Source organism: Manis pentadactyla, chromosome 10, assembly GCF_030020395.1.
Source record: "Manis pentadactyla isolate mManPen7 chromosome 10, mManPen7.hap1, whole genome shotgun sequence".
NCBI lineage: Eukaryota > Metazoa > Chordata > Mammalia > Pholidota > Manidae > Manis > Manis pentadactyla.
The window spans coordinates 125,134,933-125,195,880 of record NC_080028.1 but is presented as its reverse complement, the minus strand read 5'-3'; the positions used below and the strand labels follow the sequence as shown (position 1 = coordinate 125,195,880).

The 60,948-nt window shown below is 53.2% G+C and overlaps 3 protein-coding genes across 4 annotated transcripts in view; 2 read left to right on the top strand and 1 right to left on the bottom strand.

Moving 5' to 3' along the window:
* Positions 1-370: 370 nt before the first annotated feature.
* Positions 371-16,765, bottom strand: LOC118927558 (nuclear envelope pore membrane protein POM 121-like). Its single transcript, XM_057487631.1, has 9 exons — positions 16,642-16,765; positions 15,257-15,428; positions 4,698-4,789; positions 4,014-4,087; positions 3,416-3,531; positions 3,183-3,288; positions 2,761-2,940; positions 1,303-1,442; positions 371-1,137 (listed from the first exon to the last, which is right to left on the bottom strand). The coding sequence occupies exons 2-9, from the start codon at positions 15,338-15,340 to the stop codon at positions 1,090-1,092; spliced, it is 840 nt and encodes a 279-aa protein (XP_057343614.1). The 5' UTR covers positions 15,341-15,428; positions 16,642-16,765; the 3' UTR covers positions 371-1,089.
* Positions 16,766-18,247: 1,482 nt separating this feature from the next.
* LOC130679403 (polycystin-1-like) lies at positions 18,248-34,613 on the top strand. Its single transcript, XM_057488025.1, is given in 30 exon segments — positions 18,248-18,251; positions 19,333-19,520; positions 19,918-20,044; positions 20,333-20,580; positions 21,049-21,795; positions 22,576-22,707; positions 22,883-23,058; positions 23,254-23,387; positions 23,913-24,250; positions 24,349-26,163; positions 26,369-26,518; positions 27,296-27,439; positions 27,555-27,753; positions 27,756-27,827; positions 27,914-28,127; positions 28,208-28,367; positions 28,715-28,813; positions 28,815-28,868; positions 29,524-29,668; positions 29,751-29,972; positions 29,975-30,370; positions 30,629-30,785; positions 31,051-31,273; positions 31,276-31,305; positions 31,410-31,605; positions 32,700-32,870; positions 32,942-33,311; positions 33,410-33,536; positions 34,352-34,468; positions 34,560-34,613. Coding segments are annotated over 30 exon segments (7,209 nt in total).
* A 6,426-nt stretch (positions 34,614-41,039) lies between these two features.
* Positions 41,040-60,948, top strand: part of SEC14L5 (SEC14 like lipid binding 5) — a 37,248-nt gene continuing 17,339 nt past the window's right edge. The window contains exons 1-6 of one of the 2 annotated variants that reach the window (XM_057487629.1): positions 41,040-41,375; positions 42,084-42,212; positions 56,167-56,316; positions 56,521-56,652; positions 58,472-58,600; positions 59,208-59,400. In XM_057487629.1, coding sequence (XP_057343612.1) covers positions 42,150-42,212; positions 56,167-56,316; positions 56,521-56,652; positions 58,472-58,600; positions 59,208-59,400 — 667 coding nt within the window. In that variant the 5' untranslated portion in view covers positions 41,040-41,375; positions 42,084-42,149. Of the gene's footprint in view, positions 41,376-41,860; positions 42,213-56,166; positions 56,317-56,520; positions 56,653-58,471; positions 58,601-59,207; positions 59,401-60,948 lie in introns of those variants that run through there. The other variant, XM_036931762.2, reaches the window with a different exon arrangement.

The window sequence follows — 60,948 nt, the reverse complement described above, 5'->3', positions numbered from 1 at the left end:
CTCCTGTGGGCACTCCTGCAAGAACATGGTGCAGAAGTACCAGCCTCCTGTCCGCGTCTACAAGTACCCATTCGAGCTGGTCATGGCGGTGAGTGACCCCGGTTCCCTGGCCCCAAGTGACGGTTAGAGGGGGTCAGCTATGCCGCGAATGAGAGGGAGCCCCTCATTCCCCCAGATGAGAAGGGATTATTGAGCTGCTCCACTGACCCGCTAGGTCCAGTTTCTAGCCAATGACCCCCTCTGCCCAGCCACCCCACCTCTCACAAATCCTGGCCCACCGACCAACACACAGGGTCTTTGTCCTGTTGAAGCTTCCTGTTCTCTTATCTCACGCTTCTCTGACAGAAAACAAGGATAACAGGGGCCAAGCCTCTGTTGTCATTTGGTGCAATGATAATAATAATAATAATGACGATATTTATTCTGACGATGCTGACAGCGACCATTCACTGCGGGTTTGCCGCCCTAAGTTGTTACATACGTTGTTTCACTTAATTCCCAGTAGCGCACATTATTCCCATTGTACCTCCACTACACTGAAGCTGGACCAGCAGAGGGGGTGGCCCCGAGGTCTGTGGCCAGGAAGCAGCAGAGCCCGGGCTCTCATCCACGCAGCGGGGACTCCAGAGCTGTGATTTTAAACCACAACACCCCAGGTCCTCCCACTCGCATGCCCTCTTTCCCCTTTTAGGAGGTGGGCACCAGGAGGAGAGGGGCTTGGTGGGCAGGAAGGGTCTGGGAGCAGTTGCTCTCAGGGTGGATTTGGCCTGCATGTAGGAAGTACTCAAGTCGGGCAGTCAGGCAGTGGGGGGCCTAGAACTGGCTCCCAGCTCTCAGCCTCCTGGATGGGTGGTCTTTGCACAGTGGGGCAGGTGCTGGAGACAGGTGGACATGTCTCTCCGTCGTGGTGACATCCCTCTGCCTCTTGGAGCTTCCCTTCCTTGGGAAAAACAGGGGCATTGCACGGGGTTGTGGTGGGGAGTGAATGAGATGGCTCCTGTGGGCGCTCCTGCAGGAACATGCTGCCTCTGGGTGAGGGGTCCGGGGTGGGGGCAAGGGGCATAGGCTACTTCCTGCCGACGTGGTTATCTATGCTGTACGCCTGCGTTTTCTGTCGGGCTCCCAGGCATCTTGATCCTGCACCAATGGAAAAAGACCTCATCAGGGCAGCTGCTACCAGAGACTGCTTCTCTGTGTGCCCTAAGCTATGGAGGGCCAGGCCAGCAGAACACTGGGTGCTTCAACAGGACTTCCCAGGCTGAGTTCCTTGGGAGGCAGGAGGCCCGGGGAAGGTATTTTTACCTGGCTTTCCTGTGGTTTGGGAAAAGTCCTGCCAGAAATGGCTCCTCTCTGAGCTCTGCTGCCTATCTGCAAACCTCGGCGGCGCATGACTGCCAGTGAGGTCACATCTTTCTTGCACCCAGAGGGGAAGGGACCGCACCCTGTTAGGCAGGAAAATAGATATTAGTGGGATGGAAAGAGAATAAGACCAGGAAAAAGCACACTAAAAAAGACCCAGATTTAATCAGTTAAAGCTAAAAAACCCATGAGGAACTTGGCCTGGAATGCTTGAATATTCCCCAGAGAAAGCAGGGCACCTCAGCAGAGCCCATGGCTTTACTGTGTTAATCAGATAGGCTCAGCTTATGTTTTTAACTTTACCTATATGCTGTTTTTTTTTCTCCTTTGGCCCTAATCAATTTGTTTGCAATCTGCACAATTAATAATGACAAGCAAGGCCAGCATAAACAACATAGTAACAGGCAGGAAGGATTCCATCTTAAAAATAAGATTGGGTCTTAATACCCAGGAAGTTAAGAAGACTCTTAACTTACTCTTTAGCAAACAGACAACTCAGCCCACCTTCGGGGCCGGGCACGCAGCCTTGATCTGCTCCCAGACCAAGAAACGCCAGGCTCCCAGGGAGAAATCAGAGCAGGAAGTTCCTTGTGTTAAGTTAGTTCTAAGTATTCAAAGACCACCTAACAGGTCTGTACCCCCAGCCCTTAGTCACATTCCTGAAGAATCCCTAAATGGGGGAACCCCAAAACTTTCAGGGTGCTCCTCTCTCTCTGAGGTCGCCTGCACTTTTTCTCTAAGTAACTTTAAATAAAACTTTTCCTCTGCTCACTACTGTGTGTCTGGCCTTCAATTCTTTGTCACGGCAGGGACAAGCATGGAGGGAATGCACAATGCCTCCTCCCCAACAGTGCCACTGCAGCAGATTCTAGGAAGGACAGGAAACGTGAATTCTGGTATCTGAAATGTGATGGTATTGGTGCTCTAGAAGCCTTGCTGTGCCAGGGATTCCGGAGTCAGCAAATATGACTCATCTCCACCACAGGTTCTTCAAGTATTCATTCCTCAACATCAAGGAAGGGCTCTTTATTTCTACCCTTCACAGATCATAAGGCAGACAGCAGGGGATAAACCTTGGCCTAGCAGGGGTTCCATGTGTGGACACTCGGGAAAATCCAATCCTCTGAACCCAAGCACGGCTCAGAGCAGCTAAGGAATGGGGCTGCAAGCCAACAGCCCTCTGACTCCCAAAACGAGGCTGCCTTCTCCAGCTTCAAGGGTGGCAGGCCCCTCCCTACAATCTGCGCCTGACGAGAGGGTTCTGAAGCCGCCAGGCCTGCACCAGCTCAGGTGTGCCAAGCCAGAGCAGGTTCAACCGTTTCAGTGACTGACTGGCATGCTGCGTTCACCTGAGCAGCGGCTGATGGCACTGTGTGCTCCCCAGAAAGCCCTCCCGCTCACCTGGGAAAGATGGTAGGCACAGGAAGTCTGCCAACTGCTCCAAGTGCCTCAGCAGCATGTGAGATGCTGTGGCTGGGAGGGAGGCTGCGGGAGCAGCAGTCTCAGCAGCAGGCACGGTGACACTCGGAGGAGAAGGTGGAGGGGCAGGTGGGTCCCCACTCTCCGAGTTCGAGGCAGTTTCTAAGGAAGAAAGAAAAAGGCTTGTCCTCCCTGGCAGGGGAATTCTTTCTGGGGGCCTCGCAGAGCACGGGGAGGCCCGGGGACTCGGGGGAACTCGTGCACAAATGCTTCCTCTCAGCCTCAGAGCTCACTGTGCTCGGAGCCCACCGAGAACCCAAGAGGTGGATTTCTCAGAGGAGAAAGACCAAAAGGAAACCAAAGGGAACCGTCTCTGGAGTGTGAAATTAACCCGTATTCCTCACCAGCCTCATCCTGGAAAATCCTCTTCAGCCACTTCTCCAACCGAGCTTTCTCCTCCCGGTGATACTCTTCGCGTGTGATCGGGCCAGCGAGCACGGGAGCTGGAGGCTACCAGGAGAAGAAGGGGAGGCCGAGCCAGTCAGAAGGCCGTGAAAGAAACCTGTGCCGACCCTGCCGTTCCTGAGACGCAGGGGAGCCAGGCTGGGGTGGGCAGGGGCGGCTGGACAGGCCGTACCGAGATCAGCGGGATCCCTCGCCTGGAGGGCACCAGGGGAAACCTGCCTCTGCGCAGCCGGGAGCTGCTGGGCGTAGGTGGAGAATCCCAGTTCTGCTTCCCAGATGTGGTTGTACCTGCAAATAAAGGATCAGACTTCCTTCCTTCCTCCTCTCTTCCAGAAATGGAGAGGTTTGTCTATCCGGCCTAGTTTGTAATACTGAACTGTCACTAGGTGTCTCTGGGATTCTATTTTCCATGGTTTGGGCTCTTGGTTGGTGTTGGCAAGATTCTTTCTAACAGTCAAGACGACATGAGGTGGTAATTGCTCCAAATGCGTGCACACGGTTGCTTACTGGACAGAAATTGCCTGGACTGCTCAGATTCCCCCACCTAGGCTTACCTTACCCCGAACCCCCCAGGTGGCCTGGGTTATGCTCTACGAGTCTGGGCCACCTTTCTCCCTTACCAGACCAGGAAGTCCGAAGGACAGGAACGTCTCTCTCTAACTACCAGGCCCCACACAAATCAAGGCTCAGTACGTGTGTCCAGTGGGTCGTGGCCCATGCGCCCTCCATACACACTACCGCCAACACATGCCACGCGTTCATCAACTTACCCTGTTCTCCCTGGGACTGCTTGTCTCCTACGGAGGGAGCTGCGGAGCCAGAATGAGGAGAAAGCTCCTCTCCTCTGTCGGAGGAAGACGCCCAAGTAAGTACTGGATAACTTCTCACACCCTCCTAACCACCGACTGACCAAAGTCGAGAACAACCATGACTAAAATGCCAGTGGGTCAAGACAACAAATAAAATAAATCAAAGAAAATTCCTAAAGAAATGAAGGGAGGCAGTTCAGAGAAGCCACAGAGACACCTTCGTCTTAAAACAAGCACAAAACAATCTCCAGAACCTTACGTACAACCTGCCAAATTTCTCAGAGTTCCAGTCACACCTCTATCTCTAAGAAAGCGGCATTCTAGTCGGGCACCTGGAGGGTCAGCTGGGGTCTAGAATGTGAAGCCTGCCGCCCACTCCCATCAGTCACCCTGGTCACTCTGTCCCGTGTGGCCCTTCCCCTTACACCCCAGCCCCTCCACTGCAGCATGAGGGGGAGCAGAGGCCGGTGTGGTCACTGTGTGACGACTGCAAGAGATGAGAGCGATTCAGGGCGGCACCGTCGCTGCCCTTCAGATGTGACCCGCTTTGATTCTCCAAGTCGGAGTCTCAGATGGCCTAAGAGCCGAGTGAATTCCCCTCCTCTCCTGCCCTCTCATTAATCCACACAGCAAATCACCGGTTACCTCGTTTTCCTTTGCGGCCTCTCTGCTGTCTGCAGGCAGCACGAGGAGGGGCTGGAGGAGGGTGACAAGCTGGGACCTCTCCTCTTCCAGAGCTAAAAGCCAAGCACAAGTGACGTGACTGACCGTATATAATAACTTAGGGGCCGACCGTCAACATAATTCTGTGGCTCTAATCCATCACTGTAGATAAAGTCTCCTTTTCACATGACTTAAGAACATTTCTTTTTGAAGAGGGGCTTCTGGAAAGTGAGTCAATTGCCAGTATTAACTATGGGGAATGAAGTCGGAAAAAGTAATGGAATGCCAATAAATGGCAGAGCAATGAGCGTCCTTTCTGCGTGTCCTGAAGAATGGAGCGTCATACTCAGTGACGGCGGAGAGTGGGCTCTGACGCACACAAGGCCACTCTGTACTCGTCCACGGAAAGGATAAAGGGACACTCAGGGACTGTTCCCGTGAAGACAAGCCAGTAAGCTAGTTTAGTCTTGCTTCCATTGAATTTTCAGTTTTATTTTATTAAAATTTAAAAATATGCTATTGTGACACTTGTGACTTTTGCAACATGTAGGCCATTTACTGTCACATGATAATTATCCCTACAGCCATCCATCCATGACCAGCCAGGGTTGAGGAGAATCCAGTTCAACAATTAGGGGAAAAGTGCTTTCTCTGTACCTCACAGACTGCATACACACACCACACAGACGTGATAAAAGATTTACATTTAGAAGTGTAACAGACAAAAGGACTATAACAAAACAGACAAGCTCTTAGATAAGGCTGGGTAGGGAGGGACTGTACGAGAGAGAGAAGATAGAAAGCTGACACTGTTACATAAAACTAAGAACCTTTCTCTCTAAAAATATTGTCACATGGGAAAGAGACTTTACTGTACACCCTTTGTGCCATTTGAATTTTCAACCATACTAATCTTTCCATAAACTATAAATAAAATAGGAAACCAAAACACCCCAAAACAAAAACAAAACCATAAACAACATTAAAAGCAGGTCTTTTCCATTAAACTGATGAATTAATATCCGTACCATGTAAAACTGGAGTCTCGCAATTCCATGTGAATATCATGAACGTGTCCAGGGGAAAGCGGGCAAGGAACACGCAGCAAGGCAACTCCCAGAAGCAGCCTGTGTCTCTGGCAGGTAGCTCAGCACTGGAATCCCATTTTTATTTGCCTAGTTCCTACTTCATAAGGACGCTATACCTTCAAACTACAAAGAATCTCAAGATAAGTATGGCGGTTCCATCATCAAGAAATTTACAATCTGGAAAAGAGACAGGGCAGGACACAAAATGATGACAGCAACCAAAGATAAAGAAGGTCTGTGCCCAGGAGCCTATGAAGAGATTATGCAGAGTTCAGTTAGGAGAATCAGTGGATGAAGGGGGCATTTGAGATGGTCCTTCATGATCTTGACTTAAAAAAAAAAAACGCTTGAAGAAAGGCAAACTTTATAGGCTTGCAGTGGGACGGGCACGTCATTCCGGACAGAGAGCAGAACAAGGAAAGGTAAGGAAGCAGGAAAGTATCAGTATTAGGTGCTCTTAGGAGGCATTTTGGTTTGCCTTAATTATGGGGTATATATAAAGGGATAAGAGGTTAGAAATGCAAGCCTGAGGTTTGGCAATTTAAGGCCATTGGAAATATTTCTGCTTTGGAAAACAGTAGGTCCTGTTAAGACAAATGGAAACACCAATGCCACATACAGAGAGGTCAGAGGACTGTTCACTTTCTGTTACATAATTAGTACCAGTTTAATGCTGGTACCAATTTACATAATCAGTCCCAGTTTAATGCTGGTAATGATTTATGATGGCAAAGCTAGAACTTCTAATTTGCACAGCTTAGATTTGGGTATTTACTAGTGTTCCTCTGGAAAAATTAAATCAAGTCAAGTAGATATGCTACCACTCGCTCCAAACATGAGGGCTGCCACCTGGGCTGATCGCACTGCATTCAGTATTCACTGCCCGTTCTTCCAACGACGCATCGGGGAAAGAAGGTTCACGTATAGTCTCTGCTTCCTGAGACCTGCTTCTGAGAACTTACATTTTCAAACATCTCACACCCATAGGGGGCTGCTAACTACTCACAACAGAATATCCAACAACTGTCAGTGCCAGTGAGTGTACATCCTGCCTTAGGTCACAGGCTCCACCGGTAATGGGAACTTTACAACAAAATGTGGCAAAGGCCTAGTACAGTGTTCTAGACCCACCACCTGCTGAGGGCACGCAGCAAATGCTGAAGACGATGAGGAGCGGGTCTGTTTGGAGGCATGGTGGCACGGAAGAGCTCTAAAGCCGTGAGACGCGGTGGGGACAAGACAGAGAAGAGAAGCCCAGAGACGAGCCTGCCTTCAGGTCTGCATTCCCCCAGGTGACTGCCATTTCCACCAGGGAAAGCTGCAGTGGGGAGGCTGCGAGCAGCTGTCCCCAGCCTCACAGGGCTGAAGAGACAAAAACCAGAATCAGAGCTTTCCAAAGTGGAGGGGTCCTAACAAAACCTCTGGTTGGGATCGCACAGGGTACACGAGAAGATAGGAGGCAGTCAGAAATAAACCAGCCCCCCAAGAACGGGCAACTCAGAATCCATGTCAAGCCCAAGTAGGCAGAGGAATCTGCTCCCTCCCTGGCTGCCTGCCAGAGGCAAAAGGAAAACCTCTCTGGAGAAAGACACCACCATTCAGAGCTTCAAGTCAGTGCTACTTTGTTTTGTGTTTTTCACTGCCTGACAGAGAAACAAAACAACACATAAAATCAGGCATGTAAGATAATATTTGACCAATAACCAGGTGGACAGAGCACAGAAGATTCAAATACTGGAGTTGTCAAGACTTTAGAGGGACGGTTTATTGTGATTTAAATGACAGTATGGAGATTCTAGGCAGAAATGGTAGCTATAAAAATGACTAACTGAAATTGAGAATGCAACGATGAGTTAAAACAGCTGATTCCACAGAGCTGAGGGAAATTGGTGAACTAGAAAACTGAAGAACTGAAGGCTGGGAGACAAAATGATGGGAAACACACAGAGACGCACAAAGGACGCCGTGAAGACGTCTAACATGTCCTAGAATAGTTACTAGAGAGAGGTGAGAAAACAGGGCAGAACAGTATAAAAGATAATGGCTGAGAGCTTCTCAAAACCATCAAAGTCATCAAGCCACAGTAAATTCCAAGCAAGAGAAACCACAACGGAGCACTTCACAATAAAATTTCTCTTCAAGTGAAGGTGGAATACTTACCAAAACTGCACATGTGCTGGCACATAAAGCAAATGCAGATCATTTCAAGGATTGATGAATACACCATGTGACCCAGCAGAATTAAGCTAAAAGCCAGTAATTAAAAGGTAACTAGAGAATTCCCAACCATTTAAAAGTTAAGCAGTGTACTTCTAAGTAACCCATGTGTCAAAGAAGAAATCACAATGGCAATTAGAAAATAGTTTTAACTGCATGAAAATGAAAAACCCTTCTATTTCAAAACTAGTGGGATGAAGCTAAAGTTGAATTCACATTAACCTTCAAAACATACATGAGAAAAGAGAACAGGCTGAAACCGAGTGATCTAAGAATCCATACTTAAAGCCACAAAGGCATCCTAGCAATTCAAACATGAAGAAAGGGAGAAGGAAATAGTACCTATAAGAACAGAAACTAAAGAAACAGAAAAACATAAGAGAATGACTCCTAAAATTGGTACTTTGACAATATGACTTTGGAAACGGAACTTCCTTAATCCAATAAAGGTATCTACAAAGAATGTCTATATTCAAATGTCACATGTAATACAAAACTGGAAAGTGCTCCCTCTGAGACTGGGAAAAACAAGATATAGGTGTTTGCTATCACTTTTGTTCAACATTGTACTGGAGATCTTAGCCAAGTGCAATAAGGCATAAACAAAGAATAAAAGGATTGGAAGAAAGGAGAAAAAGTGTTATGATTGTAGACATGACATACATATAAAAATCCTAAAGAATGTACAGATAAATGTTCAGAGTTTAGCAAGTTTTCTGAAAAAAATCAGTTGCATTTCTAACATCAGCAACAAATTTTCAATGTACTATTTACAACAGCATAAAAAACATACACCTAGGAAAAATTTAATAAAAGATACAAAAAACCACTACACAGAGAAGTTGATGATGTAAATAAGTGAAGGATGTACCATGTTCATGGATTTTAAGATTCAATACTGTAAAAATATCAATTCTCTCCAAAATAACTGTTAGATTAAAGGCAATCCCAATCAATAGCTCAGCAAGTGATTTTTGTTTTTGTTTTGGTTGAAACTGACACGTTGATTCTAAGTTTATGTAGAAATGCGCAGGGTCATGATCCAAGAGCATTCAGAAGAGAAATGAGAGAGATGATACCATTGGATGACTTATTCTACTAGATATCAAAACATAAAGACTGTATAGCATAGGGAAGAAAAAAAGATGGGCACAGGCAGAAAAACAGAGCAGCGGAACAGGACAGAATCTAGAAATGGATCCACGTACATGTGGGCATTTAAATTGCAACTGTGGGATTACTATAGAAATCAAGCATAGAAATCAAACGTATAATCATATATGACTTGGTTATTTTTCCTGTAGTTCCTGATAAGTGATCAAGAACAGAACAAACAAGACCAAGACAGTTTCTGTGCCCTAATCGCCTCTGCTATTGTTTCAAAACCACGTAAGACATCGCGCCCCAGGAGACCGGAGCCTGCTGAGGATGCAGTTTCAAGTTAGTTAATGATTGTCTAGTAAGTCCCCCCCACAGGATTCTACTGTTGTGAACACGTATGTGCTCAATAAATACGAAGGGGGCCCTCTCAGCACCACTCTTGCGCTGTTAGGCCTCGAGTCCCCTGGCTGGTCCTTTCAGGTCTCCAGTAACTCATCGTGTCTCCCCCCTTATCTGTGGGTCGGAAGCAGGGAGGGACTGACATGCAATAAAGCCAATACTATGAGCAATAGGGAAAGGGTGACCCATTCTTTCAGTGAATGTTACAGAATCAAATGGATATTACATGGAAAAATAGTAAGACTGATCTTGACCTCATACCATGTAAAAAAAAATTTTTCAGGTGAGGATCTAAATGTGAAAGGAAAAATAATAAAGTTCCTAGAAAGGAGTATTAGAGAGGATCATCACGGCCCTCGGCAGACACAGATTTCCTAAACAGCACACAAGACACTAACCGCAAGTGAAATGACTGAAAGAGAATGAAACGGGGGACACTTACTTATAGCAACATATATCATTCAGAAAGCTTGCATCTAGAACATATAAGGAACTTGTATACATCAGTAAGAAAAAGATAGAGAACCTAATAGAAAAGTCAAGAAACTTGCATAGGCACGTCATAGAAAAGGATGTACAAATGGCCAACGAACTCATACTTTTAACTCATTAGTAATCAGGAAAATGCAAATTAAAACTACAATGAAATACTACTTCACACCCACTGAAATGTTTCATTAAAGAGACTGGCAACAGCAGGTGTCAGTGAGGATGTGTAACCCCAGGAACAAAATCTCCCCTGCTCTGGTCGGAGTATTAACTGAAACATCACTTTCTACAATTGGTCAAATTACTAAAACCGAACATACACGTACTTGATATATGTGCACCAAAAGACTAATACAAGAATGTCTATCGCAGCATTACGCATAGTGGCTCCAAACTGGAAACCCAAACATCCAGTGGTAGAATGGTTAAGTTGTGATATACCCTACAGTTTAAGAGAATACACAACGAGAATGAGAGACCCTCTGTTACCTGCAACAGCACGGATGAATCTCACAAGTAAAATGCTGAGTGAAGGAACCCACGCATAAAACAAAGCATAGTCTGTTCCCATTGACATCAGGTTCAGAAACAGGGAAAACTATATGTGGTGCTAATGATCAGGAAAGAAGAGAGGGAAGGAGTAGTGACTGAGAGTGGGTATGAGAGGAACTTGGGGATGTTGAAAATGATTTATTAACTTGGCCTGGGTGGTAGTTCCATGGAATGGTTGCACTTATGACACCTGTTTTTCTGCACAGTCTCTAATTTTAAAAAGGCCATTAAAGAGAGTTTATATGACACATAGTGCATACAATATATAATGACAAAAAGCATATATGTGATGATCCCACTTGCGTAAAACAGCTCCGCAAGTCTGTATTATCTGTGTGTGTACAGACGATAGGAATATTAACAATTGGGACTATTAGATGGAGACTGGGATAGCCAGGACTGGGGAATTTTGCTTTTTACTTAACAGTGATCCATACTTAAAATGTTTTTGAAACCAGGAAAGGTAATACTTGCAGCACGTTACAAATTCCAACAAGTATATATTCAAAAATTAGTTTTCCTCCTATCTCGGTAAGCACCAGTTTCTAATATACCCTGTCAGAATTATTCTATGTACATTAAAAGATTAAAGAAACCAGCAGCACAAACAGAGGACACTATACATACAGTTCCTGCACCTTTATCTTTTTATGTATTTTTGAGATCATTCACATCAGTGCCTATTAAGCTACCTTATTCTTTTTAATAGTTTCATAATATTTCAACTTACAGAGATACTGTTAGCTATTCAACTAGCTATTCAACTGTACCAGGAAAGGTACAGTTACATTATTTCCAAGCTTCTGCTACTTAAGTAATTCTATAATCTACATCCTTTTATATGACTTTGATTATTCGTGTTGCATTAAGTCCTAAAAGTAAGCCTGCTGGATCAAAGGGCAGGTGCATCTCTAATGTTGGTAATTACCGTCCCACTGCCCTCTAGAAAGCTATACCAACTGACACGTTCACAAGCAATACACGAGAAGCCTGTTTTTGCAAATACTTTTACAGTTTCTATTTTACATTTAAATCTTTAGTTCACTTGGAGTTATGTTTCTCGAGTAATTGAAAAGCTGCTCACACTCCCTCAGAAGAGACACAAATACTGTTCCTAACAAGTCAAACTGGTAAAACCCAAAGCTATGACAACCTAATCTGTTGGTGAGACGGTGGAGAAACGGGCCAGCCGGTGCACCGCTGGTGAGAATGCTAAATGATCCATACGCTCGCTAAGGGGGGAAATCTAACAACATCTAGCAAAACTGCACATGCATGTAACCTTTGACCTGGGACTCATATCTTCTAAGAACTTATCCCAGAAGTATAATGACCAAAGTGTGAAGTGACACATGAACTAAAGTATTATTTGTGGCACCATGTGTAATAGCAGAAACAACCCAATGTTTATCAATAGACAATTGGAGTAACTATGCAGTTGTAAAAAAAAAAAAAAGAATCTCTATATACTACCATTATCTCTAGTATATAGTAAGTGGAAAAAGGCTCTAAAAGACGTCCGCGTTCCCCGCCGGTGGGGAGGGCACGAGGCGGCCGCCCCAGCCCGTGAGCTCCGCGCCTGCGGCGGTGGCCGCGGGGACAGAGCGCCCTCGGCTCCCGCGGGGGGAGCCTGACACCTGGGGCCGCCAGGGGGCGCCGGCCGCGTCGGCCTGGAGAGCCCGGGGAGGCGGCGCTGTCAGGCCGGTGACCTGCCGCCGGGGGGGCCCCGCCCCCGCCCCCGCCCCCGCCCCGCCCCCGGAACCCCGCCCCGAGCACCCTCGCTCCGCCCAGGCTGGGCCGGCTGCCTGGGCTCCGGCGCCCTGCGTTTCCACGGGTTGCTCCACCCTCAGCGGCGACGCGGACCCCGGGCTGGGCTTGCGGGCGGACTCGCACGCCGGCCGCGCCCGCGCCGCCGGTCCCCGGGTCGCGGCTCCCCAGCCGGGAGATCGCAACTGTGCAGAATGAATCATCAGAGGCGTCTTCCAGATACGAAACACACTGGGATGATGCACTGACCCCGAATGAGCGACAGGCCTGTGCGGAGAGGCAGCGGTGAAAGGCTGCGGTCGTCTGTGGGGACAGGCCCCTGAACCCCCAAGCCTGCCTTCACAGGAAGAGTGCGGGCACAGAAGGGACAGAGGTGCCTTTCATTATTTTGTCAACTACTGGTGTTTTCACAGTACTTTAATGGCTGATTTCAAATTACAACAGTACCAATATTTATTTTGAAAGGTAGGTTTTCATGTAGCAGATATTAGCAACTTTCAACACAATCTCTAGGAATAATTCGCGGTTCTGAACCCTGCTTTAGGAAAACATTTCCTGTACAAACAGGTATTTAAAAAAGTACAAGTTATCTTAACATTCCAACAATTATCATATACAACAAAGTAGAAAAGTACTGAAGCTCAGTCATTATCAGCACCCGATTCCATCCATGCCTTTTATGGTGCGTCCCTCTTCCTCTCATGTCACTGCAACCCTTTAAGTACACTAGCTGCATTGCTAACAATACACTCAGCAGGTAACAGTGTAAATTAAGTTAGCCATCAATACTTGCTTTAATACACAATAAAATACCTAAGGAAAGAAAAAAAATAGTAAAGTCTAAATTACCACAAGTGACAAACATTTAGAAACCCGACCTGACCTGTTTTCATTCAACTGCCTGCTGAATTTTTCTTCGCGCCCCATGAAAAGCACAATTCAACTTGAAATGGTAATGTTACAGGCAACATGTTAGAATAAGCAGTAATTCCAATTAAGATAAACTAACGAACATTTCCAGAATAAGAAAAAAAAACAAAACCTATATTTGAAACCCAAGTTTAAAGGCATCTTTACAATAAATACCTCATGATTTTCAATGAATACGCTTTTTAATAAAATATGTACATTATGCTATTGATTAACGTGAAGATAATTTACAAGTCCTTCATTTTCTCTATAACTGAAATTCAATCCTATGAGGACAACATAATTTTGTTGTGTTACAAAAGTACTTTATAATAATTTAAACATAACTATTGCTCAAGACTGAGGTTACACTCTGTGAAAACATGCATAAATTCAAAGCATTATAAGTAGATTAAAAGCCATAAGGGGTACATCTAAAACATATAAAACAACCTGTTAAAAAGTTTAAGATTATTTTTACCCTGCCTGCTTGTTAGGCCATCATACATAGCATTGTATAATGTCAAGTCTGAAGCTCTGAGTGTGACTTAAGTTCCCCGAAATTAAATGACTGTACTTATTTAAAATAATAGTAATAGGTGGCACTTCTTGAATGCTTACTATGGACAATATAAAGTCTTGAACACTTTATATGTACTACCTTGCAACTACCTTATGAAGTAGGTCAAAATCATTATTTCCATAAGTGTACAGTCTTACCTTCAGATTTTTTGTTACATATATTAATTACATACCTTTAATACTCAAAAAAAAAAAAAGACTATGAGACATGTGACCCAAATGCAATGAGTTGATTTTTGGTCCCTGTTCAAAGTAACTATAATAAGACAGGGTAATAAGGGCAAATTGGAGTGATAATAACTAACATTAAGTCACTATTATTCAGAGGAATAGAGGTACTGTGGTTATTAATGTTCAAAAGTTTAAAAAATACACTAAAGTACCTACAGGTGAAACAACATGTTTGTACTTTAAAACACAAGAGCAAAACCAATCTGGGGTGGGGGTGCTGGTGGTACAGGACTGACAAAACCGTTAACTGCTGGAGCTACATGGAGGTTCATATGATATTTTCCCTTCCTTTTGTGTATGTATGACATTTGACATAAAATTGTAAGGAGGAGCAATGACTATGTATCTCATATATGGGTCTGTTGTGATCACTGATTGAGGAAATGTATGTACAGTGCTCAGCAGAGGGCCTAGTGCAGAAAAAAGACTTCATACTATTGTCCTCTGCATTGCCATAACTGCCTGGCTGGGGCCTTCATCTCCTATATTTGTCATTTATCATTAACATGTCATTTATATTACTCAAAGAGCCTTTGGTATGGATGCAAACTTATGTCAAATTCTTTCTCCTCTCAAAAACCTCCTCCACACATGCGTTATTTTTTTCAAGCTCCTATATATCGGGTGCCCACTTACTGACAAGCACTGTAATGGGTGCTTTTCAAACATCACCTTCAATCTTTACAACAGTCCTTTAGAGATGAGAAAAAGAGAGTTCAAGTCATTTACCTGCCCAAGAGTCTATAGCTAGCTACTAAGTGCCAAAGGCAAGATTTGAACCCAAGTCATTCTGGTAGCAAAACTTGGCCCCTGTTCTCCAGTCTACACTACATCCTTTCTAAAAAGAATTATAACCACTTATTTTAAAAACTTTCATTAAATTCCCAGTGCCTATAGGATGAATTTATGACCCAATGCAATCCAGACTCAATCTATCCTTTTAATCAGATTAGTACCATGTTTTGAATTATTCACCCTTTGTCCATTTATCTATAATAATGGCTGTGTCTTGTATCCAGGTTTCCACATTAAGCGTTCCGGGCTTTCTAGTTTGTTCCACTGGTCCATAGCGATCATTCAGGGGTTGGTAACTGCTGTTACCTTAGAGGTGATCTCAGCATCTGACAGAAGGCGGCTAGTAAACACTGCATAACCAACGAATAAATGCAAAGAACCCACTTCTTCCACAGCACCAGGTGAATGTACCTGAGAGATGCCTCCAGTGGAGCTGTAGGAACTGGTAATGGCATTGCGGCTGGACATACGGATGCCACATGTGCACGTGCCCATCAAGCAGCTGACAGCAGAGGTGGAGGGTCTCTTACCCAAGTGGCCATCTGAGCTCTGGGAATTGAGGCCACTCTTCGGAGGCCCAGGCCTTAAAGGGAAATAAAAGGGAAAAACACAGATGTGCTACTGAAAGGCAGCAACATTGTTTTAAGGCTTCATCCCATGGTCACAAAATCGTTCTAATGTAATGAAAAAGGATAATGTTGTTAATTTTACTGTTAATTCAGGTACACATGTCTCACAAAGTCATAAAGGGAAAGCTCAGTATTTTAAAAATTAAACGTATGATCCTACTTATGTATACTCTAGGAAACGCACACAAATCTACAGTGACAGAATGGGGACCAACGGATGCCTGGCATCAGGGGCAGGGCGAGAGGGAGGTTTTAAGGCTCCACCGAGGGGCACGGGGAAACTTCTGGCAGGAATGGTGATGTTCAGTATCTTGATTGTGGTGATGGTTTCATGGGTGTGAAATTTAGACAACATAGTTATTGCGGCAAGTTCCTCAAAATGTTCCTCTGGAAATCTTCTGCATCCGTGGATGTTTTGTTGCCCGTGTCTAGCTTGGATTAATACTTAGTCTATAGGCACAGACCTGATCATCCACATTTGCCTTCTTACAGCACTAAATTATGTTTTCTACCTTTATCTTGCATCTACCTACCACTTCAGCATTTCATTAAAAAATAAAAATAAAAAAAAGTAAGGGAGAAATGTGGGATTCACATATAAATCAAGTATGAAAATCAAATGAGTAATCATATCTGACTTGATTGTTAATAGTTCATGATGCGTGATCAAAACTGAAAGTTTCTGTGATACGACTGCCCTTGCACTGTTCACCATGTAAGAACTTATTCACGATGTAAGAACTTGTTCACCATGTAAGAACTTGTTCGTTGTGCTTCAGAAGATTGGAGACTGTTGAGAATTAGGCTTGGGGTTGATTAATGATTGTGCATTGAGTCCCCTATACAGAATTTTATTGTTGTTAACAACCATTTGATCAATAAATATGAGAGATGCCCTCTCAAAAAAAAAAAAAAAGAAAAAGAAAAAAAAATGTTCCTCTCTGATTTCAAAGAGAAAGATGTTCCTACACTGATGGGCAGTGACTGCAATGGGGTCTGTGGGGGGAACACGATAACAGCGGGGAATGTTGTAACCACATTGATTTTTCATGTGAAACCTTCATAAGAGTGTATATGAATAATACATTAATAAAATAAATAAATTAAAAACAAAAAACAGAAAAACAAAGTGAAGTCCTTGGTCTTGGAAGGGTCAGAGTGTCTTACCCGCAGGAAGGCCTCCAAAGGGACCGGAGGGAAGGAGTGCGGTCCGAGGGGTGAATGGGATCGCGGCGGGCCGAGGGGGCCGGCGGGGCGGGCGGGGCGGGCGGAGCTTCCGAGGAGGGCCGGGCGGGCCAGTAGGCGGAGATTGGGGAGAAGTCTTCCCCCCCAGGTCGGTGAGAAGAAATCCCACGAGCTGGATGAGAAGGGCTCCCACCACCTGTAAGAGAAGAAGCCCCACCAGCTGCGGGAGAAGCCCTCCCACGACACGGCTCAGAAAACCTCCCATGGCGGGCGATCCGCGAGGTCTGTCCGGTGAGCGAGCGAGCGAGCGACCGGAGTCCGCGGCTTCCCCACCGGACTGACTCCCTCTGCCAGCGCGCCTGGGCCTGGGGCGAGGCGGGCGTTGTGCGCTGGCGGCGCGCGCTCCGGGTTCGCCGGGACACGGCGCGCGAAAGGGGTCTCGGGGCTCGCGGCCCGGTGCCCACCCCCCCCGCGGGGGTCAGCGCCTGGGACAAAAATCACACCCGCCCTTAGGCTGCCTTGAGCGCCTTGACCATGTCTTTTTTTTTTTAAGTTTTCCAATATATTTATTGTAGAAACTTCACATATAAGTGGACCCATACAGTTCAAACGCATGTTGTTCAAGGGCCAATTGTTTGAATATTTTTTAGTATTTTAATGTATTTATTGACTTTTGGTGTACCTCCTTGATTTTTCTAAGAGGTTGTTCTGAGGATTACCGTATACATGCCTAATTGTGTACCACCTGCTTGTGACCAGTATTTTATCACTTCAAGTAAATGCAGAAGCCTTACCGCCATTCAGATCCTTTCAGCCTCCCCCTCTTATGTCACGGCCGTTATGTGAATTACACCGACGGACACTGACAGCCTCACCCGATACTGTTGCCATTTCTGAAGACCAGCATTTGACTCAGGAGACCTGGGATCCGCCCTGAGAACGTGGGCGGCATCAGCCAATCAGCCAGCCCAGCCCTCAGAGAGCAGGCGGGGGGTGGGGGGGGTGGGGGGGTGGGGGGGGTGGGGGGGGTGGGGGGGTGGGGGGGGTGGGGGGGGCAGACCACCTGCTGAGAGGACCATCTTCTGCCCTGGGCTCTCCACAGTCACAGGCCAGTCCCGACCTAAACTTCCTCGTACACGGTCCCCACAGGTCTATGGGTTGTTCCCCTGGAGCACCCCGACTCCCCAGTAACAAAGGGTTACTCCTGCCTCCTGTTTCCGGACTCCCGCCCCCTGGGGCCAGGCCACCTTGCCTCCCAACGGGTGGTGCTCCCTGTAACAAGAGCCCCTGCTGGATGATGGGCTCCCGATCGCCTCTGCTTCCTGCCGCTGCGCCGCCCATCCTAAGCTGCTGCGCTATTCTCTTTTCGCTGCAGCCTCACAAGGACCCGCTCGCTGCCTTGCTGGTGGACTTGACACCAACACATTCCGCTCTCTGGGAACAAGGGGCACCTTTAAATAGCAAGGGAACTCCCTCTGCCGAGTGGCCTCCCGGCGGGGATGGTGCTGGGGCCGCCCGCCGCTGCCCTGCCCCTGCGGAGGCACAGACTCTTCATAGGATGAAGGGACTTGGCCTGGGACAGGCGAGCATGGGTATGGGGGCAGAGGGCTCAAGCTGGCACTGTAATGGCAGTGGGCACTGACCGAGGGCGAACAGACCTTGCAGAGGGAGGCAGCTCCCTGGGGACCCGGCCATGCCAGCGCCCTCCCACTGAGGCCGGGGTTCTCGTTTGCGGAGTCGAGAATGAGCTTAGCAGTCCAGGTAGGAGAGCCAGGAAGACTTACTGAGAGAGACGGTGAGAGGACAGACAGACCTCCTGGCTCGGGAGAGCCCGGGGGTGGGGGGACAGGAGAGCCGGGGTGGTGCGTTGTCTAGGGGGCTTATAGGCGGTTGAGAGACAAAGAGCTGGGGATGCAGACCCACCAAATGGTCTCTAAATGTTTATTTTTAAGGAGACACTAGGTTTCTTATCAGGTTTCCAGACTTTTGCAGTTTGCGTAACAAATTTACTGCTTTGATTCTTTCTTAGAATAGCAGTTGCTTGGTTTGGGAGCATATCAATCAAGGCTGCTTGTCTTGCTTATTGTCTGTGAGCTGAGTTATTGTCTGTTTGTTAAATAGTAAATTAAGACTCTTACTTCTTAACTCCTTATGTTTAAGCTGGAATCCTTCCTGCCCTTCACTATGTTGTTTACGGCTGGGCCTGCCTGTTATATTAATTGCCCAGGTTATATATTCCTTGATTAGGGGCTGGAGGAGGAAAAGCAGCATCTGGGTAAAGTTAAAGATAAACTGGGCCTTTTAGCCGCTAAAGTAAATTTTACAACAGCCTCATTTAATTGCTACAAACAAGACATGGGCTATGCTGAGGTATTTTCCTATCTGGGAGATGTTCAATCATTCTAGGCTAAATTACTCCTGGCTTTTTAGTTTTAACTAGTCTTCACTGAAGAATGCTTATATTCCTAGTTTGATATTTTACTTTAGAGAATTAATGTGACTCTGTCTTTGCTTAATTGTTTAATACGGAGTTTTGGTAGGGGCCTTCTTCCAGAGGCCCTCACCCTGCTCTGACTACAACCACGGTCCCCGTCTCACCACCAAGGGAGCAGACAGCCTCTTCTTACCTTGGGTGGGCTACACCTGCCTGAAGACGGGGCTTTGAGCCTTAAGGGAGCTGGGGGTGCTTCCGGGGGCTCAAGTCCCAGGCCAGCCCGTCCCACACTGCACACTCGCCCCCGCCAGGCCCCGTGTGGGATGCGGAGAACTTCCTTATGGGAGCGCCCGCTGGGGACCTGCAGGGGCCCCTGAGCCCCCTGGTGCAGCTGGAGGCCCTCTCAGCCCCGCAGGAGGCTGTGGAGGTAGGCGGCCCGCGGCCCCTCGGGATGCGGTCCGGAGCCCGTGCGTGCCCCGGGGGCTGTGTGTCTGGAGCACAAGCTCTCTCCACCTCACTGCCGACCGTGTGTGCCGCAGAGACAGTGTGGAGGGGAGAGGCCGTGCCCTGCTCCAGGAGGGCGCCCAGGGGGTCTGAACCTTCTCTCTTGCTGTTGGTGGGCTTTTAAAAACCAAGTCGGGGCCCTCACAGACAGTTTCAGACTGACTTTCCTTCTGAGGGACGGCATTTCCCAGCGTGAGACAAGGTGCACGGAGGCCTCCGGATGCCCCGTCTGGTGGCTTCTTGCCCGCTGACCTGCCTGGGGTGGGGCTGGGCTGCCGCCAGGCTGCAGAACCGAGCAGCACGCCTCCTAGCCCCCCCAGGTGAGGGTGTTTGCAGGCCTGGGCCTGAGCCGAGAGGCCTTCCTCACCACTGCTGAGTTTGGGACTCAGGCGCTTGGCCGGCCTGCCCAGCTTAGGCGGCAGGTGCACCGGCCCAAGGGAGGAGCAGGTGGGGCTCCATCCTGGGGGGCTTGGGGGGCTTGGGGGGCCTCTCTGTGCTGTCATGTCCTCTCGTCCCTTGGCACTGGACTAATCTCCAGCCTCGAGGTGGACAGGGTGGATTCCACAGAGATGCCGACTCGCACCTGGGGTCTCAAGGACAGACTGGGAGGGGCCTGCCTGGGTGGGGAGTGAGGGCAGGGGCCGGGGTGCTGTCTCGCAAGGCTGTGTCACAGCAGGGTGTCCCTGACTGAGGCTTGTTACCACACTGGGGCCCGACACCCTCCTCTCCTTGCAGGAGCCCCAGAAAACAGCAGTGCACCTGACAGCAGGCCCCTGGAGAACAGGACTGAGCTGGTCCCTGCGTGCACCCTAGGGGGACACCTGTGCCCCAGATCCAACATCTGCCTGCCACTAGATGCCCCCTGCCGCCCTCAGGCCTGTGCTAACGGGTCCTCACCGGGGCCAGGGCGCCCTGGGGCCTCCTACCCACTGTAGCAGGAGCTCCTCTTCTCTGTGCCGGCTGGGCCGTTGGCCCAGTACTTGGTGCGTCGGCCTCAAGGCCTGGTGCCGTGCCTCCTCCAAGCTCCCTAGGTCTGGGCCTCTCCAGATACAAAGTGCAGATTCTTCCACAGCCCCAGGTTCCTGCCCTACCCCGCGCCCTCCAGCCTCATCCCTCAGTGTGAAGCTGGTCTCCCCAGGGCCTTTGCACTGTGCAGGGCCTTCTGGGGGGACTCTCCCTCTGTCTTGGTGGGGCTGGCCTCTCCTGGCCTTCAGAGGAGCGTCCCTCAGAGGCCCCCCAGTCCAGGAGGCCCTCTCTGCCCTTGCATGTGCCTTTTGTCTGAGGCTGTCCCGGAGGGCTGTCCCCGCCACGAGTACCTGGGGTCCTGGGAAGCCTGGTGGAATGAGTGACTGTGAGCTGAGACCCCTGTGGGGTGGCTCTGGTGGCCAGATCCAGGGGATCCTGTTGGCCCACTGTAGGGCCTGACACAGCTTCAGTTCCCCCTCACGTAGGTCACCTTCCATGGCCAAGGCAGCCCCCTGCTCCCTGGTGACCTCATCAGCTTGCAGCATGATGCTGGGGCAGGCGCCCTCCTGCACTGCCCGCCAGCGCACAGCCACTCTGGCTCCGAGGTCCCGTACTTCTCCACGAGTGCCTCGGCCTGGCTGACCCGCCTGCCCGCCCAGCTGGAGGCGGCCCCAGCCGACCCTGCCTGCACACTGAGGCTGCTGGCTGCCACGGAACAGCTCACCCCACTGCTGGGTATGAGGCCCAATCCGGGGTTGCGGCGGCCAGGGCACTATGAGGTCCTGGCCATGGTGGGCAACAGCGTGTCCAGGCAGAACCTGTCCTGCAGCCTCACTGTGCTGTCCCCAGTGGCTGGGTTGCGAGTCGTCCACCCCATCCCCCAAGATGGCCACTTCTGTGTGTCCACCAACGGCTCGGCCTTGGTGCTCCAGGTGGACTCTGGTGACAGTGCCACAGCCACAGCGCACTGGCTTGGAGGCAGTGTCCATGCACCCTTTGAGGCCACCTGCCCCACCACAGTGGCCGCCCTGGTGCCTGGCTGTGCCGAGGCCAACGCCACCCTGTTCTCAGTGTTGGCGCTGCCTGGGCTCAGCAAGGGTGCCGTGGAGGTGGTGGTGGAGAACAGCGCCGGCCGTGCCAACCTCAGCCTGCCAGTGAGGGCTGAGGAGCCCATCAGCGGCCTCCAGGCCCCGCCCTGCCCCAAGGCCCGCGTGCTGCAGGGCGTCCTGGTGGTGGGTGGGGCCGCCGGGCGCCCTGCCCCTCCCCAGTGAGGAGGGGGCCTGCCGGGACGTGGGGCTGCAGGGCGGTCTGGCCAGGCCATTAGGAGCCCCTCACACTGCCCTGACTCCCGTCACCGGGAAGTCGCCACTGAAACAGTGGCTTGGAAGCTCTCCTTTTTGCTCAAGAAACACGTGGAACTCTTGGCGCGCCTCAGACCTCATGGAGCCTGGCTGCGGTTTGGGCGGCCCCTGCTGTGTTTCCGCCTGGCTAAAGCCAGTGCTTTTGGGGGTGGGGCCTGGCGCCGCCCAGCCACTGTTGCTGCCCCTGGGAAGGGGCTGTCCCAGTCCTGGGGCAACCACTCTGCACGGGGAGGCCTGTGGCTCTGCTGCCTTTGCGTAGGGCTGTGGGAAGGGCTGTCTGCCCGCCCTGCCACCTGTGCTGTCGTGTCCCCTGACTTGCCCTGGACACACCTGTTCTGTCAAGTGACGCAGAGAAACATCCAGAACCATGAATCCCATTGAGCTATGCCTTCCGAATGGTGCTGTCCAACTGCGGGGTGAGCAGGAGCACCTGGGGAGGGTGCGTGGACTCAGATGTGGGTCCGTGCTTCACGCCCTGGCGCTGGGTCACCTTACAGGTGAGGAAGGCGAGGAGTCCAGAGGCTGAGGGGTGGGCGAGCTCGTGCTCGGCCCCAGGTGGCCTCCCTGGGGCACACGCTCTGTCCCCACTACCCCTCCTGGGGAGGCGTGTCCAGGGCAGGGCCACACAGCCTGCCTGTGTCCTCCCCACAGAGGTACAGCCCCGTGGTGGAGGCCGGTTCAGACGTGATCTTCTGCTGGACCATCGACGACAAGCAGTCCCTGACCTTCCACAACGTGGTGTTCAACGTCATCTACCAGAGCACCGCTGTCTCCAAGCTCTCGGTGGGTGGGGCGTGCGGGGTGGAGTTGGGGGGCAGGCGCTGGGGCTCCCCTCTGCTTCCTGTTCCGCTCTGCTCCCAAGGACCCCACGCAGCTGAGGGTGAGTGTGGGGGCCTCCATCCACGCTGCCTTGTGGCCTGCCCCCTGACAGCCCACCGTCCACTGCCTGTCCCCACAGCTGACGGCCTCCAACCACGTGAGCAACGTCACTGTGAACTACAACGTCACCGTGGAGCGCATGCACAGGACGCAGGGCCTCCGCATGTCTGTGGTGTCGCCCATGCTGCCCCTCGGTGCCACATTAGCGCTGGCTTCCAACGTGCTCGTGGACGCAGCCATGGACGTGGCCTTTCTGTGAGCGCACTGGGCCAGGCCTGGGCGGGCTGGTGCCAGGTTCTCTCCTCAGCCACTGTCTCTGTTGGGAGGTGCTGGGTGGCTAGGACCCTGGGAGGGGTGAGGGCTTCAGCAGGGTTGGGGACACCCCTGTGGAAGCAGCTGACCCCCCAGTGCAACCTACAGCTGCTCACAGCCCACCTGCTGCCCTGGCAGGTGGACCTTCGGGGATGGCGAGCAGGTGACGGGCCAGTTCAAGCCTCCGTACAGCAAGTCCTTCCAGGTCCCAGACCCCACAGTGGCCCAGGTGCTGGTGGAGCACAACGTCACGCACAGCTACACAGTCCCAGGTGTGGGGGGGACTGCGGCCTGGCCTGGGGACAGCCCCTTCCGTGCAGCCTGGGCCCTGCCCTCCCGAGAGTGGAGGAGGGGTGTCGGGGTTGGGTGGGCTGGGCTGCTGAGCCCGCGACTCAGGTCTGCTGGTCAGAAACTGGCCCTCCCTGTCCCCTTCTCTGAGTGTTTTTGAGGGGGAAGGATGATTGCCTTTCATTCAGTCATTGTTAAAGCCCCAGAAGCCTCACGTGCAGAAGGCCAGATAAACAGAGGCTCCCACCGCCGGGCCCTGCGTTGGTGTCCGCCCTTGTCAGCCTGAGCATGCCTGCACAACCCCCGCCCCTGTGCCGGCCTCACCCCACATGCCTCCCCATGAGGACCCCCAGGCAGGGACCAAGGGTGCCCTCTGTTCACGTCTAACCAGGGCCCTGCCCCTGCCCCTCCCGAGAGGCCCACATGTGGTGGTGTGGGGTTCAGTAGAGATTCTGCCGAGCGGGTTGTGGTGGCCCCGGGCCCCGGTCTCACAACAGCCTGTCCCCCAGGTGTGTACAACCTGACCTTGCTCATGTCCAATGCCTTCGAGAACCTGACTCGGCAAGTACCTGTGAGTGTGCACGCCTCCCTACCTGCTGTGGCTGTGGCTGTCTTGGTGGAGGGGCAGCCTGTCACCTCCCCACACCCGCTGCCTTTGCCCATGGGAATCCTCTACTCGTGGGACTTCGGGGATGGCTCCCCAGCCCTGATGCAGCACCAGCCTGAGGTCAACCGCACATTTGCCTCGCAGGGCATGTACCATATCTACCTGGAGGCCAACAACATGGTGAGCAGTGCTGCGGCCTGCACCAGCGTCCACGTCCTTGACGGGCTCCGTGGCCTGGGCGTGAGGTTCAGCAGGACGGTGGCCTGGCCTTGGCTGGCAGCGGGAAAACCTTCCTGCTCACTGTGCTTGAGGCCGGCACGTGCCTTGTCCATCTACAGGTCACCAACATGCTGGGCAGTGCCTCGGCCACTCCCACAGTGGACTTTGTGGAACCTGTGGGGTGGCTCTCTGCGGCCACCTCCCCAAACCCAGCTGTTGTCAACACGAGTGTCACTCTCTGTGTTGAGCTGGCTGGCGGCAGCAGTGTCATTTATCCCTGGTCCCTGGAGGATGGGCTGAGCTGGGAGACCCCAGAGCCCTCTACCCTCCATGCCTTTGTTACCCCCGGCCTGTACCTGGTCACAGTCACAGCCAAGAATGAACTGGGCTCAGCCAATGCCGCCATTGAGGTGGCCGTGCAGGTGCCTGTGAGTGGTCTCAGCATCCGGGCTGGTGAGCTAGGCCGTGGCTTCGTGGCAGCCAGCTCCACTGTGCCCTTCTGGGGGCAGCTGGCCTCAGGCAGCAACATGAGCTGGTGCTGGGCCGCTCTGGGTGGCAGCAAGCATGGCCAGCATGTCACCATGGTCTTCCCTGATGCTGGCACCTTCTCTGTTCAGCTCAACGCCTCCAATGCAGTCAGCTGGCTGGTAGCCACACACAGCCTCACAGTGGAGAGGCTTGTGGGCCTGGCACTCTGGGCCAGCAGCAAGGTGGCAGCGCCTGGTCAGCCGGTCCACTTTCAGATCCTGCTGGCCACTGGCTCAGCTGTCAGCTTCCACCTGCAGGTCAGTGGGGCCGTCCCTGAGGTGCTCTCTGGGCCTCAGTTCTCCCACAGCTTCCCCCACATTGGGGACCACGCAGTGAGCATCCAGGCTGAGAACCACGGGAGCAGGGCCCAGGCCCAGGGGCGCATCTTGGTGCTGGAGGCCGTGGGTGGGCTCCAGGTGCCCAACTGCTGCGAGCCCGGCATTGCCACGGGTGCTGAGAGGAACTTCACGGCCTGGGTGCAGCGGGGCTCCCGTGTCGCCTATGCGTGGTACTTCTCCTTGCAGAAGGTCCAGGGGGACTCGCTGGTCATCCTGTCGGGCCGCGATGTCACGTACACCCCTGTGGCCGCGGGGCTGCTGGAGATCCATGTGCGTGCCTTCAACGAGCTGGGGGGTGTGAACCGCACACTGGTGGGTGAGGTCCAGGGTGTCATCCAGCACGTGGCACTGCACAGCGGCCGCTGTTTCACCAACCGCTCAGCCCTGTTCGAGGCTGCCACGAGCCTCAGTGCCCGGCGTGTGGCCTACCACTGGGACTTTGGGGATGGGGCCCCGGCTGAGGACACACAGGAGCCCTGGGCTGACCATTCCTACCTGCGGCCTGGGGACTACCGTGTAGAGGTGAATGCCTCCAACCTGGTGAGCTTTTTTGTGGCACAGACCACCACCACCATCCACGTGCTGGCCTGCAGGGAGCCTGGAGTGGAGGTGGCCCTGCCCTTGCGGGTGCTCATGCGGCGCTCCCAGCGCAACTACCTGGAAGCCCATGTTGACCTACGGGACTGCGTCACCTACCAGACTGAGTACCGCTGGGAGGTGTACCGCACCACTAGCTGCCAGTGGCTTGGACGCAGGGCCCGTGTGGCCTTGCCCAACGTGGACATGAGCCAGGCCCAGCTGGTGGTACCACGGCTGGCACTGCCCGTGGGCCACTACTGCTTTGTGTTTGTGGTGTCATTTGGGGACACACCACTGGCGCAAAGCATCCAGGCCAATGTGACAGTGGTCCCCGAGCGCCTGGTGCCCATTATTGAGGGTGGTTCGTACCGTGTGTGGTCAGATACTCAGGACCTGGTGCTGGATGGGAGCAAGTCCTATGACCCCAACTTGGAGGATGGTGACCAGACCCCGCTCAGCTTCCACTGGGCCTGCGTGGCCTCGATGCAGGTCAGCTGCACAGCGGGGCAGGACCTCCCCCACCCCTAGTGACTCCTTTGTGCTAATGAGCTCAGCAGGGCCCTGGGCCCCGCCTGATGACTGAGTACCTGATGGGCCTGATCCCAGCAGGGGGGGGGTCTCCCCAGCAGTCTCCTGGGCTGGCCCTGCTTTGAAGTAGATCGGGGGTCTCACTGCCCCCCGTTGTGGGCTGCAGAGTGAGACAGGAGGGTGTGCGCTGACCTTCGGGCCCCGTGGGAGCAGCACGGTCACCCTCCCCCGGGAGCGCCTGCAAGCCAGCGTGGAGTACACCTTCAGCCTGACTGTGTGGAAGGCGGGCAGGAGGGAGGAGGCCACCAACCAGACAGTGAGTGCTTGGCCTGGGCCCTGCAGCATGGGGCAGGGCGGCCACAGGGGCAGGGGTGTTGCTCCAGATGCCTTGAGGTGGTTGGTTTTCTAAGTTACTGCTCCTAACAAATGTCCCATGAAGCATGGCTTCTTCACAAGCAGGTGACAGCCATACGCCATGCTCCATGACAGTCCCCTCAGCGTGTGGGGGCAACACACCCCCTCCTAGAGCCACACTCAAGGCACCCTCCTGGGACCAACCAGGTGGGTCAGGACACCCTGGGGCACCCCCATGGCAGCAACTGCTGCCACTGGGCGGCGCCTGCTGATGCAGTCACGTGCACCCGGCTCTGTCGGGGCTGGGGGAATGTCCTGCCCCTGGTGGGGGTGAGAGGCATGCCCAGAGGAGCTGCCTGGTCCGGCTCAGCTGTCACTCGTCGACCATCATAGGTGAGAACTTACCCACCGCCGCCTGTGTGCCAGGCCCAAGCTGGGCGCCGGATGCTGCAGAAAATAAGCCTACCGTGGTCCATTCCTTTAGACGAACCCTGCTGCCCAGGCTGGGAGACACAACCCTATGACTGCATGGAGGGCTGAGCTCACAGGGCCCTGGCAACCTGGCCTTTGGGTTGAGTACCAGTGGGCTGGAGCTGGAGAGCTTTCCCAGCAGGGGGAATGGCAGGTGCAGAAGGCAGGGCCCTGACTGCCCTGCTGTCTGGGCAGACTAGGGCCTGGGCCTCAAGAGCAGAGGCCCTGCCTTGGGGCACGGCTCCCGGTAATCCCACCCTGTGCCCAGGTGCTGATCCGGAGGGGCCGGGTGCCCATCGTGTCCTTGGAGTGTGTGTCCTGCAAGGCGCAGGCAGTGTTCGCAGTGAGCCGCAGCTCCTACGTGTACCTGGAGGGCCGCTGCACCAATTGCCGTGGGGGCCTCAAACAAGGGGTGAGCTTGCTGGGAGCTGGAGGGGGACCAGAGGCACGGAGTGGGCGGGGCCAGGGGCGGGGCCCTCGAGGCTGGTGACCCCTTGACCGCCTGGAGGGCGCCGTGCATCCTGTAGCGCTGGGCCGCGCACCCCTTCGGCAGCGAGACGCTGGTGCTGGACGAGGCCAGCACGTCAACGGGCAGCTCCGGCATGCGGCTGGCTGTGCGGCGCGGGGTGCTACAGGACGGCGAGGGCTATACGTTCACGCTCACGGTGCTGGGCCGCTCGGGCGAGGCGGAAGGCTGCGCCTCCATCCATCTCGCCCCGATCCGGCCCCGGACTCCTGCTGCCTCTTCCCGCTGGCAGCGGTGCATGCACTCACCACCAAGGTGCACTTCGAGTGCATGGGTGAGTGCGGCCAGGCCGGGTGCGGGCGCGTGGGCTGGCCTCAGGTGGGGTTTGCAGGGCCCCGGTGATGCTATGGGGGCCCGCAGGCTGGCAGGATGCAGAGGATGCGGGTGCCCCGCTGGTGTATGCCCTGCTGCTGCGGCGCTGCCACCACGGCCACTGTGAGGAGTTCTGTGTGTACAAGGGCAGCCTGTCTGCCTACGGGGCCGTGCTTCCCCCTGGCTTCGCACCCCACTTCCAGGTGGGCCTGGCCGTGACGGTGCAGGACCAGCTGGGCGCCTCCGTGGTTGCCCTTGACAGGTGAGCCTGTGCCCAAGAGCAGGGTCTGGCTGGGAGCTGGGGGCCTCACTGCCCCCTGTTCACTTGCTGCCTGTGTGCAGGTCTCTGGCCATCGCCCTGCCAGAGCCCCCAGGAGCCTCCCCAGACCTCATGGCCTGGCTGCACAGCCTCGCAGAGAACATGCTGCCCAGGCTCCTGAGACAGGCTGACCCCCAGCACATGATCGAGTACTCATTAGCGCTCATCACTGTGCTCAACGAGGTCAGTGCAGGGGCAGGAGTCCCACATCTGCCCTCAGTGGTGGGGGCCGGTTACCGTGCTCCTGACCAGATTCCCCAAAGGGCTGTACCCAGCTCCTGCCAGACAAAATCCCTGTCTTCCTTCAAACAGCTGCTGCTCTCAGTAGCCACATGCAGGCCTTCCCCACCACTAGGCCTCCCCACCTCTCCTCTCCTGTGCCTCCAGCCCCTGCAGGAGGTCCTGGGAAAGCCGCCTCTTGTCCCTGACGAAACCAGCGAGGTTAGCTGCTGCCCCAGTTACACAGCAGCTGAGGGGCCACACGGCTGCCCGCCACCTACTGATGGCTGCTGCGTGCCCACCACCTGCAGTATGAGCAAGCCCTGGCTGCAGCAGCAGAGTTGGACCCCAGGCAACAGCTTCGAGCCCAGATACACAAGAATGTCACTGAGACTCTGGTCTCCCTGCGGGGTCAACACTGTGGACGACATCCAGCAGATTGCGGCCGTACTGGCCCAGTGCACGGTAGGGCGAGGTCCAGGCCTGTGGAGCCCCCAAGCTTTTCTTGACCAAGTCTACCTGGCTGTGTGCTTATCATTGGCAGTCCCGGCATGGGCCACAGGCATCCCCAGGATGCCCCTGCAGAGTGGCCCAGGGTGTGAGGAGCAGAAGTGGGGATGGCAGATGTGGAAAGGCCTTTGGTTTTACCTACCCTGGGTCCTCCAGCCCGGAGAAGTCACCCACCATTGTCGCTCCAGATGTGGGTACTGGGGTGTGCTAGGCACGCTCCTGATGGTGGCACTTTGCCCAGGCTGGTGGGTGGTTGCAGAGAAGGAAGCACAGAGCCTTCTGGGTAGGGGTGGCCCAGTCTGCCATGTGGCTCCTAGGCCTCTGGACATGGCTGGGGCCAGCAAGACCGTGTCACTATTTGGACAGGCCAATGTGGGTGGGTGGGGCCAGGGAAGCGCTGTCAGCAGGGCTGCGTATGGGTGGGACCCAGGATGGGTGGCCCCTCCAGCAGCAGCAAGGAGGGTGGTTAGGAGAGCCTGAGGAGGGGAGGTGGGTGGTGGGAACCACCCCGGAATCCTGGCATGCGTGGCCAGGCTGTGGGAATTGTGCCCAGCCAGGGCCGGTCAGCAAGGCTGGAATGGGGCTGGAGATGTTGTTGAGCTCCCTGCAGGCGTCCAGTCCAGAGCTTGTGTGCCGCTCGTGTTTGAAGAAGACACTGTACAAGCTGGAAGCCATGATGCTCGTCCTGCAGGTAGAGAAGGCCACAGGCACAGGGATGCCCACCACCATTGCTGACAGCATCCTCAACTTCACTGGTGTGGCGGGCGGGCCGGCGGGCGGGGAGCGGCTTCTTCCCCAGGTGCCCCACAGCGACCTCTGACCTCTCCCCACCCACAGGCGGCCTCATCCACCTGGCCAGCTCAGATGTGCAGGGCCCACAGCCCTCTGAGCTGGGGGCCGAGCCGCAGGCGCTGATGGTGGCATCCAGGGCCTACCACCTCTCCTCGGCCCTCATGCGCATCCTCATACACTCCCGTGTGCTTGATGAGGAGCCCCTGACGCTGGTGGGCGAGGAGATCGTGGCGCAGGGCAAGCGCTCAGACCCGCGGAGCCTGCTGTGCAGGGTGCCGCCTCGGGCCCCGGCTGCCACTTCTCCATCCCCATGGCCTTCAGCGGGGCCCTGTCCAACCTCACCGACGTGGTGCAGCTCATCTTCCTGGTCGACTCCAACCCCTTCCCCTTTGGCTACATTGGCAACTACACGGTCTCTACCAAGGTGGTGTCCATGGCCTTCCAGACACAGGCCGGTGCCCAGATCCCCATTGAGCAGCTGGCCTCAGAGCGTGCCATCACTGTGAAGGTGCCCAACAGCTCCGACCAGGCGGCCCAGGGCCCGCGAGTCCCTGCCAGCTCCGCTGTCATCCAACCCTGGGCCTCGGTCAGCATGGTGGTCGCCCCCGAGAGCAGCAGCCCCAAGGCAGGGCTGCACCTGCAGCTCACCTACATGGTGCTGCACGGTGGGTGCCCATCCTCGGCCAGCTGGGCAGGTAGCCAGGGGGAGGCCGGCGAGCAGGGATTTCCTGCAGACGCCCCGACATATGGCCTGTGGTGGTCTGTCTCCTGGTTCCCGGGGTCCTGGAGGCCTGGAGGGCGGTGACGGGTGAAGTGGGGGTGGAGGTTCTTCCAGCCTCTGCTGGTGGAGGGGGGTCCAGGGGTGTCCCCCAGGGTGTGCTAGCTGCCTGGGGCAGGCGAGTCACCCCATGCCTGCACCCCAGGGCGCGACCTGCCAGAGGAGCCTGAGCCCTACCTGGCTGCCTACCTGCATTCAGCACCATTGCCCAACGAGCATAACTGCTCAGCCAGCAGGAAGATCGGCTTGGAGGCTCTGGCAGGAGGCGACCACAGGCCCTACACCTTCTTCATGGCCCCAGGGTGAGCATGTGCCCACCCTGGAGGGCAGAGCAGGCACCTACAGGCCTGGGAGCTGCACTCGGTGGCTTGGGTGGGACTGGTGTCTGAGAACAGGGAGGCCGTGGTCACCTCTGTGTGTGCCAAGGTTATGGGGGCTCCTGTGGGGGGCAGGCTGGGCCTGGCAAAGCTTGGCAAGCGTGGCTGCAGCTGAGAGGTCCTTGGGCCAGAACACTGCCCTGACTGGGAACTCAGGGTAGTGCAGGTCACGACACCCACTTTCTCCCAGGACCAGAGAGCCAGGTGGGACGTACTACCTGAACCTGACCAGCCACTTCCACTGGTCGGCGCTTGAAATGTCTGTGGGTCTGTACGCATCGCTGTGCCAGTACTTCAGTGAGGCAGAGATGACATGGCGGACGGAGGGGCTCCTGCCCCTGGAGAGGACCTCGCCCAGCCAGGCTGTCTGCCTCACCCGCCACCTTACTGCCTTCGGCGCCAGCCTCTTCGTGCCCCCCCCAGCTGTGTCCACTTCATCTTCCCAGTGAGTGGCCCCATGCCTCTGGGTGTCCCAGGGGCCCCAGCTTGGTCCTGAGAAGGGGAGGCGTGGCCCACAGTCCCCCGGGGCTGATGGTGCCACGTCCCCAGGAGCCAGCGTCGGCCCTGAACTACACCGTCCTGCTGACGTGCGCCGTGTGCCTGGTGACCTGCATAGTCATGGTGGTGATCCTGCGTAGGCTGGACCCGCTGGCTGTCAGTCGGGTCCAGGTCATCCCTTTCTGTGGGAAGGGAGGCCGCTTCAAGTACGAGATTCTGGCAAAGACCGGCTGGGGCCGAGGCCCAGGTGAGGGCAGGGCCCCCATCCCAGCCCAGACTGTTCTTGCATGTGGAGGCCGCCTTCCTCAGGGTGACCACCACAACGGGGGGCCTGGGGCAGGGCCCTGTCCACCAGGTGCTGTGTGGGGCATTCGCCTGAGAGCTCTCATGGCTGCCTGCCCGCTGTCACTGTCCCCAAGAAGGCGGACGTCCTGCACGAAGCAGGTGTGCCGCCGATGCGGGAGGCCTCCGGGCTGGTGTGTGTTCAGGCCGCGCGGAAGCAGGCTTGAGCCTTGCTGGGGGTCGTTCCTGAACAGGAGTCATCATCGCAGAAACAGTATGCCTTTCACGGCCTCGGGAGCTCCGGGTCACACAGGCGCGAGAAGCGCGCTGGCACTGCGCGCGGCGGGACGGGGGCTGTCGGGCACGGGCACCGAGGAGCTTCGTCTCTCTGACTCCCTGAGGCCGCCGCGGTGTGCTCGCCTTCTGGTCGGGCGGCCGGCGCTGCGAGGGCCTCTCCTCGGTGCCGCACACCTGCCGGCCTTGCAGTGTCTGTACTGCCCGCCCGGGGAAGAACCCCTGAGTTCTCTTAATGGGAGGCTTTCCTGCGGCGCCTCATCCCCTTAGTCCTGAGGCTGCAGCTGTGTCCTGGGCCTCTCAGGGCAGTGCCCGCACCCCTGTGGCTGGAGGCCAGTCTCAACTCTGGCGTCATCATGTGCTTCCTTTGTTGGCTGGGTCCCCTGCTGGCGACCCATTTCTGTAAGACGTCACGTGTTTGTCACGGGAGACAGGAGGCACCACGATGTGTTTGGCAATCTGTGGGGACCGGAGGGTGTGGGGACTAACAGTGGTTAGTCCCTGTGGACTTTGGAGAAACTGTGACATCACCGGCCTGTGGACATCGCAGCTGACTGTACCCTGCACGCAGTTGCTCGGCCTGCCCGATGACTGGCCCTTGGGTCCTACGGTTGTCGTCGGCGTTCCTTTAACAGGTTGACATCTGAGGTCTGCGTCTGTTGGCTGTGTGGAGGGAGGACTACCTGGGTCTGAGAGTGAAGGTCAACAGAGGGACAAGCTTGCCTAGGCAGCCAGAGTCCTGCCACCTCCCCTTCCACCCACCAGGTACCACGGCGCACGTGGGTATCATGCTTTATGGGGTGGAGAGCCGGAGCGGCCACCGGCACCTAGATGGGGACAGAGCCTTCCACCGCAACAGCCTGGACATCTTCCAGATCGCCACCCCGCACAGCCTGGGCAGCGTGTGGAAGATCCGTGTGTGGCATGACAACAAAGGTCCGGGTGGTGCCTGCTGCCCCTTCCTCCCCGCCCTGCGCCCTGCAGCCCTGCCCCTGCCCTGTCTGCAGGGCTCAGCCCCGCCTGGTTCCTGCAGCATGTCATCGTCAGGGACCTGCAGACAGCCCGCAGCACCTTCTTCCTGGTCAACGACTGGCTGTCGGTGGAGACTGAGGCCAATGGGGGTCTGGTGGAGAAGGAGGTGCTGGCAGCATGTAAGGCCCATTTTGCCCGCTGGCTGGGGACGTGGCCTGAGCCTCGGGCCTCCTGAAGCCACCCTGTGCCCGCCCACAGGTGACGCATCTGGCTCTCCATAAGGGACCAGCCGCCTTGAAGCCGCTTCACTCGCGTCCAGCGGGCCACCTGCTGTGTCCGCCTCACCTGCCTCTTCCTGGGCGCCAATGCTGTGTGGTACGGGGTCCTGGGAGATGCTGCCTACAGGTGGGTGCCTAGGGGGTCGGACTGACCCACCTCTGCCCGCCCCTTCCTGCTCCTTCCCAGCCTGACCCCGCCTGCGTCTCTTCTCTCCTGCCACGCAGCGTGGGGCCCGCGTTAAGTCTGATCCCGCTGAGGGCTGACACGGTCGCCGTTGGCCTGGTGTCCAGCGTGGTTGTCTACCCTGTGTACTTAGTCATCCTGTTCCTCTTCTGGATGTCCCGGAGCAGGGTGGGCTGGGGGCAGGGGCTCCAGGGGGCAGGGTGGGGGGGTAGGTGGGGCGCAGGCCTCACTGCCTCTGCCCAGGGCTGTGGTCAGTGTGGCAGCTGGAGGGCAGTCAGCCCTGACGCGTGCTTGACTGGGCCGCCAGAGGAGAAAGAGATAGATTACAGATATTGTGGGTGCCCTGAGGGGCGCACTGCTGGGGCCCCACGAACTCTTATGCATCAGCACATCGCACGCCTTAGGGAACCCGGACAAGTTCCCAGGAAGATGAGCTACCAAGGCCCCGAGAAGCCACAGAAAGTCTGAGCAGCCCAACAGCAAGTAAAGGGGTGGGATTCCTGGTTTAAAACCTCCTCCAGAGAGCAGCCTGGCTGGCCTTCCTGGTGCTTCTACCAGGCAGTTCCAGGGGAACCGACCTCATTGCTCAGACCCGCAAAAGAACTCCCGTGAGGCCAGCACTACGCTGACCCCAAAGCCAGTCGGGGGCAGTGCAGGGAGAGGGAACGGCAGCCCCCCGCCCTCAGGAGCGTGCAGGCAGACCCGCCAGTGCTGCGGCAAGTCCCGTCCAGCATCTCGTGAGAGAGGGTTTCGTGCTGTGACCAGGGGTCCAGCCCTGTGACCACCAGCTGCCTGTGGCTGTTTATGTTTGTTCCTCGGTTGCATCAGCCATCACAAGTGCCCCACAGCAGCATGTGGCCAGTGTGCCGTACCGGACAGCACGGCTGTGGAATGCGTGCAATCTGGGACGTTCTCAGAACAGGCCAAGTCTAGACTGCTCAGGAGGGGCACGCCTCCCACTGACCACCAGCCTGTCCCTGCAGGTGGCTGGGGGCCCGAGTTCCACCCCCTCCGGCCAGCAGGTTCTGGACGTGGACAGCTGCCTGGACTCATCTGTGCTGGACAGCTCCTTCCTCACCTTCCCAGGGCTGCGTGCTGAGGTGGGGGCTCCCCAGGGTCCCTGGCTGAGCTGGGTGGGTCCTGCTGCCTCTGGGCAGCCCAGAGTCTGAAGCTTTCTGCACTTCTCAACAGGCTTTTGCAGGACAAATTAAAAATGACTTATTTCTGGATGATTCTAAAAGGTAGGGGTCCCTGGAGAAAGTGGGAGCCGTGGCACGGGTCAGCCATGCCTCACATGTCCCAGTGTGGGTGTCTGGTGTCCTTGTTCAGTGTCTGTGGCCCTGAGTGTCTCCACACACTGTCCCCGGGGCGTTTGCTCATAAGTCCTACATCACCTGTTTCTGGACTTGAATTGGGTATGGGCAGCCGTGTCCCCCAGACTCCCCTTGCTGACCTGCCTGGTGTGCTGGCCATCCAGCGAAGGGACGCTCAACTGGCCAGACTTGCTGAGTGACCCATCCATCGTGGGGAGCACCCTGCAGCGTCTGGCGTGAGGCCGGATGGGCCATGTGCTGGGCACAGAAGAGGACGGTCTCTCCCTGGTCAGCCCCTCCTTGCCTACCAAATACTTCTCAGCTTCTGGTGAGCAGGGCTGGGGAGGGTGGTCTCCCAGCTTTCCCCAGGAGGGTCCCCAGTCCAAGGTTTGGGGTGGGAGGAACCCGTGCACCCCTGACATGTCCTGCTCTCCAGATGAAGACCTGATCCGGCAGGTCCTTGCAGAAGGGGCCAGCAGCCTGGCGCCCACCCAGGACGCTCAGGCTGAAGCGGACCCGCTCCCTGGCCTGTGAGTGCCTGGCCCCAGAGTGGAGGGCGGGGGTCGGGGACCTGGGCCAAGAAGCCCTGCTCCCCTCTGGGGCTGGCCTCATGCCATCCAGCTGCTCCCCCAGCAGAGGCTGGGGTGCTCCTTGGCCTCTGAGTTCCCCATCTGTTGAGTGAACCTCGTGGGGCCACCTCGAGCCCAGCAAACATTCCCTTGAGAGCAGCAGCAGTGAGGGATGCATGGGGAACAGAAAGGCGGCCAGTGAGGGAGGCCGCAGGGACTGGTGGTGATGAGGAATCACTGGTGGGTTTTTAAATATCCCATCTTTTCTTTTCAGATTATTTTGATATTACATTTTTAGGAACATCTCAATTTTTTGGTTGGTTTTCAATTTAGTAACAAAGATTCACATTGATGTATCTTATGCTGCTTTTTTGTCTATAATCTGTTTTAATATCTGTATTTACATTCCTTTTAACTCTTATTGTCAAGCAACCAAAAATTACTAAGATGAGTTGTCACAGAACACAAAGAAAAAGGGGCAGCTTCTTGAATCATTTTACGAATACAGATAATCATGATGTGATGCGGTCTTTATGAAGGAACTGTCCACCGATTAAACAAATCTATAATACGGGGAAATCCTAGGGCAGTATTCTAAGTGGGCCACCCCAGTACCTCCAGCAGGAAGCCTGTCCTGAGATCCGGGTTCCGACAACTCTCCTTAAGCTGCTGCTCCCTGTGGATCTCTGGAGCCCAGGGCAAGTCTGACTCAGTGGGATACAGCACCGAGGTCCCCCCGGTCCCCAGCCTCCCTGCCGAGTCCTGCCCTGCATGGGTTACCCAGATGGTGGGGCGGCGTGCGGATGCTGACGCAGCCCCAGGCAGACATCCTTACGTGATACCCCAACTCTGTGTCTGTGGCTGCGCACTAACTCCAGTAGTTAGTGTCCGGACCGAGTTGAGCTGTAGGACCCCCAGCTGGTGTCCTGAGCGTTGGAGAATTGGTTGTCGGTGATGAAAAACCCCCAGGCACCTGGTGTCTGAAGCGCTGTGAGTGCAAACCGTTCAGCCGTAAGAAGGAATGGGGTCTGGCACCTGCTGAACGTGAACGAACCGTGGAAACACGATGCTCAGTGAAAGAAGCCGGACGCAGAAGGCTGCATAGCGTCTGATTCCATTTATATGCAGCGTCCAGAATAGGTAAACCCGGAGACACAGAAAGCCAATCAGCGAGCGGTTGGGAATGAGAGTGTTCCCTGATGGTTACAGGGTTTCGTTCTGCGGTGATGAAGATGTTCTAAAACTTGATGGTGGTGCACAGCTGCGTGGCTACAAGAGACACCACTGACTTCTGTAGCGTAAATGAGTGGGTTGCACGGCACCAAAATTATGTTTAATAAGACAGAGTTATCAACGTGGATGGAGCTAGAGGGTATTATGCTCAGTGAAATAAGCCAGGCAGAGAAAGACAAGTACCAAATGATTTCCCTCACTTGTGGAGGATAACAACGAAGCAAAACTGAAGGAACAGAATAGCAGCAGACTCAGACTCCAACAAGGGACTTGCAGTTACCAAAAGGAAGGGGGTGGGGGGAGGAAGGGGATTAAGGGGCATTATAATTAGCATTCCCAATATAGGTAGGTCACGGGGAAGGCGGTGCAGCACAGAGAAGACAAGGAGCGACTCTAGCATCTTACTACGCTGATGGACAGTGACTGCAATGGGGTGTGAGGGGGACTTGATAGGATGGGTGAATATAGTAGCCACAGTGTTGCTTATGTGAAACCTTCATAAGATTGTATATCAATACCTTCACACAAAAGCAAAACAGAGTCGACACTTCCTACACTGCCCCATCTCAAACGCCTCCCTCTTGACAGAGTCCCGTGGGGGATGGTCCCACTCTCCAAGCGGGCACTATTTAACACTACTGATTTATTCATTATGAGTCTGCTATTATTATAGTCAAATATACAGAACATAAAACTTACCATCTTAACCACTTTTTACTGTACAGCTCAGTGGCCTTAAATACATTCACACTGTTGGGTAACCCCCCCCCCCATCCTCCTGCACAACCTTCTCATCTTGCAAACCTGAAACTCTGGCCCCATGAATCCCTCACTCCCCACCCCCTCTTCCCCTGCATCTGGCAGCTGCTCCCCTACTGTCTCTGAATGTGACAACGCTGGGGACCTCATACAAGGGGACTCACACAGTGCTTGTCCTTTGAGGCCGGGCTTCTTTTACTGAGCATGATGCCTTCAAAGTTCACGCACGTCGTAGCACGTGTCAGCGTTTCCTTCCTTTTTAAGCCTGAAGACTGTCCACATTACCCCATCTTCCCGGAGGGGACACTGCAGCCACAGACACTGAAGGAAGCAGGGCCAGGGTCACGGCGACTGACCTGACGCACCACTCTGCCCCGCGGCCCCCTCCAAGCGCCAGCGGAGGTGCCCACGTGCCTCGGCTGTGCTCCCCCCTCACTGACAGCTCTGGGGCGCAGGTGGCCTGTCCCTTGGACCCTGACTCCACACGGAGCACCAGGTGGACTCCTGAAGCACGTGTGGATGGGACGGGACTTGAGGGGGTTGGGGGTCGAGGTGGGCAGGGCCCGGCCGGGCAGCCCCCGAGGTCAGGCTTCCCCAGACTCCTGTTCCATCAAATGCGCCCAATGATGAGGACCACCACATGGAGGTGGGCACCCCTGTACACAGCTGCCCTGCCTATGACCCTTATGGCCCTTGAGGTTCCCCAATCCAGGCGGCCTCTGAGAAGGAGGAAGAAGGGACTTAGACGCAGCTCGTGGGCACATGAGACGTGGTGCAGGCTGGGAGGAGGGGAATGAGGGTGACCGCTTGATAAGGATGGCTTTCCTGCTGCAGTGATGAGCATGTCCAGGAACTAGACAGTGAGTGGTGATGGTCGCATAACCGTATGAATGTACTAAAAGCCACTGAAGTGTACACTTAAAAATGGTTAAAACGGTAACTTTTGTGTTGTGTTTCACCACGATGAAAAGCAGTGCCCCACTCCAGCTTCAGCACACCCAGGGCCTTTCTGTGTTTTGGGGCCCAGATCAAGGCCTTGTGTTCCCACAAGGGTCTGGACCCTGGACCCTCTCACTCCTACCTGCCCTTCACCCCACCTGCTCTTGGTGTCTGAGCCACCCCACTGAGGACACTTCCCTGCAGGACGCCTTCCGGAGGCATGTGCGTTGGGCCCAGTGTTTTACTCAAATAGATGCATTACTAATGATTGAATTTCCCATGGCAGTGGCCCATCCGTGGTGGAGATATTCAGAGCTGAGGGGTGGTTTTCAAAAACCTCCTGCTCAAAAGGCAGCTTTGGCTTGGTCATTCCTGCAGGGCAAGGAGGAGGCAGCAGATAGAGGCTGAGTCTTTCTGGTACCTTCTCAGTCTAAGGCCAGGATGCCTGGGTACCTGCAGTTCAGGCTAAGAAGGCACATCTTCTGGGTACTTCACTGCAGCCCTGGGGCAAGAAGCACTGGAGAACCAGAGCCCTGGGTTGGGATTCCTCACCAGCTGTGTGACCTTGGGGAAGTTACTCAACCTGTCTGTGCCTTAGTCACCTTATCTCTAAAATGAGGATTAAAATAGCTTTGATCTTAAAAGTTGTTTTCATTTAGGTGAGAGTCATGTAATGTAAAATTAATTATCATTTAATGTGTACAATCCACTGTTGTTTAGCGCATTCACACTGTTGTGCGAATGCCAGCTCTATGAAGTTCCAAAACATTTTCATCACCACAGGGGTTGTTTTTGAGGATTAAATGTGTGATTGTTTGTAAAGCCTCCGAACAGTGCCGGGTGCAGCAAGTGCCGAATAACTGCTCAATAAATGGCAAGAATACTTGGTAAGTGCAGCGCTCATAACAGGTAACACGTGGTAGGCGGGGCTATCAGTTCGATTCCCTTGGGCTGGAGGAAGAGGGAGCTAGGTTCTCCCTTCCCTCTGGGCCCCGTTTTCTACTCCGGGCACCCTGCACCCACCCGGCTTTCACACCCTGGGTGGGGCTGACCCCACCCAGGGTCACGTCCTCACCGGCTGGGGGCAGGGGAGACGCCGCTGGGGTCCAGGAAAGCCGGCGCCTCCCCGCAGCCTCCGGGCCTCTCCCCTCTCCTCCAGGCTCTTCTGTGCCCCTCTCGCTGCGTCTCCCACGCCCGTTCCTGCTCCCCGCGCTGTCACCTTCTGCGGCGGAGGAGACACACGTGGGGGCACGGTTACCCAGGAAGGCTGCTCCCTGAAGCCTTCTGGGACCCCCAGGCGCTTGGGAGAACCCCTCACATGCGCCGGCCCGCAGTCAGACCTGTCCACCTACAGGAACCATTTGGGCGGCGTGTTAAACGGGCGGGCCCCTCGGAGCGGTACTCGGGAACCTTCCCGTTACCCTGCAGTCCGCTGAGGGCGGCCCCGGGAGCTGGACGCTCCGCCCCATCCTTCCAGGCGTGAACATCCTGTCCCGCGGTCACTCTGTGCCGGTTTAAGGCCTTCCATGCTGCAACAAGAGCTGAGTGTTCGCGCCCACCTCGCGCCCTGCACTGATGCTCAGGAGAGGCTTGCGAGTTTCCTTGACCACCCCGGGGTACAGCGAAACATCCCTGGAGCCCGTCTCTCGCATTCCTCTTCTTGGGGCGACGCAGGACTCAGGGGCTGTCGTTTGCTGCCACCTTGTGGCAGGGATGGGAACTTTGCGCTCCATTTCCATTCCTCATAACCTTAACCAAGAAAACACACTGAGCACCTACTGTGTGCCAGGTCCCCAGTCAACTCCTGCGGACCCGGGGGGAGATGAATTAGACATACGTGGTCCCTGCCTTCGCGGAGCTCACAGTCTCCCGGAAGAGACCCTCAATGACCTACAAATAAATACAACGAACAAATAAAAATGATTAAGGGATGTGCACCCGCTAGGAAGGACACAAACGGGGTCGTTATCACAAGATACAACGATACATTTTCTCACAGGGCGCTCTGTCTCCCTGGACACCCTCTCCCTGCCCAGGACTGCAGGCCACGCAAGGTCAGGCATTTCTGTCTGGCTGATTCCCCCTCGAGAATGGGTGATGTCCCCCAATTCTGACACACAGTGGGTGCTCCGTGAAAGTCGAATGAATGCATACACAATGGTGAGGCTGCTCAGAGCCAGCTTTCTGGCTCCCCCAGGCCGAACGAACACATGCGGAATGGGAAGGGAGGGCCTGGGGGAGAGGCTTGTTCCCTGGGGATCCTGGGAGGGTTAGAAGGCTTTGGATGTGAGCTAAAATGAGGATGATGTCAAATGTCACCCTCCCAGGGACGCCCCCAATCCATCCTGCTTTAAATTGTACCCTCACTCCCCTCGTTTCTTGAAACCCTTCACTGCCTGTATTTTCCTTTTGGTATTTTTTACCATCTCATTTACTATGTATCTGCCTTGTTTACTTAACGTCTGTCTCCCCTCCAGAACGAAAACAACACGCCAGCAAGGATTTTGCCTGTTTTGTTCACGAAGGACTGCCCGGTGCCTGGAAGGCCCGACACCTGCCTGGTAGGAGCTCCGTACGTGGGCTGGGAGAGAGCCGTGAGTGGGCGGGGCTTCGGGCGGGCCAGGAGGGCCCTGGGCGGTGGCCAGCGGGCAGGGCGGGGCTCAGATCCGAGTGAGGGAAGGGGCCGAAACTAAACTGTACTAGGAGGGGCGGGGATGGGCGTGGCAAGGGTCCGCCTGGAAGCCAAACGAGACTGGGGGGTGCTTTGCGGGGAGGCCTTCCGAGGCTGGTAGTTTTCGGGGCGGGACCAGCACGGGGGCGTGGCTAACAGGGGCGTGGCTAATATGGAAGGAGGGCGGGGCTAGGGCTGGGCGGGTCCAGAATGAGATGGGACCTGTCAGGGACAGGGTAAACCTGGGCGGGGCCAGTGGCAGGGAGGCGTGGGCAGGGCCAGGCCATGGGCGGGGCCAGGCCGGGATCTCCTCTGTCCCGGGTCCTGGAGCGCTGCGTCCTGGCGGGGCTGGCTCCCGCCTCGCTGGCCCCTCCTTGGCAGGCCGGGCCCCAGAGTGAGCAGGGCCGTACTCCTCAGGATCGGAAGCTGCGGTCGGCACTGTATTTTGAGGCAGGCGGCCGCCTAGGCCCCGGCGGACTCAGCTCCGCACTGCCCCGGGGGTGTTTCCCCGGAGACTCCCAGGGTAAGGGTGAGCCGGGCTGAGGGGGCCTGTGCGTGCCTCTGTGTGTGTGTGTGTGTGTGTGCGTGCGTGCATGTGCACACATCAGTGTGTGTGCGAATATGTGGATGTCTGTGCACAACAGGCAATTTGTGTGTGCTTGGAGTTGGGTACGTGCATGCCCCAGGGAGCTATGTGTGTGTACAAAGTCGCCTGTGTGGGCAAGGGCAGTCCCGCGTGGGAGGAGAGTCGTGCATGGGTGTGCATGCGTGTGAGATAGTGCGCGTGTTAAATGTGGCGAAGACAGTGTGTGTATGTCAGGATGTCTTGGAGGAAAATGGGAGGGCAGGTGCAATGATACTTGGGGGAACCATAGGGTCAGGATGCCTGTGGTGAGCTGTAGGGTGCGTAGGTGATGACGTGTAGGAGTGTGAGAATTGCGAATGTGTGTTTCATGAAGTGGCAGTGGGCAGTGCTTTGAGGGCTTCAGTGTGAAGGGGTGGGGACCAAGGAAAGTTCGGGGGTGCTGATTGCTCTTGGAGGGGTGAGTGTGGTCTGGAGCAGTTGGTAATGAACAGGGCAGGTGTTTAGGTTCTGGCCTGGAGTCATTTGGGGATCAGACGAGTCCCATCACTTTGAGAGGTGGGGAGATGCGTGGGTGGGGCCAAGAGGGGCTGGTCCTGCCCGTTGCATGGGGAGCAGCGGGCAGGGTTCTCGCTTCTGCCTCACCAGTCACCTGTCACCCAGGCTCTGTGCTCACTGTGCCTGAGTGGCTCCTGTGGGCACTCCTGCAAGAACATGGTGCAGAAGTACCAGTCTCCTGTCCACGTCTACAAGTACCCATTCGAGCTGGTCATGGCGGTGAGTGACCCCGGTTCCCTGGCCCCAAGTGACGGTTAGAGGGGGTCAGCTATGCCGCGAGTGAGAGGGAGCCCCTCATTTCCCCAGATGAGAAGGGATTGTTGAGCTGCTCCACTGACCTGCTAGGTCCAGTTTCTAGCCAATGACCCCCTCTGCCCAGCCACCCCACCTTTCACAAATCCTGGCTCACTGACCAACACACAGGGTCTTTCTTTGTCCTTGTTGAAGCTTCCTGATCTCTTATCTCACGCTTCTCTGACAGAAAACAAGGATAACAGGGGCCAAGCCTCTGTTGTCATTTGTTGCAATGATAATAATAATAATAATGACGATATTTATTCTGACGATGCTGACAGCGACCATTCACTGCTTGTTTGCCGCCCTAAGTTTTTACATACGTTGCTTCACTTAATTCCCAGTAGTGCACATTATTCCCATTGTACCTCCACTACACTGAAGCTGCACCAGCAGAGGGGGTGGCCCCGAGGTCTGTGGCCAGGAAGCAGCAGAGCCCGGGCTCTCATCCACGCAGCGGGGACTCCAGAGCTGTGATTTTAAACCACAACACCCCAGGTCCTCCCACTCGCACGCCCTCCTCCCCCTTTTAGGAAGTGGGCCCCAGGAGGAGAGGGGCTCGGTGGGCAGGAAGGGTCTGGGAGCAGTTGCTCTCGGGGTGGATTTGGTGTGCGTGTAGGACGTACTCAAGTCGGGCAGCCAACCAGTGGGGGGCCTAGAACTGGCTCCCAGGTGTCAGCCTCCCGGATGGGTGGTCTTTGCATAGTGGGGCAGGTGCTGGAGACAGGTGGACGTGCCTCTCCGTCGTGGTGACATCCCTCTGCCTCTTGGAGCTTCCCTTCCTTGGGAAAAACAGGGGCATTGCACGGGGTTGTGGTAGGGAGTGAATGAGATGGCTCCTGTGGGCGCTCCTGCAGGAACATGCTGCCTCTGGCTCAGCTCCTGGCATACAGTAGGTGCTCACCAAATGGGCTGTGTCTGTTCCTACGCCCCATGTTGGTGTACGTGATCGTACTGCAAGTGTAAGAAACACCAGACTCCACCCCCAGCTTTCCCACCCCAACCCTGGCTGCTTAACTTCAGCCTTCAGTCCAAGCACCGCATATCCACTGGTGCCATTGTGTGTGTCCTGCCTGCTCCTGTTCTATGAATCTACCTACGTATGTGTTCACAGTCATAAAGGATTAAAAAAAAACTTTTTTTATTGAAAAATAGTTGATATATGTAAAGGATTTAAAAGCATCACTGGAATGAATCATCGTACATGTCGTGGTGTTATGTGCAAATGGTTCCTGGTCAGGAAAGAGGCAGCAGCAGGCCTGGGGTTGTATTGACCAGCTGGGTGATCTTGGGCAAGTTACTTAACCTCTCTGAACCTCCACTCTGCATCTCTAAAATGAGGATTACATGCTTTCCAAATCTGGGTGTCGTGCTGTGGATGAGTCAAAGCATGGAAAGCTCCCAGTGCAGGGTCTGGGACAGAGCAAATGCTATTACTGTTACTGTTACTGTTGCTGCAGCTGCGAGAATGTCCTTCATTTGTAATGGGGGTGGGGCACCAGGGGATGATGAAGAGACTGGTGGAGGGTCAGAAGTGCTTGGTCCCTGCGGCTGCTTCGCTGTGCTCTGGCTGTGTGTCGCCAGAAAGTCTCTGAATGTCTCCGAGTCTTGCTTTCTTCATTTGTGATAGGGAGATGGTTCTATGCGCCTCGTAAGGTTGCCATGAGGATTAAAGGTGATTACATTGGGGTGGGGGTGGGGGGCAGCTGCCCAGGCCAGGGCTTTGTCCATGCGAATAGACAGTACATGACAGAGACAAAGAAATAACCACCCTCCGCCTAAGCCTCCAGGCAGCTCAGGAATCTAAGACCCTAAAACTCATTTGTTCGTTCTCTCACTCAGTAGAAGGGAGACACTGTCCCTAGCCTTCTGGGACAATCCAGGGACCCTTGGTTCTCTACCATGAAGCCGAGACAAGTAACTATAAAATGGAAAAAAAATGCTTTTTTATTATTGTGTGAGCTTAATACATGTAAATTTCATTTAGCATGTTTAGGATTCTGAAAATATTTACAATCATTACACTTTAAAATAAAACCTGTGCATGAAAGTAGCTCCTAAGACAATATTTATAGGACTGTATTAATAGCAACACACTTGTCTTGCCTTTATTGGATTATGTTAAGTGTATTTTGTAAGCATCGGGCTCCATGAACGAAGGCGGGGTCCGGCTCACTCCCCAGCTGCTGACAGTGTCTAGGCGCTGATGTACCGGGAACAGGAGACGGAGGTTTGCAGATGTTTATATCTGTACGGGCACTCATCTGAATCATTCATTCATATTTTTCAAAGGGACACATGACCATGTCTCCTTCTCTTGCCTACAGGGCAGCGAGAGGGCTCCAAACCCAGGCAACATTGCCGACAAAGCCACTTTGCCGGCTGTTTACAAAACACCATTGTCCTCAAAATAGCTGCATAACTCAAAGTAACTCGCCTGCTGCTATGTGAGCACAAAAGCGTTTTTCTACACTTAATGTCTGTCTTTGTTTCTCAGCTAAACACTTGCCCTCAGTTTGGGTCAGATGCCAGGGAAATTTCAGATGAACTCAGCTGTTTCACTGCTTCCAGGTGGCCAGGCAAGCTGGCCTTTTGGGTTTCCTGATGAACAAAACTGACTTGAAAATGAGAGTGTCCCTCGCTTCTGCACAAGTCTACCAGTGACAATACAAATGACTAAAATCGGGCTTGTGGAACTGCTTATAAAACAGCAATGAGGAAACCTTTATAGACCCAGCTGAGGAAAAGTTCTCACATGCCTTTTCTCTTTCATTTAAAAAAACTGAACTAATCCAATGAATGGGCATCTCCCTTCTTGGGCCAAATCCCTCGCCATGAGTTCTGTTCCTGAAGGGTGGGATTCTAGGAACCTTCGCCTTCTTCTTTCTTGGTAGCATTCTGTATTATAGGTTCAAAACAGTGGGCTTGCATTGTCTCAGTAAATAGGAAAACCAGACGACGGTGGCAGCTGTTGGGTCCAAGGTTGCAGAGGGTCCTTGGTCCCCTTAAAGGTGGGGTTCTAGAAGGTAGGAGGGGACTTTGTAGAGATTCCTGCATGTGGAGCACAAAGGTCATTGCTTGGACTGTGGACTGTGGTCACTGGAGCCCTGAAGGCACCCTGTGGTCAGCCTACAGCCCATTATGAATGGAATCTAGGTTATCTGGGCTCTCCTCCCAAATCTGGGTGGTGATGCGGAGCCAGATTCACCTGCTGGGTCCCTGCTCGTTTCTCACAAGGAAAATGGAGATAATTAAGGCCCCTGCTCCTCAGAGAGCTGAAGTAAGGATTCAGTGAAGGAACATGGGTGCCTGGACAGAGTCTGGCGCTTGTTAAAGCTGATGAAATATTACCTAAGTTTATTATCATTATTTATTCTTTTAACAACTTTATTGAACAACAACTCATTTATATACCACATAATTCACCCCTTTAAAGGGTACAAGTTAGTGGTTTTTAGTATATTCATAGAGTTGTACAACCATCACCACCCTCAATTTTAGAACATTTTATCACCCCAAAAAGAAACCCCATACCCCTTCGGCATCATCCCCATTCTACCCCCATCCCATCCAGCCCCTGAGAAACAGTCATCTGCTTTCTGTTTCTATAGATTTGCCCATTCTGGACATTTCATATAAATGGAATCATAGAACATGTAACCTTTTGTGACTGGCTTCTCTCACTTAGCATCACGTTTGCAAGGTTTATCCAGTTTGTAGCATGTGTTGGTACATGATTCCTTTTTATGGCTGAATAATATGCCATGTTTTTTATGGCTGAATAATATTCCACCACATTTGCTTATCCATTCATCAGTTGATAGACATTTAGATTGTTTCCAGTTTGGGGCTATTATGAATAGCATTCTTAGGAACATTCACATTCAAATTTTTGTGTGGACATATTCCTCCTAAAGAAATCCTGCTTTGAATGGTGGTAGTTATTCAGAGGCTTTAGGCAGATTCTATTTTAAGTTTTAACAAATGTGTACACAACATTTACAAGGTCCCAGGCACTGTTCTGAGCCTATTCAAATATTAACTCATGTACTTCTCATAACCATCCCATGAGATAGATTCTGTGAGTAGCACCATTCTACAGATGGAGAGACTGAGGCAAAGAAAGGATGACTGGATTACCCAAGGCCACCAAGCAAACACGAGGTGGGTGGGGACTTCACCTCATGCAGTTCGGCTCCAGAATTTACATTCCTAACCGTGGGCTCTGCCATTTCTCGGAGTTGAGGACCTGGAGTTAGTAAGTTGGCTCCGGGGCTGAGGGAGTGGCCCCACGGGAGCAGTTACCATTCGGGCTCTGTTCTGAGTGCCTGTACCCCATTGGGATCCTGCTAAGGTGAGCGCAGTGAAACCCACAGAGCCTGGCCTCCTGGAGGGCAGCCGATGCCGACAGAGCCTGGGAGCATCTACTAACCACCGTGCACCCTGTGCTTTAGACCAGCTAGAGACAGGTGCTTTTAGAAAATTTTTGAGGACACAGGTGTGCAGAGGTTAAGGACACTGTGTCTCAGCGTATTCATTTCCTAGGGCTGTGTGATAAAGTACCACAACTGAATGGGTCAGAAACAACTGACTGCATTGCCTGGTAGTTCTAGAGGCCAGAAGATCAAGCAAGATGCTGGCGTGTTCCTGCTCCCTTGGAAGGGGCTCAGGATCTATTCCAGGCTTCTCTCCCGGTTTCGGGTACTTCCGAGGCTTGTGGTTGCATAACTCCAATATTCATACGGTGCATCCCTATGTGTGCCTATGTGTCCAAATTTCCCCTTTTTATGAGGACACCCTAATGACTTCATTCTAACTTGATTACCTCTGGAAAGACCCTATTTCCAAATAAGGTCACATTCTGAGGTATCTGAGTTAGGACTCCAATGTACCTTTTCGGGGGGACACAATTCAGCCCATAAAGCTCAGTAAATGGCATCATCAGTAAAAACCAGGAATGTGAATTTAGGGAATCTGACCCTACAGCCTGAGCTCACAGCCCAGACATTCCGGATGCTGGCTCTGATGTTCAGTGAACATGTACCAGTGGCCTCCGTGTCTTCGGGAATGACCTGGCTGCCTCTAGTCCAGCCACTGCCCAGGGGCCCTGTGGGGCTCAAAAGCCCTGTGGCTTCAGGTCATCTCCGATTCTGCAAGCCAGGGAAACAGAAAGACGGAGTAGAATTTCCTAAGCAACAGGCCTTTCACATGGTTGAAGGGTGGTGGTGAGAGCTACCATCAGCAGGAAAGTGTTAAAATATTTAAAGACCTGGCCTTTTGTATTGATAAACAGCTTGTAATTTAGCAAATGGGTCATTCATAAGGAGCAGCCTCTGAAGGTAAATCCTTGTAGCTCAGGCCAAAGGCAGTTACAGTTGGAATCGTTATGGATGTAGTTTTAATAAAGCAGCAGGGGCCTTATTTAAAGGAGTTTAAATTAGTTCCCTGGAGCCTGTCATCTGATCCTGTTGCTAACAGATTAAGGGAAGCAACATTTTCCACCTTGGATTGCTTACAGGGCCCTGCGGTGCTCTGATTTGGGCTGGGAGAACAGAGGTGATCCACGGCCCAGCAAAGTGATCTGATTTCAGAGCGCCCTGAAATACATTTCACGGCCTCGTTCATTAATTTATGCATGCCTTAATTCATGCATGCATGCATGTGTGCATTCCACAGATATTTATTGAGTTTTCATTGTGTGCCAAGCACCAAGCTTAGTGCAGGCTACAACATAGTGGATTCCATAGAACTTTTTGAAATGCATCATTATTCTTTGTGTTAATTTGCTTGCTTACTTATTTATATGGGTGTTTTCGTTAAAGTAGGCTTCAGGAAGGCGGGGACCATGTCTGTTTTTGTTCTGGCTCTGTCCTGACTTAGTTCCCCTTGACATGATCCCTCCCTGCTGTCACAGAGCTTGCAGTGGTGTGTGTGTGTGTGAGGGCAGGGGGCGTAGGGGAGCCAGGCACATGCCATGTGGAATGATTTCTAGGGCAGAAAGAGCAGGGCATTCTTGGAACACAGAGAAAGGTCCGTCAGCCAAGGTCTGGTAAGTCAGCCAAGTTCAACTATGCCGAGGGAGGAGGTCCACTGTGTGCAAAGGCTCCGTGGCGGGTGGTGAGGGGGAGAACGCTCTCTGATGAAGGGAACTGGGCTCACTTGGGCCCCGGTGTGGCCCGGTCCATTTGTTTCTTCAAGGACCTTGGGAGCTTGAGAAGGTTTTCAGCATGAGTGACATGAAAAGATTAGGGTTTAAATGGATGAGAGGGGGTGTTCCATCCTGGAGGCTGGGAGAGCGTGGGGAGGCAGAGCTGATGGAGGCTGATTCCTGAGACACTTGCATAATCTAAGATGGTGCTTCCCTCCCATCAAGATCCTGACATGCCACTAAATGTCAGGATGCCCCGGGCTGGCCTCACAGCCTCCTCGTCCCTCCCTGACCCATCAGGGGCGCCAGCTGATCCGGAAGCCTTTGGGCATGGAGCGCGTTCGGAGGAGGAGGGTGCCCCCCACCCTGCTCCTCAGGCGTGGGTGAGAACCCTAGCTGGGTTTGTGCCGTTGCTGTGGCAGCAGCCAGGCCCCATGCTCCCCCATTGCCGGGGAGGCCAGGCGGTCTGACCTCACGAGGAGGAGAGGAGGAGACGCGGCCCCAGCTGGGGAAAGGGGTGGCTCGAACGATTCATGCCAGGAGGGCCCGGAAGCAGGAGCAAATAATACCTAATCCCTGCTACCTGGGCCCTGGGCCGCAGCCTCAGGGCCAGGAAAGTGAAGCACAGAACGGTTCCTCCGCACTTGCTCAGGGCCGACTCACTGGCCAGAAGCCGCGGCTGCGCAGCCCTCACGACCCCCGAGGGGACAGGCGTTGATTCACCTGCGCAGCAAGCACTTCCCAGAACTCAGCTCTGTGCGGGTGGAGCACGAACAGCAGTGCCCAGGCACGGGTTACCCTCTGGGCTGGGCGCCGGCGCGTGCGCACAGAAGCCCGCTCACACCGAGATGGGGCCTGGGCCGCTGCCCCCGCTCCCCCACGTTACCTGTCTGATGATGGGTCCCACTCCCTGATTTCTTTCCCCAGCACCTGCTCCTCCCACCCTCCCTTCCACGGCCCTTACTGGTGGACGTCTAGTGTTCCAGGTGTTGAGCAAGGGCACTGGGGAATCCAGTGCAGAAGAAAACAGAGACGGAGGCAGTGACTATAAACAAACACAGACACGCTGTCCTGTTCCTAATGACGGCGCTTCTGGTCGCTACAACACAGTTCTCCGCAACTTCCCCACCTTCTCAGGCTGAAACTCCCCAGCCGTTCCTCCCTCCTTGCCACATTCCGGGCAGCCACCCTTCTGCTTTCCGTCTTTATGGATCTGATGTCTTGGGGACCTCCTATAAGTGGAATCACACAATATTTGTCTTTTTGAGTCTGTGGTCTTTCAGTGAGCATCAAGTTTTTGAGGTTCATTCATGACATAGCATGTGTCAGCACTTCATTCCTTTATTTTTTATTTTTTATTTTGGTATCATTAATCTACAATTACATGAGGAACATTATGTTTACTAGGCTCCCCCTTCACCAAGTCCCCCCAACAAACCCCATTATAGTCACTGTCCATCAGTGTACTAAGATGCTGTAGAGTCACTATGTGTAATTCTCTGTGTTGCACAGACCTCCCCGTGCCCCCCCACACATTATACATGCTAATCGTAAGGCCCCCTTTCTTTTTCTCCCTTATCTCTCCCTTCCCTCCCATCCCCCCCAGTCCCTTTCCCTTTGGTAACTGTAGTTTCTTTGTTTTTTAAATTAAAGTGTCATTGACATACAATCTTATAATGGTTTCAAATACACAACACAGTGGTTCAACATTCAGCCATATTATCAAGTCCTCACCTCCTCCAGAGCGGTCACTGTCCATCAATGTAGTAAGATGCCACAGAATTATTCTCTGTGCTGTACTAACACTCCCGTGACCAACCTATATTGTGATTGGGAATTAGTGTGCCCCTCAATCCCTTTCTCCCTCCCACCAGCCTTCTGTAACCCCTCCCCTTTGGTAACCACTCGCTCCTTCTCAGTGTCTGTGAGTCTGCTATTTCATTCCTTCTATTTTGCTTTGTTTTTATACTCCACAAATAAGTGAAGTCGTTTGATATTTTTCTTTCTCTGCCTGGCTTATTTCACTGAGCACAATACCCTCTAGATCCATCCATGTTGTTGCAAATGAGAGGATTTCTTTTCTTTTTATGGCTGACTAATACTCCATTGTGTATATGTACCACATCTTCTTTATCCATTCATCTATTGATGGACACTTAACATTGCTTCCATATCTTGGCTCTTGTAAATAGCACTTCATTCCTTTTTATGGCCGAATAATATTCCACCATGTGGCTAGACCACATACACTTATCCATTCACCTGCAAGGGGCATTTGGGTTGTCTCCATTTTTTGGCTGTTTAGAATAATGCTGCTGTGAACTTTCACATACAAATATCTATTCAAGTCCCTGTTGGTTTACTCTTGTCCATTAAAAAAAAATCTGCATGATATCTGGCACTGTGTTAAATACCTTACACATACCATCTCCCTTTCATCTTTACAGTAATCTGCATGAAGTCATGATTCTCATTGTCTTTTTTTATGAGGACTCTGAGTTTCCAAGAGGTTGAGGTCACCCAGCCAGCATCATCTAAGCCCTGTGCTTGATCTCTGCTGCTCTACCACGCCCCAGGCTTGCCTTCTCGTCATGTCCAGATGCCCTGGATGCAACGTCCTAATGACCCGCCATCTCTGTCTTTTGCGTCTCCCAATCTGGCTTGGGCTGGAATAGTAGCAAGTTTTTCAGCTACAGGGCCATCTGGGTCTAGCTGTTTTTAGATTATATACAGCAGTCATTTCAAAAGGCTTCCAGGATAACGTCACTCTGGTTCTAGCATGCCCACTTCCCTCCGTCAGCTGGATGCCACTGCTGCCATCAGGTGTCTGGTGGCCCATTCACGAAGCTCTGGTAGAGTCACTTGGCCAAGAGGCAGGGGGAATCCAATGGCGTATTACTCAGCCATGAAAAGGCAGCACTGATGCCTACTCTAGCGTGGATGAACCTTCAAAACATGATGCCAAGGGAAGGAGACCCAGCACAAAGCCCACATATTGTAAGATTTCATTTACATGGAATCTTCAGAAAAAGTAAATCTGCAGAATAGAAAATGGATTCGTGGTTGCCTAGGGCTGGGGTGGGGGGAGTGGGAAGTGACTGCTAATGGGTATGGGTTTCTTTTTGGGGTGATGAAATGCCTGGGATTACTGGTGCTGGTTGCTCAACAAAAACAGTGCATTTTATGATATGAGAATCATATCCTAATTGAAAAAGAGGCCTTGGTGAAGCTGAGAGCATTGATAGCTGTCTGATTGGCTCTCCCAGGCTTACAAGGGGAGGAAGGCTCTTGAGGATGGGGCGCCTGTGTGATGCCACATGGCAGTCAATGCCCTAAATCCAGCCTGCAGCATGGAAGGGGAAGGTGAACCTGGGCTAGAACACGGTGGTGTGGTTTGGATATTCTTTCCTCACTTGGAGGAAGGTTTGGCGTAAGCAGCTCCCAGCTTCCTTTGAATTTACATGCGGAAGAGCAGGCCGGAAGGAGGGAGGGTAGGAGAGAGCAGCTGTCAAGTGATTAGCAGAAATAGCTTCTCTGTACTTTATACAATCTCACTCTTTTTTGAAATTGAAATTTATTTAACAAATGCTCATGTTGAACAAACCATGTGCCAGGCACTGCTCTAAGCACTTTACAAAAACGGGTTCCTTTTTCTCTCTCCTGACAAGTCAGCAAGGTAGCTACTTATTTATTCTCCTTTTAACAAATGAGTGAATTAAGGCACTGAGAGCTTGATGGCTTGTTCGAGGCCATGCAGCTGGTAAGAGGCAGAATGGAAATTTGGACCCAAACCCCAGAACCCGTGCCCTTAAGAGCTATGCTCTGCTGTGATTCACTCCTTCATTATGTAAACGGCTGTTGAGTGTTGACTACATGCTGGGCACTATGACAGGCAGTGGGGACTCGGGGCCCATGGATTCTTCCTTCGGCAGCTGTGATGCACGAAGGAAACAGGCACAGTGAGTGTTCACTGGGAGGTTCTATGCTTTACAGATGAGCCTGAAGGGAGAGAGGGGTGCGCTGTGCCCAAGGTCACCCAGCCTGGAGGTGGGCAGGTCTGTCTGGGGACCCAGCCTCTCATCTCCACAAGCTAAATGTGTCACTATGAGTTTTTACAGGATGGGAGGCCCTTGGGAGGCGGTCAATGGAAGTTTCCACGGCTCTCTGCCCGCCCCAGCCCCGGCCCTCCTCCAGCAGGTGCTGGGCCTTAGCCCGGCTCCTCTTCCGAGTGGGCAGGCTGCGTGTCCCTCTCCTGCCACTTGGTAGAAGGGCTGTAACTGAATCCTTCTGCTGCATTGTGTCCCTGAGGAGCCAAACCATGTGTTTGTTCAGCAGGGAGAATCTCGGGCTTGGTTTATGGGGACAGGAGCCTGCAGGGAGGGTCCTGTGAATTGTTTGATCCTGTAAGATCCTGTGATGTGCCCAAGGCAAAGGGGTCCAAACTCAGTATTTAGACTCAGTATTTCCAAACCATCAACACTTGTACGTAGCTAAAGTCTGCTGAGAGGCAGGACAGGGTGACTCACGGCTGGGGTCTGGGTCGGAGGGGCCTGTTTTCCAACAGTGGCACTTTCTGGCTGTGAGATGCCCTCCCAAGCCTCAACTGGCTTATCTGTGAAATGGGGAAATACTAGTTCCCATCTCCTCAGGCCATTGCAAGGACAAAATGATGCAGTTAGTGCTCCCCAAATGTCAGTAACAGCAGTGTCCAACACAACCTCCCAACCCCAGAGAGCCTCTGGTGACTGTCCCTTGACACTGGAGAACTGGCACTGGGATGGACTCCTGTTTCAGCGCCCCCATCTTCCAGAAGGATCCTGAGCTCTGGGGACCCCCCAGTGCCTAGGTGGCTCCATCACTGGAACAGCCACTGGTGACTTGTCCCCTTTCACGGTCAGGGACAGTTGTGCCTGAGCACCCATCTGCTGCTGGCCAGCCCCCTGCCCCTGTTATCTGGGGGCTCCAGACGGGGCTCTTCTAACAAGAAGTTTTTTACAAGTTGGTGAAACTCCATTGGCTGTGCGCACCGAGCCCACAGTCTGTCATTCTCCAGCCTGGACACCTTTCTCAGGGCTGTTCGGGCCATCAGCAAGTTTACATGATTTCCTTCTTTGCTTGCTGGCATTTCTTTACTGGTCCTAGTGTGTGCCAAGAACAGAGATGGGCATAGTAGGAGGTCAGTGCTATGGAAAACCACGTAGCTCAGGCCTCCACACATGCCGCATGTGGTTAAAAGGCATGATAAGTGCTATCAAGGAAATGAAGGGATTAAAAGGACACAGAGCAGGGGAGGAGGCAGCCTTGCAGGGGAGAAGTGGCGGAGGATGTCCCAGGAAGAAGGAACAGTGTGGACAAGTCCCTGAAGCCAGAGCATCTCCTCAGCCCCTGATCCAGTTCTCCTACCCCTCTGGAAGCCTCAGTGACACGGGCCTCCCTCCAACCTCACTGTCAAGTTAACTGATTAGTGTTGCAAGCAGAGGGCATAGCAGGTGCAAAGGCCCTGTGGCAGGCACATGTTTGGTGGGTGGATTAGTGTCCTGTGGCTGATGTAAAAAGTACCACAAACTGGACAGCTTAAACAGCAGACATTTTTCATTCACAGTTCTGGAAGCTAGAAGTGTGAGATCATGGTTGTAGGCAGAGTTTGTTCCTTCAGCGGGCTTGTGGGATAATCTGTTCCATGCCTCTCTCTCCTAGCTTCTGGTGTCACTGGTAATCCTTAGTGTTCCTTGGACTGTAGAGGAACCATCCAGATCTGTGCCTTTGTCTCCACATGGCATTCTCCCTGCATGAGTGTCTGTGTCCAAATTTCTCCTTTCATAAGGACACAAGTCATATTGGACTCGGGGCCTCCTTCCACCCCACTATGACCTCATCTTAACTAATTTAATCTGTAATGACCTAACTCCAAATAAGGTCACATTCAGAGGTACTGGGGATTAGGAATTCTACACATTAATCTTGGTGGTGGGGGGCACAATTTAACCCGTAACAATGTGTTCTAGAAATAGCAGGCTGGAGCAGGATGAAGGCAGCGGGGTGGGGAAGGGGTGACAGATTTCCTGGGGCCTGGGGGACACAGTAAGGACTGTGGGACTTGTTCTAGGCATGCACACAACTGGAGGAGCAGAGTCAAGGCTCACTGCTGTGTGCCAACTGCTCTGAGACAGGATCTAGTGACATCCTTATTACCTTATAGATGAGTAAATGGAGGTTCAGAAAGGGAAAATGACTTGCCCAAGGTCACCCAGTGAGACAGCATCAGAGACTTGGATTGTGCCTGTCCAGTTCTGACACATGCGCCCCTTTCCCTCTGTATGCTTTCCAACAATGTCAGCAGCCCTCTGCCCATCACGGAGGTGGGCTGGAGCCTGGCCCCTCTGGCTCCCTCCTGCATTTGATGGAACAGAGTGCTCAGAAAATCTTGCAAATCTGTGCCGTGCTGCCATTGGGGCTGTTGCCTAGAAAAAGAAAGATTCTCTTATGTGCCAGGCTCTGCCTGAAATATTTGTCCTCTGCAAGACGAGTCTGGTATACACCCATTTTCCAGATGAGGAAAGAAGCTTAGGGACTTGCCTGTCCTGCACTTGCTGGGAGGAGCTGCAGCTGGGCTTCAAGCTAGCGGCCTGACCCCGTCCCGGGACCCACCCACTTTGCTTCCTCCATGGAGAAATGCCTTCCCTTGAAAAAGAATTTAGGGGGGACCTCCCTTGCCCACTGTCTGAGACCAGACCCCAGGAGCAACACAGTGCTCCCCTGGGGGACCAACGCTTCTTATTCTAACGCTGGTGTGTTTGTAGAAAGCAACCTGTTTTGACACATGGCAGGAGGCAGCTCTGTCCCCCTGGCGGTCCTGGGCTGGCCTTGTGGGGCCTGGAATGACACCAAGGGCACCCGGCATTTTCCCTTTCTCCCCCTCCCCTTGCCCCACCTCTGTCCTTCTGAGCTGGGAGGGATGGTGGAGGAGGTACGTGTCCTCAGATGCCAGCACTATTTTTGGAGCTCACTTTGAGCCTGATTCTGGGCACGTGGGCTGTGACAGGCTTGGAGCAGACCCCGCTTGAATAACGTCAGCCCTAGATGCTGGCTTGCCCCCCAGAGGCTCCAACCTGGGCATTTCTGGAACTGGACCCAGACTGTCCAATGTGGATGCCTTTTATTTCATTTTCTTGCCTAACTGCCCCTGGGTGGAACCTACAGGACAAGGCGGAATACTAGCGGCCAGAGCAGACCTCCCTGCCCTGTTTCTGGTCTCAGGGGGAAGGCATCCGTCTTTCACCACTGAGCATGTTTGCCATGATTTGTTGTGGGTGCCCTTTACCAGGCTGGGTAAGCTCCCTTTTATTCCTGGGTTGTTGAATGTTTTTATCATAAAGAGGTGTTGGATCTTCCCAAATGTTTTTTCTGAAAGACGTCTTCTTTCAAAATGTTGGGGCAAGACCCATCCCCTCTCTTCTAAGGGCAAAAACTCAAACGCAGATCCAGAGATTTGCCAGGTGAGCGCTCAGGCACAGGAGGGTCACTGCTCTGAAACAGGTGCCAAACGATGTCTTGATAAACGGCAGTGGTCACTTCTCTTCCCGTGGCCCGGGAATGCTTTTTTCTGCTCCCATAACCCGTCTAGTACATGAGACCACAGCCCTGTAGGAGGGCAGAGGGCAGGGCGGGCCGGTGGGCCCCTCTGGCTGCCGCCCCCCGGCCCCTGGGCGCTCACTCCCGCCCTGTCCCCAGGCCTACGAGAAGCGCTTCCCCACCTGCCCGCAGATCCCTGTCTTCCTGGGCAGCGAGGTTCTGCGCGAGTCCCGCAGCGCCGACGGGGCGGTGCACTTGGTGGAGCGGAGCTGCCGGCTGCGCGTGGAGGCCCCGCGGCTGCTGCGGAAGGTGGGCGGGGCGGGGGCCCGGGGCGTGGACAGGGTTGGGGGGACGGCGGGGCTGGGCACCTGGGGGGATGGGGCAAGTGTGTGTGAGTGGGTGTCGGGAGGGCTTCTGGGTTGGGGGACCCGGGGCCTGGGGGTGACCGGGCCAGCCCTTGGGGTTCACCCCCGGCCCCCGTGCTGCAGCCCCCCGCTGCCTCTTCCCTTGCAGATCGCCGGCGTGGAGCACGTGGTCTTCGTGCAGACAAACGTCTTGAACTGGAAGGAGAGGACGCTGCTCATCGAAGCGCACAACGACACCTTCGCCAGCCGCGTGGTGGTCAAGGAGACCTGCCGCTACACGGTGAGCGCGCGCCCCGCAGGCCTGGGTTAGATAAGGACGCTTCGCATCTGCAGTGCACCCGCAGCTGGGTGCGTGTTTTGCTGTAGTTCAGGTACTCTCAAAAATTGCTTGGCACAAACAAAAATATGATTCGCTGTTTATGTGAAATTCAACTGTGATCGGGCGTCCTGTATTTATCGGCTAAACCTGGCAACCTCCCCTTCCCCTCCCTGTTCTCTCTCCCTCTTCCTTCCTGAAACTGCCTCAGTTTCTTCATCTGTAAAAAGGGGTTACTGATGTACCTACCACATAGGTCGTGGTGGATTAAAGGAAATAAAACTAAATTGAAGAGTGTCTGGCAAATACTAAGCCCTGTATATGTGGTGCCTTTATATAATTAGTGGTAATGATTATTCTCCGCTGCATACTGATTGAGCACCTACTATGTGCCAGGACCCTGCTGAGTCCTGGGCACCTGAATGGTGGACCAGTCTGCATGACCGTTGTGTTCACAGAACCTCCATTCCAGTGGGAGACACAGACGAGAAAAAACCAAATCAGTCTGTACTCACAACTTTGTCAGGAGTGCTAAGAAGGGATCCGGCAGGTCACAGTGTCCCTCAGGCCTCTCTGAGCAGGTGCCAGTGAAGCTAAAAGCTGAAGGATGAGGGCTGGGAACAGCGTTCTGGGGGCAGGAACAGCATGTGTGAAGACCCAGAGGTGGATGAGAGTGGGGGTCAGGGTCCTGCTAGCCCTGGAGGGCTGGAGTGGTGGGCCTGGAGGCAGCCGGGATAGACAGCTCTGCCACGTTCTTCCTTCCCCCCTCGGACCACTTCTTCCACCTTTGTACAATGGAGACATCAGTAGAACAGGCTTCACTGGGTGCTGGCAGGAGCAAGTGGGACCATGCAAAGCTGCTTAGGCAGTGGTAGATCCCAAACAGAAGTTTCCATGGTGATCACTCCCGTGTAGCACCTAAGACGCAGCAGAGGTGATCTGCTGTGTCTTCATCAGCCTCCCCCGCGGGACGACCTAGCCTGGTTCAACCGTCTGGTCCCCTCAGCACGGTGCTGCATAGACAGCAGGTTTCTGGTAAATGCCTATTGCTCGTTCTTTCCACACCTCCAGCTCCTCTTGGGGCCTCCTGTAAACTGGGTCCCAGATATTCAGATGTTTAGTCTGGGGTGTATGTGGGTGGGAGTTTTTTATAAGCCACTTTTAGCGTAGTGTTTCTCAGAGTGAGTTCTGCCAACAGCTGAACCAGCATCACTGGGGCAGCTTCTGAAATACAGGTTCTGGGTCCCACCCTGGCCCTACTCAGGCCAAGCACCTGCGTATTTAATGGGCTCCCTGGTAACGTTTCTGCCTGTGGAAGTTTGAGAGATACTAAGTGTCTGCATCGCAGCTCTGTCAACGAACCTTGTCTTTGTTTAACAATATACAAATATTTACATTACATATCAATACATAACCATGTAATATTTTAAAATATTTAAAATGTATTTATAAATTCTATGTAATTAGGTATTATATTAAATGTATTACTTATTTAAATATATCATTATATACATATAATTTATAAGGGACAGGAGGGCAGATATCAGACTCACTTTCTTCCGGCCCCTCCTGAGAAGGCAGTTTGTTCCTAACACCGTAGACTGTACTGTTCTCCGGACGGGCCCTTTGGTATTGCTGCCCACCCCAGGTTGCCAGGCTGTGCCATGCTGTCCCATTGCATGCTCTGACTGGGCCCAGGTTGCCAAGAGATCCTTGGGGGAGGGCATGATGCTACTCCCCCTCCCCCCCTGAGACCATGCCATCAACCCTGCCTGCCCTTCAGGTCCACGCTGAGAATGAAGAGTGGACTTGCTTTGAGCAATCTGCCTCTCTTGACATCCGGTCCTTCTTCGGCTTTGAAAGTGCTTTGGAGAAGATCGCCATGAAGCAGTACACAGCCAACGTCAAGAGGGTAAGAGGTGGGCTCCGTCCGCCCCGGGAGCACAGATCCCAGAGCCCGCTCGCCACCTGACAGCCGCGTGGCAGCAGGCAAGATCCCTAACATTCCTTGGCCCCAGTATCCTCACCTGTAGAATGGGTATTCTAATGATCACATCACATGAGATAGTGGATGGAGAACACATGGCCCATAATGGGGGCACTGTCGTTGTCCCAGTGCCCCCTGATGTCCGAGGCCTGGGAAGGGAACTCTGAACAGAGAAGGGGCATTCTACAGTGACTTTTCCTAGTTAGAATTGCTGCTGCTTGGTTTAAAGATCTCAGGCCCATCACTGAGTAGTGACAAAACAGGTGAAATTCATTTTAACAGCATATTTTATTCAACATGTTCTCAATGGAAAAACTTATGAGTTATTTTATGCTGTTTCCTACTAAATCTTGGAAATCCAGTGAGTATTTGACACAGCACATCTCTGTTTGGACTGGCCACATTTCAACTGCTCAGCAGCCACGTGCCAAGGCTGGGACTGGAGCCAGGGTGGGGGTGACTCCCAGGCTGGCACGGGTACCCCTGCTGTCCTGTCCTGGAGCCCATGTGTCCTGGTCTCTCTGGCTCCTAGGGAAAGGAGGTGATCGAGCATTACCTGAATGAGCTCATCTCTCAGGGCCTCTCTCACATACCTCGGTGGACTCCTGCCCGAGTCCGAGAGGAGGACGCCCGCTCCCAGGCTGGGCCGAGGGATCCGGGGTCCCTGGAGGTGGTTGGGCCCAGCAGCAGCCCGGGCCCTGTTCTGGAGACTGTCAGTATGGAAGGTAGGTCTCTGTGGCTGAGGCCAGCCAGCCAGGTCTGTGACCTCGGCACCCGGGCCCCCTTCCCAAGTCCTAGGAATCCTGCCTGGGGTTTGCTAACTCAGTGGAGAATTCCCGTGGGCCCTGTTGGGGGCAGGCCCGGGTCCTGGAACAACAGCTTCCTCCCTCTTCTGGCTGCTTTGCCCTCTGCTCAGGTCCAAGGGCCAGGACTGCTTTATGTCTAGGTCAGGAGTTCACCTGATCTGGTGTCTCAAGGCTGGCCTTTTCTCTGGTATTTCTACTAATTTTTAATTATATGAATAATGCATGATCATGGTAGAGAAAAACCTCAAACTTATCATAAGATGTAAATAGCAAGAGTCCTTTTTCTCCCTAGAGGCAATAGTTTTGTGTTTATATTTCCTGAAGCTACCTAGGTCTATATATGTACATACACACATAGGTATATACATGCATACATTCATGTATAACTTATGGTGAGCAAATGTGAGCATGGTATACATTCTATTTGCTCTGTTGCTTTTTTTTCACTACTGTTGCTTGAACAACTTTCTATAATCAGTGCATTTATCTCAGCACTTCACAGTATTTCATGGTCTGGCTGCACCATAACTTATTACTAAACATGTATTGATGATTATTTTAAATTAGCTTATTGAGCTAGTGCCTTATTGATGGACATTTAGGTTGTTTCCATTTTTTTAAAAGTATAAATAATGTGGTACATCTTGGTATTCAAGGTCTTTTTAATATTTTTATGAGTATATACAAAGTATAAAATGAAAGTTGAATTGCTGGGTCAAAGGTTATATGCAACTAAACTTTTGGTAGATTTACCAGTTAGGCCCACAAAGAGGTTGTATTATTCAATGTTCCATCAAGGCGAGTAGTTGTGTCTACTCCTGACTTTACCCTGGCTCCCTACAAGATATTATTAAATGTTTCAAACTTCTGTGAAAGGCAAAGTGACCACTGTAGATTAGTGAACACGTCTGTCTTTATGAGTGAGGTCAAGTATTGTTCTTCCACATTTAGTGACTCTGTTTTGCTTTTTTGTGAATCTCTGTTCTTGCCTGTTTTCTATTTTCTGTCTATTTTCCTATTTACACATCAATTTTTTATTGCTTTGTAAGAACTCTTTGTATATTAAGGCAGTTAGCTCTTTGTCATATTTAAGACTTTCATTGACATGGAAAATCTTCACAATGTAATGTTAAAGAAGAAAACAAAAACCCTAAGATACAGAAGTGTACCTTCCCCATGAACCCAGTTTTAACCATGTGCACCTGTGCTCATGATAATTCAGTTTTTCCTTTGGGGCCACTGCCTTTCTTGGAGATATGCCATGTAACAAGTAATACTTCTGGGGCTGTGGTTAGGTAGAACAAAATTCATTCATCCAAAATACATTTGTCTTGCACCATGTGTGTTAGCAGGCTGCTGCTGTACATGCACTTTTAAAATGTTTTAAAAATGAAAACTTCTGTCTCTTCCTGTGCACACACTCCTTGGATCATGCCTTGTGCCCTCCTCGTTTTGCACGAGGCCTTT

Excerpts from the sequence above, each read along its gene's own strand:
- LOC118927558 (XM_057487631.1), bottom strand. The coding sequence starts at position 15,340 with ATGGGCACGTGCACATGTGGCATCCGTATGTCCAGCCGCAATGCCATT. Across the intron at positions 3,532-4,013 it reads GCAGTCCCAGGGAGAACAGG|GTACAACCACATCTGGGAAG; the intron begins GTAAGTTGATGA and ends CTTTATTTGCAG. Across the intron at positions 1,443-2,760 it reads GTGCCTACCATCTTTCCCAG|GGTGCGGTCCCTTCCCCTCT; the intron begins GTGAGCGGGAGG and ends CCTGCCTAACAG.